Genomic DNA, 72,089 nt, shown 5'->3' with positions numbered 1-72,089 from the left:
ACTTTGATTTTCCCACATCCAATATCAGATAATTTAGCAAGTAGAAAAGCACTTCATTTATTGATGGCTAATTTTAACAGAGAATTTACCCTTAGAGTGAGCTATCCTTATTTTCTGCATAATCAAGTATGTGTCACTTTCACTTGACTATCACAAATTGTTACAGCATCATCAATGAACTTAATCATCCCAAGTACTTAAAATCAGTTAAGTACTACATTTTCATGTCAAGAAATGAAGAAAAATTAAACCTCTAGCTTTTAGTTGTCATCCTCGTACGTTTATACTTTGAGTACCAGTGCATCCCAACAGACAGCAATGATAGATAAAAATTGATTAGACAAAATTTAGAAGACATTGCCTTTTCTAAAGGTAAGCATCCCAAGAAGCAATGTGGCAAATGGTGCTGAAGCCATGAGCCTATTTCCAGTGCCTGTCCAGAGAGATGGAGACAAACACACACACAAACAGACCAAAGAAGAAAAACTGTAGTCACATGCATAGGAGAAAGGAATAGAAGTCAACCTCACTGACTAAAGCTAGAGGCTAGTACAGACTATTTTCACCCACCTTGCCCTATCCCATGAAAGACGAGTAAGGAGAAATGACCAAGGCTCTAGTTATCCTTCAAGATCCATCAAAGCTTAATTCTTCTATGGCTTTTCATATGCCTTTACTGCCTTTAAAGAACCTTCCACTCCCTTTTTGTGTCTTACTATATTCTGCACAAACATCCAGCACAGCACCTACAACAGGATTGGGTCCACCGGTCAACAGGTTTAGCAGTCTCAACCAGGTGGGAAGAGCTACTTGATGGTAGACATCATGTCTTATTAAACTCTGGATAGATGGTAGCACAGTTCCTAACACTGAGGAGGTAACCAATTTATATTACTGGAGGAAGGAAGGAAAAAGGGAGAACTTTCTCTCATTGTAAGATGTGTACTTCCTGTTTATGAGCAGCAACTTTCTCCCAGATAGTAATTCACCTTCATTGGTTTAAACTTTGTGATTCTTTCTGTCCCTCTGGTTTTGAAATCTTATCTCTCAGAGCCTAACCTATGAAAGTGCAAAATGCAATCAGGTTCAGTAAGTAGATGCATTTTAGAAGCAAGGCGAAATGGTTCATTATAGCTTGTTTTATGACTCTGTTTTATGGTTTACAGTGGCAGAAAAGTGAAAGAATGATACAACACATGGTATATAACCATTACCATTGAAGCAATTTAAATTGCTTTCTGTGAGTACACTGTCACTGATCTAATTCTTACTAAATGTTAAGCAGGTTTCTGTGCTAAAAATATATTGAGCTGAAACAGTGGATTAAGAATGATGTTGTTCTAAAATCCCATCTTGTAATTTTCATTTAATGGGTCTAAATTCCTTGAAGTCTCAGACTTTAAAATTGACTTGCAGAGATCTTAAGTTATGGCTCTGAATCCCTTTGGAGGAGGTGCTTATGAATATTAACTGTACTTTAGGATGCACTGTGTTGGTACAAGACTCATTTGAGCACAGAATTAGTGAGAGGTGAATGATGAATAATAGGCTCAGTGTGTGGAGTTTAAATATTCCAAAGAACAGACTCTGTATGATATTGTAAAATGTCTTGTAGCTTCATTTCTGATTTTGAAATGTTACAGTGCTTGCTTATTGTCACAGCATGATCTTCAGCACAGTTGGATAGTGCTTTTTTAAAGTAATGCAAATGCACGAATGTCAGAAATACCTTCAAATATCGGGGACTACATCTTTAAGGAGTGCATTTGGCATTAAGCAGCCTTTTCCAGCTAATGAATTTCTCAAGTTACAAGAATAATGGCCTTTTTAATCTTAGCAAGAGTAATTAAACAGACATTTGTTATTAATGATGTTGTTAATGGCAGAAGATATTGAATTCTCACTTTAGATATTATATTGCTTGAGAGTGATTATTTTGAATATCAGACATATGAGTGTATAGTAGTGTTAACAGTACAATATCTCCTTAAGAACATTGTAAAGTACTATTCTTTAATGTAGAGAAAAATGCCTTAACTTTTATTAAAACCAAGAGAAGTAAACATTTCCAAACTGAGGCCGAACACACTTTCAGGGACAAAGAACATTTGTTTGATTAATTCTACACATCAATTGAAAGGTGTTTTCTTCTATTGAAATATTTATGTATGTTTCAGTCAGGGTCTCCAAAGAAACAGAACTAGGATAACATAGCTATATAACAGGAAATTTATTATGGGAAATGGCTCATGCAATTATGGAGGCTGATAAGTCCTACAATATGCCAGGTGCAAGCTAAAGAATTAGGAAAGCCAGTGTGTAATTCAGTTCAAGCACAAAGGGCCGAGAATAAGGGAAACCACTGGTGTAAGTCCAAGTCAAAGTCCAAAGGCCAGATAACTAGGAGCTCCATTGCCCAAGGGCAGAAGATGGATGTCCTAGTTCAGGAAGAGAAAATGAATTCACTCTTCATCTGCCTTTTTGTTCTATTTGGGGCATTAAAGGATTGGATGATACCTGCCAACATTGGTGAGGCAATCTTCTTTATTCAGTCTACAATTCAAATGCCAGTCTCATCTGGAAACACCCTAACAGGCATACATAGAAATGATGCTTGACTAGCTAGATGGGCATCCCTTAGCCCAGTTGTGTTGACACATAAAAAATTAACCATCACAATGTAGCAGCCCACAGCTTGAGAGAGAACTACTTACTCTATGTCCACTTTAAAATAGAGAAGTAGATGATATTGCCTAGTGTATTTCCCCTTCCTGATAGTTTCCTCAATTCTGTGCAGAAATCTACCCTATCCTCACCTTCAGAAGGTCATCCTAATTACTCAGTTCATTCATTTGTTCAACAAATATTTACTGGGTACCAATTATGACCAGGCACTGTTCTATGTGCTGGGGTTACAGCTGTAAAAACAGAACAGAACAGAATAAAACAAAACAAAAATATCACAAATAAACAAAAGCAAATATGTCAGAAGACAAAAATTCCTATGTGTTATGAATGGAGTTAATGAGTTAGTCAAGACTGAGCCAATCAGACTGCAGCATCCCCAGTGACCCTTATGGTCCAGTACCAATAGTGGCATATTGCCTCAATTACACCGGAGAGGAGAGCTTTTATTTCTGCTCGGAAGAAAGAAATGCTTGCTGTGTCCCCTTCTAAACTCGTGGCCCAGTTGCCACTGGCATCCATTTTGTGGTTCTGAGGGAAACTCAGCTCAAGGTGAATCAAAACCTAAGGACAACTATGGGAGTTTCTACTTCCTTCTCTAAAGAACTTGAGCAGATATAAATTGTTTTGTTAAAATTAAACACTTTTATAACATAAATATATGGCTATGCGCTTTATTATAAGCATATGAGTTAGGGCTTGATCTTAATGGGATTGAGGGCAAATAAAAGATGCTTTGTGAATTTGAAAATCAGAGTAAAAGGCATACTTACAGCAGACATGAGGGAGCTGCAAGGATTAGTTAGCATGTACTGATAGGCATCATGGGATTGGATTTTGAGGATGTTTGATCCAGAGAGCTGGAACATAAGACTGGATAAGCAAGAGCATTTTACTTTTATTTACTTAAGGGCATTTTATCTGAACATGGGATTTAACACCTTGCCAACGATCCCAGAGAAAGGGGAAAACTTATTGTTAGAATGACTCTCGGGGGCAGCAGTCACAAGGCTGGTATCTTCACAAGCTTATGGGAATGATGAGGCTCTGAAGAAATGGAGCTGATGTGTCATTGTTTAAGCATTAAAAGCCAGGGGGTTACTATTATTTTAAGAATTGGCAAAGTCAGAGGAATGGCCAAAAAGGCTGTCCACAGGGCAGTTTGGTGGCTAATAGAACATGGCACTCTTAGGTCAAAAATAGACAGATATTATGTGTGTTACTTAAAATACACAATAAAAAGAAGACAAGGACAGATGAGCAGGTATTTGAGGATGGTTGCCCCCAAAGGAAGTCACATTGTCTTACCCAGTTTCAAGACCTGAGTCAGTTTTTTGACACAGAATCCAATAACTGATGTTATGGCTAGATCCCCCAGAGAATACATGGTATTACAATGTCATGTATTTACTGTATGATTCCTCTGATCTTTCCCCAAATGGATCTATGAATATTGGTGCCCATACACTGGGGAAGGGGGAATGCCAGATATTTTCAGAGCTGATGCACATAGGGTCTAAACTGACATTAATACCTGGAGATCTGAAGCATTATCATGTCCCTGTTAGAGTTGGGGGAGTACATGAGTCAAATAATCAATGGAGTCTTGGGTAAATTCTTAGAGTAGGTTCCCACAAATGCCATTTCCTCAATTCCCAAATATAAAGTTGAAGTACTCAACAGTCGAAATAACCCCAGTTGAATCTTTGGCCTGTGGAGTAAGAGTATTAGAGTAGAGAATGCCAAGTAGAAGCTTTTGGGATTGCCTCCTCTCTCAACCAAGATAGTAAATAAAAAGTAGTATTGACTCTGGGAGGGATAGAAGAGATTAGAATCACCTTCAAGAACCTTAAGGATGCAGGAGTGGTGGTCCCTGTCATTTCTCTATTTGATTAACAAGTCTAATCCCTACAGAAACCAAATAGACCCTTAAGAATGTCTGTAGACTGCTATAAACTCAACCAAGTAATATCCTTGATTGCAGCTGCTGTGTTGGATGAAGTATCTTTGCTAGAATAGATTAATGAATTCTTGGGCATATGGCATGAGGCTTTGAGACAGCAAACTCAGTCTTTTTATTGCAATTAGTAAAAAAGGATCTGAAATAATTTGCATTCACAAGGAAAGAACAATAATATACACTTAATATTTTGCCCTAGGTATATGTTAATGCCTCAACTCTCTCACATGATATAGTCAGAAAATATCTGGACCATCTAGACATCCAATAGAGCATCATATTGATCTATTAAATTGATGATACCATGCTGATAAAAAAGAATGAGCAAGAGGTGGCTAGCATGCTGGAGGTTTTGGTAAGACACATGTGTCCCAGGGTTTGGGAGATAAACCTTTTGAAGATTCAAGGATCTGACATTTTTGTAGTTTTTAGGGGTTCAGTGGTCAAGTGCATGCCAGGTTTTTCATCTAAAATAAAAGACAAATTGCTGCATGTATCTTCTACTAAAAAAGAAGGTATAACATTTGGTAAGCCTCTTTGCATTCTGGAGGTAATATCTTCCATACTTAGACATATTGTTTCAGCGGATATACTAAATGATACAAAATACTTATAGCTTTATGTGGGGCCTGGAACAGGAAAGGGCTATGTGGCAGATTCAGGCACAAGGCAAGCAAATGTTCTCTTGTGGTATACTATCTAGCAGATCCTATGATGCTGAAGGTGTCAGTGGTGGGAAAAGGTACATTGTAAAACTTATCGCAAGCCCATTGGGAGAATCGTCCCAAAGGCTCTAGGGTTCTAGAGAACGAAAGGCTCTATGGTTCTAGAGAAAGGCTATGCCATCTACAGAGGGGTATCATCTGCCTATTGAGAAACAACTCATGATGTTACTAGACCCTTGTAGAGACTCATATGAGTTGGTTTCTATTGGATCTCTCAAGGCATTGAATGGAACCAGCATCAGTTGGTCACAATAAATGATTAATTTGCATTGACCTGGAGCAGACAAGTAAGGATGAGAAAGCTCCATGAGCAAGTAGCTTAGACATCGTTGACTTTTCATGTCAACCACAGGGTTGCACCAACAACCTTCCTCAGCTCACATCTATGGCCATGGGAGCAATGCAGGTGTCCTTCATGACTGCTGAAGAAGCAGAACAAGTCCAAGCCTAATTAACAGATGGGTTGGTTCAGTATGTGGGTCAAACCAAAAATAGATGTGGTTGCTTTATAAGCTACACTCAGACAATGGTGAGAGAAAATCTTTCCAATGTCAGAGTTTCTAGTGGTGCATCTATTTTGTGTGGAAGAAGTAGCTTGAAGTGAGAATATATACAGAGTCATGAGCAATGCAAATAACCTGGCTGGCTTCTCAGGGGCCTGGAAAACTGAAGATAGGAATGTCTGAGGTAGAAGCATGTGGATGAACACATGGGAGTGGGCACAAAGTGTGAAGAGCTTTCTATGGCTTGTGAATACCCACCAGAAAGCATTATTGTAGAAAAATCACGGAACTACAAAGTAGGTAAGAATGACTTGGTTGGTAGACATTAGTCTGCCTTTGTCATAAGCCACCCCAGAAATGGCTTAATGAACACATGACTAGAAAGGACTCAGCAGCAGAGATGTAAGGTTCACATAAGCCCAACAGCATGACTCTCATTTGCCAAGGCTGAGACTCAGCATTGATCAGCTATCATCAATACTGAGTCTCTGAAAGTGTCTCTCTTCTTTGACGAGACCAACCACCCACTGGTAGCAAGTTGACTACATTTGGCCTCACTCTGTCCTAGAAGTCCCAGCTGTTTTTCTCACAGAAATAGATATGTTTTGAACATGAGTTTCTTTCTTATGATATTTAAGATATTCAAACATGAGTTTGTCTTTCTAAATGATACTTAAGACACCATCATCCAGAGACATTCAGAGTGCTTCACCCACAGGCATGGAATCCCATAGTGCATAGAATCCCCCAGCAAAACACACTTCACAGTTAAAGAAGTGTAGGAGCAGGATCATGACCATGGGATCTACTGAGTACACTAAATACCACAACACAGAAAGGCTACCAGATGAATAAAGTGTTAGAATGGCCTGACTAATTCATATGAATGCCCTGGTGAAGGGCAATGCTGTGGAAAGTTATGGCATGTTGCTCCAAGATGTAGTATATTCTGCAAATCAGATACCTCTCTATGGCATTGTGTCTGATGGAGAAATTCATGGGTCCAGGAACCAAGGTTTGGATGCAGAAGTGGTCCCACTTGCAATCATTTCCAGTGATCTGTTGGGGGACTTTGCATTCCCTGTCCTTTCCACTCTGGGCTCTCTAGGGTAGAGATCCTGGTTCCTAAGTATAGCACACTCTCCTTAGTGATACAGCATGGATATAATTGAGATCCAATCTCTGGCTATTGCTTGAGCACTCTGAATGTCCTGTATCCTGGAACCAACAGGTTAGAAGAGTAATTACTATGTTACAGGAGTGATTAACTTGAATAGCAGGAGCAAGCAGGACTGCTGTTATTCAGTGAGGGAGACCAGAATACACTCAGTTAACCTATTTGGACATTTCCTGGCATGTTCCTTTGTGAAATTATGGCTGTGAATGCATAAATGTAGCAACTCCAGTCTGAGAAAAGGGTGGTTATCAGGGCCCAGATCCTTTAAGAATGAAAGTTTTACATCATGCCACCAATTAAGATACCATTCCAGGAGAAGGGATCCATGAGGACAAGGGGAAATTAGAATGGACAGTGAAGGAAGGAGATAGTGAGTACCACTTGTGGCCTAGAGACAACCTCAGGGATGGGAAATACAGTTTTTTTTGGTAACCTCCCTTTTCTAAGTTTCTCTTCAGGAAGCGAGGCCCACTGGAACCCTGGCGTAGCTGTATCTGGACAAATGAAGAAGTGAATCCATGTGACACAGGGTGAACAACAGCAGCCGTGGGTGTATATCACTCCGATTATCCTGCAAAGAAAAGAATTGGCAATCGACTGTTTCATTGTCTGAATTAGAGTTATAGGACCAAAGCTAGCAGGGAAAAACAGGGCGTACGATGTTGACTTTGTCATGTTCCTTTTCGGAACCATGGAAGGCCCTGGATTTTCTCTGTGGCCCCAGAAACAAAAACAAAAACAAAAACAAACCCAGGACACTATGCATCCCAAGAGCTCTGCGTGTGTGGCCTAATTTGTTGAGCAGAGACTTGTGGCTTACACTGTTACAGTTGAAAGATCAGTTCTGGGCATGGAGAAGGTACCAAATCTGTGTATGCCACATTGATAGAACTAAAGTAAAGAGGATGAAGAAGAAATTGCCTAGAAGAGGTAATTACCTTTAACATTTCAATAAATGACTCTGAGCTGTTGTTTAGGCATTCTTGTTACAAATATGAATTAAGTAGTGGAGTGATTTGGCATTCTCAATGAGCAGAGTTCTTTCAAACCAGAGATTCAATGGTAAATTATTTTTCAGTGGAAAGGAAGCACTTTGTTGAGCATGCCTGGGAGCAGTTCCCATAGTGACATGTGATAGAATGTGCTTCCTTTGGCTTTTAAATCTTTATGTCTCTTGGAAAAAAAATATTTGAGCAGAGCTTTAAAAAAAATCCACCAAGCTCTAGAGAATAGAGTTTATAGGCAGCTAAATTATGTGCCTCTTTGAATCCATGGGTTCAAGCTTTTCTGCCTTTGTAGCTTCCAGCTGACACCTTCCAAGGGGCAATGATCTGTACTGCATTTTCTCATCAGGGAACTCAGCCATCTTAATTTTAGGGTCATTTGAATCACATGAGTTAACCTGATTTTTTTTTTTTTTCATTTTCCAAAATATCATAAATAGCGTTTTTTTTTTTTTTTTTTTTTTTCATTTTTTTTAGAAGGGAAAAAAATCTGGCTTCAGTTGCTAATTTCCTCTGTTCTGTCAAGATTAGGCTAGTAGTTCTGAGTAATTCTGGCTCATTTTCTCAAGGGACTAGGCCTGAAATAATCCAGTGTTTATTTTTATACAAATTCTCACAGTACTACAACATTTCAGTGACTTCCTGGGATGTTTCTAGTTTTTCACAGGCCAAGAGGCCATTCTCAGAGGTAGCTCCTTCATGTAAACCTAAAAATGGCACTTTCCCACATTATAGTTTATCAGGAAGTTTAAAGTTCAATAGTCCTCCTCTCTTTTCTTTCTCGTCACAGGGAAAGGAAAAAATAAGGGGCAGTTCCAGCATTTCGGCATGGTCATTCCATTTCAGTACTTTGGAACCTGGGAAAGAGGAGGGAGATTGTAGTATATCTTGGCTTTGAGATGGCTGGACTGGGAAACAGGACTCTCTGTCATTCCCTGTGTCACTCTCTGAGTGACCCTGACCTCTTCCCAGCATTCCTGACCCCACCTCTATGTTGGGGAAAATGATGCTCGTCATGTAACCCTCACAACATTCTCCAAAAGTCATGGGAGATTGCTGAAAAAATAAGAATCCTGTTTGGAAGGCCAGCTTGGCTCTCAACCTGCCTTTCTGGATTTGTCTTCCACTACTCGTTCTCAGGAACCCCTATTTTCAGCTCAGGTGGTTGACTGAGCTGTCTGCTGTGTAACATGCAATTCTCTCCCTCTCCACCTTTCCTCACTGAGCCTGTGAAGCTCAGTTCGAACCCAGTTCCTTAGTTCAGCCTCACTCTTGTCCTTCCTCTGAAAGTATACGGCTCTCTTCATTGGACGTTTCACTTGCATACAATAAATATCTTGTTGCTATATTTGCAGAATGTATTATAACAAAATTTTAATATCCTTTATCTCTTCTAACACAGAATGAGTGCATCGATACATTCAAATATCTGATTGATCAAACAAACAATCTTTGCATCTCCTCAGCGGTTCTAGTTGGGTTTTAATGACATCATGACCCTGCGTGGACATACACACATTGCTGAGGCTGCACACCAAAATGTAATTATGATATATGCATTCAGGCATGCAACGTGGACAGCAAAAAAAAAAAAAAAAAAAAAATCTGTTTGAAATATTTAGCTCGGAGTGTTAAATTGGATCCTAGAAGGCAAAATTACTTAGCTGTGTCAGGTCCAAAGCTATATTTAAGTTTATTGTTTCATAACAAGTCTGGTCTATTTCAGTGTATTGTTCTCTGTACAAGGTCTCCCCGTAACCATGCATTATAATAGACTGTTGCCAGCATTCTTAAAGTTTCAGAGATGGATTCTTGATTACTTGCTTCCTGCCCCAGGGATTCTTGCTGTTAGGGTTGTCATTAAACAAAGCAGCCTCCCTGGCATTGTATTCCGACAAACAATTTACACCTTTGTAAACTGATGAACACAATGAGTTTCTTTTGATAATTGATCCTTGACTTGTATTTTAAAGGACAGCAAAACTTTGGAGAACTTCTGTATTTGTTACAAATACTTTTCCTGGAATTTAAAAAATAATTAAAAACTTCATTAGAAAAATAACGTCATTAGAAAAACAGCATCAACCGGTACAAACTTTTAGTAACAAGACGAATAAGTTCTAGAGATCTAATGTATAGCATGATGACCGGAGTTAATAATAATGTATTGTATACTTGAAATTTGCTAGGAGAGTAGACCTTAAGTGTCCTCACCACATATAACCCCCCCGCCCCCCACACACACAAATGGTAGCTATGAGAGGTGATGGATATGTTAATTTTAGCTTGATTGTGGTAATCACTTCACAATAGGTAAGTGTATCAAAACAACCATATTCTACAGCTTAAATATACACAATTTTTATTTGTCAATTATAACTCAATAAGGTGTGGGGGGAAAACATTACTGTGAAACAAATTAAGACTGAAGACCATTATGTCCATTATTATGTGTATGAATTAATGTATAGACTAGTCAGAGCTAGTAGGCTATGCAGAACAGGTGGTAACCAGCCCAGATCCAGACTTTATCTTCTCAAAGTCATCCCTCTGCCTTCTGCCCAAGGTGAGTGATGGGATCATCGGCTCAGAGGCAATGGCCTGTCTGTACTACCACATGCAGAGCAAATGTTATAATCTGAAGTATTCTTACTGTGCACTATTCTATATGAAGACCAACATAGCCAGCATATGAATCTTGTTGATTACCTGGGTTTAAAGAAAAATGACCTACCTTGACAACTGTTCTTCATTTCCTGTTCCACATCAAGAATCCTGTTAGCTACACAGCCTTTGGCAAGTAAGAGGGAAAGTTTCTCCAAATAAAGTTATTGTAATCAGGGGATAATTTGATGGCCATTCCCCTGTTATTTGGTGTTTAATTACCTGTTGTTAGTTTTTTCTAAGGGCTGAAGAAAAAAATCGTACATATATCAATGTATGTCAGAGTTCCAAATGAAAAGAAAAAGCTGAAAGTAAGAGGGAGGATTAGTGCTAGTTACTGACACACTTAACCCAGGTAGAGAATTTAGGTGACTGCTCATTTTGGTGATCTAGTGAAATCATGCATGTAGTTGTTATTGGTAAAGAATATTGAAGCTATATTGATACAGCACATTTTTTTAAAAAGGAAGGAGATTTTAACAGCTATTGAGAGTTAAGCATTTGGTATCAGCTTTTATATTTCAAAAATTGCTCTTTCTACTCTAAAGGGACTCTAGAATTGGAATTCTATTCCAACAAATACTGGGGGGAAAATGTGACCAAACATAGTTGTCAACAGACTTAAAATGACAAACACTACCACATTTAAAATTTATTTTCAACATTTCGTGAAGTAATAAAAGGAGGAAAAGGGCCGGACGCGGTGGCTCACGCCTGTAATCCCAACACTTTAGGAGGCCGAGGCGGGCGGATCACGAGGTCAGCAGATCCAGACCATCCTGGCTAACATGGTGAAACCCATCTCTTCTAAAAATACAAAAAATTAGCCGGGCATGGTGGTGGCGCCTGTAGTCCCAGCTACTCCGGAGGCCGAGGCAGGAGAATGGCGTGAACCCAGGAGGCGGAGCTTGCAGTGAGCCAAGATCGGGCCACTTCACTCCAGCCTGGGTAACAGAGCAAGGCCCCGGAAAAAAAAAAAGAAAGAAAACAAACAAACAAACAAACAAACAGGAGGAAAGAGTAAATTTTCATTCTGTTCAGTTACATATTTTGTATAATGGCTGGGAAATACAGGATTTTGACATCTTGAACTCTTAAAATTCCCTCAGGAAATGGCTAGAGATGGATTTTGATAGAAACAAATCCCTATTTTAAACACTTTATAACATTTTTAATATTATTCAGGTAGTAGCCCTTTGGGCATTGCTGGAGAAAGCTGATGAAAGAATATATGTTCTTAACTAGTTAATGAAAAATTGAGATAAACAAAAGTTGCTTAAATAGATTTTTCTCCTCATATAATTTGTCTCATTAAAATGCTTTTAATATACTGTATTCTGATTTTCCTTGAAGGAAATATTGTTCTACAAAATTCCAATGAGACATGCTAAAACTAATGACTGTGACAGAAATGTTAATTTCCTATCTAAATAATTAAATTTAAGACTATTGCATTTTATATTTCAAAAAAAGATCATTAGATCCTTTATCTTATGGGAAAACTGAGTCCCACAGAGCATAAAACACTCGTCCAAAGTCACAGAGATAACAATTATGAGGGTTGGGTTGAGCCCAAGTTAACTTATTTCTACTCTAGTACTCTTTCCATTATGCTGAGCCATCACTGATTATTTAAAAATCTGCCTTCTTTCCTTCCATTGCAAGAAGGAAATCTTGTTGAAAGTCTGCATACAGGACATGCACACCAGTAACTTGATAATGTGTTAGATGTCACGTAGGAGTCCAGTAGGCCAAAGTCTAGATTTAGTTTCTGGGCCAATTATGATTTTTATTTAGTAGATTTTCATTCTATGTAGTACAATATTGTGTATGGGCTGAAAAATACATAATTCAAAATTTTTGGTTTTTAAATTTTTTGGTTCTACAGGAATCCGAAAACACGACTGGCTTTACATCAAATTATAAAATAAAGTTTTCTTTTGTACCTCCAATTTTTACACTTAGTGTCTCCTCACACCATCTGCTGCATGTCTTTCATCTGAGATCTACTACCTTATTATTTCCATTTAATTATGTCACTTCAAAACCTGGATAATATCAATCATTTTTAATTTATTGTGAATTTGAATACATTGTGAATGCTATCTTTCCTTTGACTATTTGTATTTTGTCATTTTCATTGTAGAACAAAAGGCCATATCACTATTTAAAAAAGTGAATTCAGGTACAAACTATGGGGGAAAATGTTTTATTTATAGAAAGGAATTTATTCTGTTCCCTAAAAATAATGCAACTTATGTAATTATACTCCTTATTCTCTTTACCTTAAGACTTTTTTTTTTTTTGGTACTTGCTTCCTAGAACAATAACCATTATCTGCCTACGTTGCGTCAGAATTTGTGAAAAGAGTTATTGGCATGATTTTAAAAATGAGATTCAGTTAAATGCATAAACATTTACTAATCTTCTACTTTGCTTGGCACTATGAGGAAGGGGGAATATGGGTAGGATATTGAATTATCCTGAAAAATCTATAATGTCCCACAGTGTGTTCTTGGGTAAAATGTAGCTTCAACACCAAATTTTCTCATTTTCTATCTTCATAGCTCAAAACGTGGCTTCCAAGTTCTTCCCTATCAAATCCAGTCAGTCACTCCAATTGATCCAAGATTGTATTCTATCTGAAACTCACTTGTCATCTCCATTAGATAGTATAGTACAATGGTTCTCAAACTTTTAGGACTCATCACCCTTTGACAGTCTTAAAAATTATTTAGGACCAAAAGACCTTTTTCTTGAGTAATATATACAGATATATAGCATATGAGAAGTTAAAGCTAAGAAAGTTTAAAACTATTAACTCATTTAAAAATAATTTTAAAGTTATTACTATATGTAAATACGAAGTAACATTTTTTGAAATACATGTATATTTTCAAACACACACATTTAATACAAAGAATTGCATTGTCTTACATATTTATAAATATCTTTAATGTATGATTTAATAGAAAAGAGATGGATTCTTATATCTATTTCTGCATTCAGTCTGTGGTTATACATTGTTTTGGTTAAAGAATGTGAAAAAATCTAGTCTCATACACATACATAGTTAGAAAAGGTAAGGATATTTTAATCACATTTTCAGATTATTATTGACATTCTTCTTTGACACTATTCCTAAACTCAACAGGTGGTAATAATTTTTTAAAGGTAGAATCTGAAACCATTCTAAGAACTTCTCATACTCTGTACGTTAAAATCCATTGATCTATCTTATACTTGAAATCTATCTTTTATCCATGCAAGATTTGATAACATTATATATTCAAGATTTGGAAATTATTGGCTTACTAAGATATGCATTTCTACCAAAATTTGGCACATTTCATTATACAATATCAATAAATCACATTTATTAATATCACCAACAATTTATCAAAAAAGTTTTTAAGTATTGGGAAACTGTCACCATGAAAGATTTTCTAAAATTCTAATTTCTGCCTGAAAGTTTAAATTTTGCTTTTGGAAAAGAACAAAAACCAAAAAGACTGCCCAGGTATTTTTCCTGGTGTGACACGGTCATATCTGTCATTTTTCAAGAAAATGTCTTCCAAATAACCAAATCTGGATAATCAGAGTTTGTTATTTCAAGTTAAAATTGTGTTTCATGGAGGAAAGTGGTTAGGTGAGAGGAAATTCAGACAATCAGGTAGTGCTTTCCCTGGAGACAACCAGTGCCCTTCAATATGGAGAAGTGCTTTAAGTGTACTTCCCATTTTTGTCGTGCAGAATATTAAAAACATGCAGACTCAAGGGTGGGAATGTAATGACAAAAGCTTTTTAGTTTATTTGCCTTCCATAGTGAGAGTGTGGCAGTGAAAAATGCAATGACTACTTGTACAGTTTGGTGCCACCAGCTTTGTTCCAAGTTGCCATAAGTTTTAAACACCATTTCTTTTGAACCATAAGTGTAAATATCAATAGAAGGAATACAAAAATCACGTCTTAAAATTATTAGAAAACTAGTTTTGACCTTATGGGTTCCCTGAAATGGTTTTGGTTGTCCAAGGGTTCTGTGTGATACTCTGACAACTGCGACTAAAGTGGATAACTCACTATGCTAAAATACTGTCTAGTCTGATACTCTTAGCTGTTGTGATTATGCAAAAGGTTTGTTTTTCTGGGTTTCAGTTATTTATAAAATGAGAGAAAGTGGAAATCTCTATCTCTTAAACTGTATTCTTTTCTGATTTTCTTTTGTTTGTGTCTGTATATTGCCACTACGTGGCTGGGCAGAGCAATTCTAAATCCTGAAAATGTCAACTTTTCAAGCTGTAATTTGTGTCAAGTCAGGATCTAAGAATGCTATATTTAAATATTTTCTTGCTAGTGTGCCATTTGGTGATAGACATGTGATTCCTTTACAATTTTTCTTTTTAGATAAATCTCAAACCTATTTGGTTTTATTATAATTTTTGTGGGTTTATACTTTTGTATTATTTAATTTTTGTACCAGAATCTCAGGTTTGCTAATGGTAATCATAGCTACCATTTATTGAGCAATGTGCTGGGCACTATGCTAATCTCTTTGTGGTCATTATCTCATTTAACATTCTGAAACAATCAATAAAAATTTCAGTACTACCAAGGTCTCCTGGAAGCTAATGGAAGTGAGTTACCAATAATGGAAAGAAGTATGACTTATTTTTTGAGAATGTAAAACACAAACCCTTTATGTGTACAATTCTAACTTGCAGTAAGTGACATTATGTTGCAAGACTATTTTTAAACTCTGTCTTCTGTGACAAGAATGTTTAGAAATATTTGTGATACCTATGCAAATATACATAACACACACAAACATATGAATGTGCTTCCCTAAGCAAATTACCATCAGGACTTTCCTGGTATGTGAGTAAACATGTAGCTCATAGTTCAGGTGGATAGAACTCAAGATATTGTATATGAAAAGATCATTATGAACAAATTTTGAACTAATTAAGACAACAGAAGTGTGCTTCACATCCAGTGTATGCAGTTGTGTTTACTGTAGGGCATGATCTTTTTCCTAGTCCCGGAGGAAACTGACATCTGTATTTGATTTAATGAACTTCTGTTTGTTAATAACCCATGCAAAGACAATAATGCATCTATGAGCACATCCAGCTTTCAACATTGATTCCCAGAACTCAAAACAAGCACTCTGGGAAAAAAACTTGTAAGTTTTTACATGTTTTGACTGAGTTACTTAAAGCTTATTCCTCTTGGAGTCCACACTTATCTTTAGATTTATAAAAACTATTTTTGTTACATTTTATTATAATTATTTCAAGCAAATATCAGAATCAGCATGATCTTGTACTAAATTATGGTATTCAACGAACTGAGTCCTACTCCCCTGTTTTTTGGCCTGAATTCTGAATAAAGATATAGAAAGAACATTATAACTGCAGTGGTGTGTCTGGGAATCAAATAAGGTGTGATTAGATAAAAATTGATCTCATGCAAATCCCTGCTATTGAATCTTGCCCTTCTATCTATAAGGGATAGCTAATGCACTGTTAAAAAGCTCTTTAGTAGGAACATTTCAAAATGTAGTTTTGTGTCGTTGCTAAACTTTAATAACTAAGGCCTCTTTCCATATTTTTTAAAAGCCTGACAATAATGGCTCAGTAATTACTGAACTAATGTTATCAATTCCAACAGATATCACATTTATTAAACAGAAAATGCTATGTTGCTGTTCATCAGTTAGAAATGTGTGTAATTGAAATATGAAAATGAAGTCTGTTGGAGTATGTGATTCATCATGAATTCTGCAAGCCCTACACTAACTCTCCTTTTCCTAATTAAACTGTCAAATTGAAATCTTATAATTAATGCAACCACATCCCTTACAGTAGGTTTTCCACCCTCATGTGAAGCTCAATTCAGCAGAAACTTTGCAAGAGCCTTCTCTAGGAAGAATGCAATTCTTGGCTCTTCTGAGCTCTTGAGCAGAAATTCTGCCCCCTCTGCAGAATACTGTGTGGCACGAGATTTCTGTTCTCGGTAAGATTAGGAGTGGAGTGGGCTGACATGTTTGTCAGGGGAGCTGGTAATCCCTGTTTTGAGTTTTTCTGGGAGAAGCAATAAAGAGGAAGTAAGGAGTTGGAATAAAGTCTTCTATATTCTTGCCAGCATTGTAGATTTCTACATAATGACTAGGCTTGTCTATTTTGGTGCTAAAATTTGAAGACTGAGGTGTATTCTTTCCTGGCTAAAGCTGTGAGTATATAGATTTTTCACCTCTGTTCTGTACCACTTGATGGCAGAAAGTGATTGACAGGAATTTATTTTATCACTCAGACTATGAACTACATGTGTAATCCACACCCTGGCCAAGTGTACATATTGAATTCTGCTTTGGCAAGGAGGTATCTTTGAGAGAGCTTGTTTCTACATATCTATGTCCAATCACCTGAGTGGTAACAATATTTGATCTCTTGTGTTAACTCTGATCTATTGGTGGTTGCTGCCTGGACTATTATATTAAGGATTGTGAGGCCAGGCATGGTGGCTCACGCCTGTAATCCCAGCACTTTGGGAGGTCAAGGTGGGTGGATCACCTGAGGTCAGGAGTTGGAGATCAGCCTGGCCAACATGGTGGAACTTTGTCTCTACTAAAAATACAAAAATTAGCCAGGCAACGGAGCATATACCTGTAATCCCAACTACCCTGGAGGTTGAGACAGGAGAATCACTTGAACCCAGGAGGCAGAGGTTGCTGTGAGCTGAGATCATGCCACTGTATTCCAGACTGAGTGACAGAGCAAGACTCCATCTCAAAAAAAAAAAGGATTGTGATTTTTGGCTGGTTCAGCACTTGAAATAGTACTGGGATCCAATAGTAATGTCTGATGTGGTGAGACAATGAGTAGTAACAACAAAGTGTCTCTTGCTTCTATCCCTGTGTTTGTCTTTATATATGCCTTTGTCAGATGTATTTTCATCATCTGTGATGTCTTTAGTCTCTTAGGTTTCTAACACATTTTATCTCTGGTCAAACTTGAGCGTCTCCTAAGTCTTACTAAGAAACAAGATGCCAGTTTTCTACTTAGTTTCCAAATTGAATACTTATGTGCTTTGAATCAATTGGACTAGTCTTTCTCTCAATTTCTACAAAAAATATTTTACTAATTGATCTCAACTTCTACATAGATATAGTTCTTCATTCTGTGGTTCAGCTGGATCCACAAACCTAGTTATATTTAAAAAGTCTACTAAATTTGGTCACTGAATATAAACAATTATACTCATTTTTATCTATCCAAATACAGACAGCCAGTATGCCACTTTTTGCTATATCCAAGCCAGCCAGGCAGAGTAGACTGTTTCTGGAGAGACACAAAGCATCCATAGTCCTGATAACAGTTCAATTCAGTGTGTCTCTATATCGATGACTGTGTGGGTCTCTAGAACTCTGCAATATTCTACTCATTGGGACTTCCCCAGTGAAAAGAGGCTTTTCCAATTTATTATATATATTTTGTATACTAGCTGATATGGTTTGGCTCTGTGTCCCCACCCAGATGTTATGTTGAATTGTAATTCCCAATGTTGGGAAGGGATTGATGAAAGGTGATTCGATCATAGGGGTGGATTTTTTTTCTTGCTGTTCTTGTGATAGTGAGTGAGTTCTCATGAGATCTGATAGTTTAAAAGTATGTGACACTTCCCCCTTCACTCTCTGACTCTCCTGCCTTCATGTAAAGATGTGCTTGCTTCCCCTTTGCCTTCGGCCATGATTATAAGTTTCCTGAGGCCCCCCAGCCATGTTTCCTGTACAACCTGCAGAACTATGAGTCAATTAAACCTCTTTTCTTCATAAATTACCCAGTCTCAGGTAGTTCTTTATACTTCTGTAAGAACAGATTAAAACACTAGCACACATTCCTTCTGTAATTTTTTATAATAAATGTAAACATTATGTCATTATGTTTTTAAACATATGTAACCTGCAGGCCAGCTAGGACATCTCTGTTCTTTATGATCTAGAACATCTCTGCTCTTTATGATCCAGAACAGATATTCTGGAACTCCTATTATTGGCATGTGGTGAGAACATGCCACCTCCAAGATTTCTGAGAATTGCTTACTGATAGGCTTACATTTTCATGGCTCTGGCTTTCTTGCATCTTTTGATTTTTCCTCATTTCTTTTTTTAAAAATTCTCTGCCCTGGCTTCAATCCAACCCATGAATGAAACTTCAGATCTTTTTCTTAATTCTCTCTCCCTCTCTCTCTCTGACACACACACACACACACACACACACACACACACACACACACACACACAGTTTTTATGTGTACTGCAGATTTTTTTTTTAAGTTTGAGAAGATGAAGTATTTGCCACGACAGCAGTGCAAGCAATTTAAGATGAAATCAACCATTATGGTTTCCAGGAGTCCTTTGGCCATTTTAGAAGGTTGCTCTGCCCTTCCATTTTTTTTCTCTCCCAAGAGTAAAAATTATATTCTTGGGAGAGGAAGAAAAGATCCACTGAATTATGCTAAGGCTTTGGTTTGGGGTTTCATATTTGTATTTGTTAGCGCACATACATATCTTTGTATAACATAAAGGCCTAGTTTTGTGTGTGTGTGTGTGTGTGTATTTTCTTAAATCATTCCCATGTTGAATAATATTTAGTTTCACTACTAGTAGTAATGCTGTATGCATGTGTTTATTCACCATGAGGTTTTCTTGAGGATAGATTCCTAGAAATCTAGTTAAATATTTGATAGATAACATTATTCCGATGTTTAGAACAGATGTCTCAAATTATAATCTAATAATCCAAGTGTAAAATCTCCATTTCGTCCACATTGTTGACCTCAATATTTTCAAATTAAAACAAATTTTATTAATCTATTTGGGAGAAATGGTATCATGTTATTATTTAATTTTTACTCATTTGATTACTAGTGATGTTTAGCATAATTTTCATTCATGTATTAGCTATTTGAATTGCTTTTTAAATCACATATTCATATTCTTTGCTCATGTTTTCTATAGATTCTTTCTAGTTTGCTTACTGATTTATGAGAGCTATATAAATGTCAGCTGATTTTTCTGCATTAAACATTGCATATATTTTCTCCCAAAATGTCACTTTAAAAAAATTGTTTAATGTGTATTTTGCATCCTAGACATTTTAGATCCTTTAATTTATCATTGAGTTTTTTGGAGATTTTACATATGGCCTTGAAAGACCTTTTTATTCTATTACAAATTAACAAAAAATAATGTGTACTTTCTGCTATTTTATTATAATTATCTAATAGTTTAGTTTTACACATGTGGCCCTTTAATCAGAATCAAATTTACTCTTGTGAATAATGTGAGGTAGAAATATTTTCTTCTTTTTTTTCCCCCAAATGAATGGTCATTTAGCTGAATGCCTCTTATTAGAGAGTCCATTATCTACAGCTGATTTGAAAGCCACTCTTCCCATATACTACATAACCATATACAAAAGGATTAATTTCTGTAGCTTTTAAAAATATTTTGATATTTTGCATGGCTGGTCCCTGTTATTATTCTTCATTTTCAATTAATTTCTGGATGTTTTCCAAGTTACTAATATGCGTTCAGTGATTTCTTCCTGGTACCTTGACTATCTTCCTTTGCCCATTCACTACCACGCAGGGGTTACTTAGGTGCTCACTATGTCTGCAAATACTGAATGTTACATTTCTTTCCAAATTCCATGATGAAATAAAAATAAGAAATTTCCATATTTTAAAACTCATGATAAATCTTTTTACTTCTGAACAAATATTAAATCCCTAAGCATACATTTTCATTAAATTCATTTGAATCAAATAGGAATCTTTTTAGACCATAGGGGGCTTATGTTCCTTTTGTGGAGACACTATGATAGCCTACTTTTTCTTTTAATTTTATTATAATGAAAGTAATGCATGTGATTTTTTAGGAAAACACATAAAAACAAGAATAAAATTAATATATAATCCCACCATGTAGTGATAACAATTATTAACTTTTTGATACATAACTTTTGCTTGTTTTATACATGTTTATATACCTTTTAATGTTATTTTGCAAAAATGAGCCATGAATGTGCATACAGTTTATTTACTGCATTTTGACTTAATATATGGTGCATACTTTTTAATGAAATGAACGATTATTTTTGAAAATCATATTCATGCCTTTATATTGATGTACCATGATTAACTTGGCTGATCCACTATGTTGGGATTTCTAGTTGGTTTTCTTTTATAATATTGTAAACAACACTATAATGAATAAATAACCTTTTAGCTAAACTGGGCACATTTTTTATTATATCCTTTGTCAATTCATTAGAATTGTTAAGGCAAACATTATGTGCATTTAAAGAAATTGTTATATCCTGCCATATTACCCCCAAGAAAGCCCAAGTAGACTGGCACTTATGTGTTTACACAAGAATAACAATGTTGATTGGTCCTATGTATTCATGGAGATAGCCTTCATTTGACTCTAATATAAACTGGGCATCTCAAAGGAAGCACAGCCAGAGGATGCTGCAAACAGTTGGATGCTGTGGTCGTTTCTCCAGTCCACACTCAGGACTTTCTGTGTCCCAGCATGGTAGTGTGTCCGACATTTAAATGGTTTGACTTAAAAATACTTGCTGGTTGGTGGCCAGTATTGGATAATGTTAGATGGGGAGTGATTCTTCAGGGAAAGACTTTGCGGCAGGGGGAAAGGAATGATTATTTTCTCATGGAACCCTGGAAAATGCTAATGTTCTCTTATAAATGAAAATGCTGTGTGGAAAAACTTATATTCTTTTTTTTTTTGGTCTATTACAACTTCCTCTAGGAGAGTGGTTCGGAACATAGCCAATGTCATCTGCGAGGGTGGGTTCGAGGGTTGTCTTTGCCATTTACAGTCTGTATCAACCGGAACAAATGATATTTGCCTTTCTGAGTCTCAGTTTCCTTAACTAGTTGTGAAATGTAAGTGAGGTAGGTAATTCACAACAGCACCTTGGGAAGTGCTTGGCAAATAATAAATATTCAATAACTGTTAATATCATTAGCTAATAATGGAGTAGAAAAAGTGTTTCTCTGATTTCATTAAGTAGCTAGAAGCAATATTTCTTATACTAGTGGTTGGTTTTAAGTTTGACTGGACATTTATCTTTTTCTTCCTCTGAGTACTGCTGAGTAAATTAGGTAAGAAGAGAGGAGGGAGAAGGAGAAATCAGTGATGACAGAATTACGATGCACTTGGTTTCTATTTGGAAACTGCTTATTAGACTCAGCAGCTTATTTGGACAGGTATGTAGAGCATATTAGTTGGATGAAAAGGGCTAGGAAAGAGTAAGGCATGTATTTATACACATTGGTATTAATTTGAGCTATTTTGTATACATATATATCAATATGTGTTAATCTTATATTGCTAAACACATTCCTTAGCCAAATAAAGTTACCTGGGAATCCCTACTCTGTACACCTCTCATTGAAGTTATTGTCCACATTTAAAATAGATCTATTAAACTCCCTCCTGTCAGAATTTTGGCCACATACTTTCCAAATCACTCTTAGTAGCCCATTTTATTGTGACCCAGAGAGTCTTTGGTTCACCCTAATTATCTCCAGTTTGAATTTAAATGTTTCCTTTTCTTTCCTCTTCACGGACAGATAATAGCTTGACATTTTCATGATAAAAACATTTTCATATATGTGAAGGCAATAATTAACTAATCTCACAGGTCTCCATTTGGTAGGCTAAAAAAAAACCTCAATCCCTTTAACCTTTCCTTTCAGTTCAGTTTTGAAAGAATTGGCTTAAAGCACTTTGAGACTTTATGTCTTCCTCATAACTTGAACTTTCACCTCTTGAACTTGACATTTCAGTCAAGAGGGTGAGGTTTCCTTTCTCAAGGCAACAAAATTAGTTAATTATAATAATGTTTAACAATAGTGTAATGATTATAGACATCAACCTAAATTCAAGACTGTCTCTTTAACATCAATAGCTATTCATTCATTAATACATATTTATTATTTACTATGTGCTAGGCTAGGTGCTAGGGAAACAATGTTAACTAAGACATAAATAGTCCCTACCCTCATCAAGTTTACATTCTATTTGGGGGGAAAAGACAAACAGAAACAAGATAAATCATATGATTTCACATAGTGATAAGTAAATGATTTAAATAATAGAGCATGATGATAGAAAGTAGAGGGAGGAAGGTCAGCGGTTATTTTTAAAAGGGTAGTAAGGTCAGAAATGTCATTTTATGGTGAGCAGACTTATGTTAAGGAGCTAGCCATACAGAGATTTGAGGAAGAACATTTTAGGCAGAATAAAGGAGCAGATCATGCTCAGATGTGGAGCATCCTGGTGTGCTGGCTATCGGGACTCAAGAGAAGCGGGGAGGTAGAGAGTAGAGCCAGATCAATTCAGCAAGGTGACTATGGCAGGTCACATAGCACCCGGAAGGCAAAGTTTCTGAGTTTAGATTTTACTTCAACTATAATCAGAAGTCATTGGATGAATATGAGCCGGATAGAATTGTATTGTAATGTCTTACAGAATTCCTGTGGCTTCCCTGGAAATGGACTACTAAAGGAAATAGCAGAAGTAGGGAAACTTGTTGACAACGTAGTTTCTCTCATGCTTCATAAATATCTTTTAAACTCAGTGTGCCTCTTCTTCTCCTCCACTGCCAAACATAACGAACCCAAAAGAGAATATATTTGGAATGCCGTGTCATTGTAGGTAGTGATGAGAAGTGTTATAAAGTGTCTGAATGTAGACCATTCCCATTGGTCAGGTGTTGGAGTCACTACAGGATCCAGGAAAGCTTAGCCTCAGGAATAAGCTTCAAAGTGATCACATAATTCAGTTATTCTGTCTGAGAGATAATTTCATTTATCTTATGCCAGATGAGAGTTGACAGCTGCAATAGATATGGAGATTGAAATAAAATAATTGAAAAATGTAGTCCAACCTCTTGATAAAGCAAGAAGACACATGCAAAATAAATACATGTGCTGATGACATAATTTATAATATTTATCAAAATTTGATTGGTTTGCGTTTGCTACTTTTGTTCTCTGCAATATTAAAATCTAACCCTTAAAAAATTGGATCATTCTTACATAGAGGCAATAAATCTTCAGTCTATACAGAAATCTGGTATTTTACAATCATTTTTATTTTCAGCATTTCAGTTTGAAAAAACAAGCAACAGTTAATATGCTTATCTGTAAGTACAATTATTAGTATTTTAAGAATATTGGGTTCTGCAATTTTCATTGCAAATATGAATGTCCACTGTTGTTAATACATTTAAATGACATTAATTGCCTCAGGGTAGCCTAGAAATCTAACCCCACATGTAATTTTTTCTTCTATAGTAAACACATTCTGAGTTCAACCACTGATTTACAAATGCATTTTTGGATTTCAAGCTATTTGCAAAGGTGGAGACACTGTATTGTGTACACTGCCCTGAGGAACCTTGAAGTGAAAATAAGGAACCAAATGAAGTTGATTAGATGCAGCTAAATAATATACAGTATGTTTCTAGTAAGAAACGGTTAATTTTTCCTTTGCTTTCACTTGAACCTGACTCATCTGCTGCTTAATATTTACTAGGACTTTGAGAGTTTTAAAAACATTTTTTCACCTTTTGAACAAGTTGTCTCTGTGTGAAATTATGACCTAAACTTGAGCCTATGAGCTGTGTTTTGAGATGTAAAAATAATCACAGCTGAACAAAAGTGATTCACCTATCAGTTTTCCAGAGTGAAGGAGATGAAGAGAGCAGGAGAGTGAAAACATATTTTGACCACTGAGAGACAAACTTGTTGGAAGCAACATTTTTCAGTCTCAGGATTGTTTGTGCACCTTTGCTTCTTCACTAAGGCATCTATCTAGTTAGCATATCTCAGAGAACCTGCTCAGCATTTTCCTAGAATGATTTACTTAACTTGTCATCTCTAAGAAAAGAAGCACACATTTTCCTCAGTCTCAGCCATTGGTGGAAGTGATGTCACCATCTTGAGCAATGGAAGCTTACTTTTCCAAAGTAGTGGAATGCCCAGATTCCACAAGGCTTTCACCTCCCTGGACAGAGGAGGATTTTTGCTGACTTAGCCCCACTGTACCTATTGCTACAATTACGGGGGATTAAATGGCAATGTAATCACATAGTAAGTTTACTTGGCTGAGGAGGAAAATGCAACTTATAGAGAACTGTGATTTCCCAATGGGCTAACACAGCAGAGGAAGCATTTGAATGGTGGATGTAGAGATGAGGACTGTTTTATTCCGCAATCCCTCTGATAGTTATAACTCCCCAATAAATAAGAGCATTTTGATTTATTCTCTTCATCACGATGCTGCTACCCATAGGTTATTCTTTCATTTTTCAGTAAGTGGTAATTGACCAACTTCTCTCATTCCTGCAGCGTTACAAAATAAACCTCCCCTTGCAGACTGAACATTGTTTTCTCCTTTTTACAAAGGTCAATATACAGGTATACATTAAATAATTCTTATAAAATAATCCTAGTTACTCCCCAAAGATACCAACTATAGCTATGCTGTATTTGGGGTTATTATTTCAGAAGCCGACTGGGCACACACATTCTTCTCTTACCCCTGTAGAGTGGGTAATGAGAAATGCTTTCAGAGCACAAACCTCCTCAATGCCAATTGTCAATGTCAGAATTGCACACCAAAATATTGAGCAATATGGTATGCCATTAAGTCGATGCTGGATGTCCACCCAACCTGCGCTCTGTCTAAATTGACAATCCCCAATCAAAGATTTGTTAAGAATAATATTTTTGGGGTAGGAGCTTTGTTATTTTTTTATGGTTGTGTTGCTACATTCAGGACCTATGGTGAGGAAGCTCTGGAAAAGCCAGAGATGAGGTTTTATACTGTGATGTCTGGCAATAGTTAACCATGGGCAAATGTTTTTAATCCATAGAGTTTTACAATTCTATTCTATTTTCCTTAGCCTATGAGAAATGCAGATCTTACTTGCTTATTGTTAACTCCATCAGTTCAGATAATCATGATCTGAAATCAATGTTTTTAGCTAAAATAAAAATTTGCTGTTATATAAGGAAGTGTTTCTACGTTAGAAATTATACTAATTTAAAATATGATCTTATAGAAAATTGAAAAATCAGCATGATATGGCAGGATTTTTGAGAGTTATATTTTTTACTCTTAATTGATACATAATAGATACACATATTTTGGGGGTGGAAAGATATATTTTGATGAATCTTGTCCAAATATCTGTTTTATTAGGGGAAACTATTCTAAGGAAAATGGTTGATACTTTCTCTTCAAAAGTTTTTCCATGCTAATAAAAGAACATTTAGTTTCTTTGAAAATCCTTGCTTTTTACACAATTAGCAGTTTCAGAATTAATCTTTGTTTTTCATTTTCTGTAAGTCAAAACACCATACGAGGTGTGTTTTTTCAAGAAAAGAAAATGAAAGGAAGGAAACAAAAAGACAATAATTTCTTCCTTCAGCACATTCTCTTTTTACTTAAACATTTGTGGAAGTGAGAATGTGTCTGTGTTTGGAGCATCAAGCTTCAGTCATGATGGCTTCATGTTGTAAGAACCTGCTCCAAAACCTGCTCTCTGTGTAGCAGCTCAGATGGAAGGACCAAAAGTGTGTAACTGTGCTGGCTCAGCTGCAGGACAACAGCTCTCAGCCACCCCACATGGTGGAAGCCTTCAAACAGTTATAATGCCAACCACAGAGATCACCAGGGTTCCAAAGATCAATTGCTATGATCCCATGCTAGAATTGAAATAATATTTGGATGTGTCACCAAATGTCTTCTCCTTCTATCTCTCTGTCTCCCTGCCTTCTTCCCTCCCTCCCTCCCTCTCTCTCTCTATTACACTGGGGCATAAACATACCCACATACCCCTTTCTTGTGAAGTATCATCCTTTGAAAAGAGAGAATTGAATTGTTCAAGATATATTCCATCATTCTGTAAACAGTTACCCTAACTTATTACAGTAAAAGATACTGAAAACAATTGTAGAAAGGTTTTAAAAATACAACTACCCAGTTCTAAGTATTTGTAAACCTCTGTTTATCCAGAAACATGGAATATATTGACTGGACTGTTGCTGTCTTTTTCCTTCTTTGTCCCATTTAAAAAGTATATTTCATATTTTATTAGAACATTCATTTGAGGATAAGAGTGGAAGGAACAAGTGAAAAAGCTGTATGAGTCATGTATGCTTAATTTTTGGTTGTTTTATAAATGTAAGGTGAAGGGAATTAAAACAAGGTCTAGCATAAATGTTTACAGACAGTAGATTTTATGATTCCACAACTGAGAGTTGACTATACATATTATTGCTTTGAAATAAATTGCAGAAGAATTTTGTCTTTTATATTGAATGTTGATTTTTCTACCCTACCTAGCCATCATGAATGCCATCTTCAAAATTGCCTTGCACAAAATTACTGAATAAGGTCTTTTAGATTCTTAAGATGTTTGGTTGGTCTTTTCTTTACCCAAATCTCCCACGTGCCACACCTCACCTTACCAATTCTGTAACTCGTGGGCCAGGCCTAGCTAAGAGATCAAGACCTCTCTGGCTATTTGCTTATAAAGAAACTTCAATAAGCCAGAGTTCTCTTTCTCTGCCACATAATAGGCAAACTATTTTCCTCTAATAAGCTTCTTAAAAAAGATCCTTTATCTAATAAATTTGACACTCTAATTTAGGGAGTTTCAGGAATAAGGGGCTTGTTGCCCCTTATTATAACATTATAACAGGTCAATGCAGGACATGTTTGGCTAAATTAAGACTGGCTCTTCAAATGTCCTTATGAAGACAGCCTCAAGGTATCCATGTGCTCAGCCTTAACTACTTCCCCATGTGTGCCTAACGGTCCTCAGGAACATAATATGTCCAAAAGAGAACTCTTGATTTCTCACCTTCTACACCTCAACAACTTTCTTTTTTTCCCCCATCTCAGCAGTTGGCACTTTCTCACCCTCTCCACCTTCTTTTCCTTTTTTTCCTCACTCAGCAAATTGCACTTCCGTTCTCCATCTTTGATTCCTTTCTTCAACATTCAAATAAATGTATCAGCAGGTCCTTTTTATTCTGCTTATATATGACCACCTCTCTTCATCTCCATCACCACTACCCCGGTCTAAGCTTCTGCCATCTCTCTTCTGGACCAGAAGAAGCTTCCTAAAAAATATCCCTGGTTTTTTCTTGCAGCTCTCCTACTTAAATTTATTTTAAAGACAAGTCAGATATTTTCTATCCAATTACTTCCCATTACTCCTAAGATAAAATTAAATCCTCCATACTTCCTTTGGTTTCCTGTGTTATCTAGTCCTTTCCTTTCCATAAGCTTATTAAGTTTCAAATATTCAAGATATAAGCAAATAATTCAAAAACTCCAGCAAAGACCAAACAGTATATGTGACTTCAAAGTTCAGTAAACCTGTTCATAAGAACTAATATTCATTGAATTCTGTCTGCATCAAATGTTTAACACCCATTATCTCATTTGAATTTCACAACAATACTGGGAGCTGTTATTATCTCCATTTTGCAGATGAGACCACTGAGGCTCAAGGTTAGGGAATTTACTCAAGTTCTCACTGTTTAAAAGTAGAAGAAACTTGAAAAGATTGAAACTCAGCATTTTTCTAAAAAGTTTGAGCTCTTCATCTGTCTTTTTGATGTCTTTTTCTCCCCCATTATTCTGATCTGAGAAACTTGCTGGTAAAAGGAAGCCTCAACTTGGCTTTTTAAAAGCAGGATTAAAGTGTGCTTAAGTTTGCACTCCAGAGGCAGGGAACAAACTTTAGCAGCATGTCAGAGTACACTCCTACCTCATTCCTGAGCTGTGGTTTGTTCCTTTTTAGAGGCTAGAATTTTGATCAAACTGAATGATAGGAAACACATATATCCTTCAATAATTGGTCAGAATAATAAATGTCCCGAGCCGACATGGGACGCTGTGGAGGAAGCACAATAAATTTCGTGCCGAATCAGCTTAAGAAGGCAAGCTGAGGCCAAAGAATCACAGCTGTCATTTGGCTGTGGGAAAGGGTTCAGAGGTCCCTTCTACTGTTCATTCCCATGAACTTAAGGTTCTCAGAGGGGCACTCCGGGAGGTGACGCTCCATTTTCTGTAGTAATGTGACCCAGAACATGACAGATTGCTAGTAGTTAATCAACAGGTTATGATAAAAGTTCAAACCTGATTTATTTCTTTTGCCCAAGATTGGCTGTATTTTCACAAACATAAAAATACACGCAAGCAGCTGAGCAGATCTCACAGAAGCCAGTCCTATCAAATGGACATTTCCAACTGATATTTTATTCTCTGGAAAATTCATAGACATTGTACAACATAATTAAGTATTTCAGATTTCCAAATAGAAGTGACATCTATCCACACATGTAATTTTTATTTATGTGGTGCAAACTTTATGTTAAGATATTTAAAATTTAGGAGAAACTTTTTTTGTCACAGAAGAGTATGGCTTAATCCAAATATGAAATGTTAGGGATGACATGAGAATGGAACTTTGCCACATGCAAGAATCTTGCATTACTTTAAAGATGTTTTTGAACTATGTGTTCCTGAAATATTTAAATATTTTAGGAATTGTCATGATTGGCAATTTGTAATAAAACTTCTGTGGTGGTATGAAATTTGATGATGAAAGTAATAGAGATGATAATAAACACAAAACACTGACAATAATTGAGTGTTAATGCATGCCAGGCACTGTTCTGTGTGTTTTGTATTTATTAATCTAAAAATCCTCACCACAACCTGATAGCGTAGGAAAGTTTCTTATCTCCATTTCATAGGAGGAGAAATTGAGGCACAGAAAGATGAACAATTTGCTCAAGGTCTAACAACTATTACATTGCAGAGTCAGCATTCAAATCCAATCCACCTTCTTCCTAATCAATACAATATACTTCTAATTTATATGTTTGCATTCATACGTAGTATGCAATTTTTAGGTATAGTATACATTTATGTAATATAATTATAATACTACAGGATACTTCAGAAACAGAAGCCAGCAGCACTCCTATGATTAATTCAGATAGGATCATTAAGAACTGGCACTAAAATGAAGTTTTCAGAAATTAAGACACGAAGTTTGTGGTTTCAAAAGTTACGTGGTGATCACTGTGATACAGGCAATGAGTTTTGTTATTATTCCTTTAAAAGAAGAACTTGTGGGAGGGCACAGTTAATGGAGAAACAAAGTCAGAAATGTTAGTTATGCCACTAGATTCACTGAATAGCTGCTATCTCTTAAGCCAGAGGATACAAGTTGCTAGGAAAAAAAAAGTACACATATTCCCTTTCACATTTTTCTTGCATTTTTGTTGAGTCCTTTAGGTCTTGATAGAGTGTATAAATATATAAATAAATCTCTAATTTACATCCTGTATTGTAACACATTTTGGTGTTTGATTTACCATTTTTATAAAGCCGGTGGATCCAATAGAACCAAGGGCTTGTTGATTGGGAGAGAAACAAACAAGAGAGGTGTCAAGTTCTCCAGGGCAATGGTTGAATTATTTTGACTGTTGCCTTCCTATCAGCATACTTTTTTGTATTATCTCAGAATTGGAGCACCAGGAAAAGGCTGATTTTTTAAAATGCCATTCGAACAAAAGAACACATAACAGCAGAAATTAGAGTGCAGTTTCCAGCAAATAGTTTGAAAATCTTATACACTGTCAAATGAAAACAAACTTCTTGGTCTTTAAATTAGAAAAATCATGAGGATCAGAAACAGCTGTGGCACGTAAGGAAGCAGAAAAACACTCAGCTGTAGTGTGGGGAGTTGATGCTGAACTACAAAAAAATTGTCATTGGATTTTTTTTACATGCTGGCTAATTAATGATAATGAATCTTTTTTTTTTTCTTTGTACATTTTGAACGTATTTAAAGATGAACAGGCAGACTACTTGGTATGTATATCTGTGCTAACCTTGGCATCTGAAATAGTTCCTCTTTTACTCTGGAAAACCCAGGATAGGAGAGACACTCTTCTCTTTAAGCCAGAAACTGAGTTGATTTGTAGGCTGGCTCTTATCATTATAATTTAATTCCTCCATCATATAAAATGTTTCATTATCCGCTATTATCATCAATAATGCTTGCATTAACTATCCGCTTCATGGGACCAAAAAATAAAAGTAAAGAAGCTTCTATACTCCATGACTAGATAATGTTTTTAGAAGTTAAATAAATGTTGACTACATTTGTTCCAGCCACACATGATGAATATGATTTCTCTCCATCTTCTCCAAAGCTAAGAAGCTAGGTTCTGTGTTTTATTTGTATGTTTATTTGTATTTTTATATTTATCTTTCTTGCCAAACAGATCTTAGAACAGCAAATAGTCAATTGGTATTTTGGGAAAGTGTTCATTGAAAGTGTCATGGTGCTGTTTTTGCTGTATTTCTGTACAAACATTGTATGTAAGGATGAGAATATATGTGGCTTTCCAAATTCAAAAGCCACTTATGGGGTTGCGGCTACTGTGGTCAGAGTTTTGGGATCTAGGTGAGTAGATAGACACCTAAAAGTCATTAATTCTGTATTTTTTCTCTGGTGGCAGGGCTGTACACATGTTTATGGTAGGGATGACATGGCTACATTTATTAAGATACAGAAAGCTTTTATTTTCCTGGCCTTCTACAGCAAAACCACAATGATACCTTAGCGGGAGACAGCCCCTGGCCCTCACCTCAGCTGCTCCTGTATTCACCACAGCCTTAGGGACACTCTCGATTCTTTCCGTTCATTAGGAAAAAGGTATAATTGTTCTTGTTTACTTATCTTCTGAAAAACATTAAAGAGTTTTTTTTTTTTTTTTTTTTTTTTAACAAGAAAACCCCAAAAACTAGCCTACAAACCACCTCAAAAACATTATGAAGCCTTTGGTAAAAACAGGTTAAACCAGGACTGTATTTGGTCCTTAGGCTGATACCTCGTCATAGAAAAAGTAACATTTTAGTATTTTGATGTTGGTGTATAATGAAGGGTGAAAGGAGAAAAGGAAAGAGCCACCAAATTTAGGCAAAAGTAACAGAAAAACAGTTCAGACAGTAATTGTCTGGAGGTTCTTTTACCTTTCAACTTTCAGGGACTTTGAAACTTCAAATGAACCAAAAGTAATTTTGTATTCCATTGCCCCTTAGTTTCTAAGGTTGAACGCCTCTAAATCTTAACAAGTCACTGACCACGTTCAACTTTGTCAGCTGGTTTCTAAAATGAACTTATATGTATGTACATAAGTACATATCTATGTATTTTTGCCAGCTCTGCATACATGAAGATAAATCCCTATCAACCTCATAATTGGTGAAGATTATAAAATAGAGAACAGCCAAGATCAATTATTGACAAGTATGGCAAATGAAAAAGAATAACATGCATATGTAGGTTAGAGATAATTTCTATGACATAATTAAAACTAATAAAATAGAATTGGGAAATTAAGGATACTGCCAAGAAAAATAGTGAGAAATGTAGCAGTAGGATAAATGTGATGATAGTAACGGAATTGGGTAATAATTAAGACACACTAATTAGTCCCTGCAAATCAAGAACTCATGATCAATTGGATGCAGACTAGATTATGTTGACCTTTGCTTAGCAAGAGATATTGTTAGCTAATAGTATTTATAAATTTTGTAGGTGAATATCATGCTCGTATTGACTGGAAATAAAGTGTTTCAAGCACACTTATGCATTTAGTAGCATCTTGTGAAATAAAAATCATTTGATGATGTTAATTGTAACATTTGTTTAAAAATAAAATCTACTAAGAAACCTGAGTAGATGTTTGTTAAAATGAGAACTGTGCATTCAGATTTAGATTTTACTGCATCGAGCACTCATTTAGTTTCTAGGGAAAGATTGGCTGTTCATTTAAAAATTACTTTTGATAACTCTATAGAAAAGGCACTTGTTAATAATCTAAATGTTGTGAAGTTTAGATGGAAAGCCATCTGAAAAGTGAGTGTTATCATACATTTAAGATCTTGTACTTATAATGCTATTATAATCTTTTGCAATGCTTAATATTTTATAATTAATTAATTTACTTTTTATTACATTGTAAATTTTTTCCTGAGTTAAAACAATTCATCTTCTTTTTGGAAAAATTGGAAGATAGAAAAGTTAGAGGATAGAAAAGTTTAAAATCACTTTTTATTCCATCACTGTGAAAGTTTTAGTGTTCTTACCCTCTTCTTTGTATACGTGTGTATTTAATTTAGAACAGTATTTAATTAAAACAATCTTAACAATATTGTTTTAAATTAAAAAATGCAGAAGTTTCTTACATTTTCTTGTCTTAATAAATAAAATTTATTAAGGAGAGAAATTAAAGATATAACGGCCTGCATAAATAGACCATCTGTAACTCTTAGGTGGGATTGTAGCACTGTAGCCAAGTCAAGGTGTCTATCCTGAAACTAGTCATCACAAACTTGACCACATAAATAAAGGTCCAATAAGATTGAAGAGTGAGATTATTTTGTGCATCAACTAGTCCTCCAGTTTATTGTTGCAGTTTATTTTTTCACACCTGGACATTGTTAACAGGATATTTCTTCTTCCTTCTTTGTGTGGTATCCTAGCATTTGTATCTTTGACTCTGATCATAGGAGCCTCTTCAGATTATAAGAGTGGGTTGCAGTGGAGCTAAGAAAAAACAAGCATAGAGTTTGATTTTACAAAGCAACAAAAGTCTTGTCAATAGGTGTAGTATGTATGAGCATAGTAATTAATGCTCATGTTTTTGACCCATCACTGTTTTCTACCTGTCTTGTTTTTGGCTTACAGTATTGCCTATAAAAAGGAAGCTTCCGATCATTCTATGAGAGTGTACTTTGTCATAACTAAAGACAAAAATGTGTCCAGTGAGTTTCTGATTACTCTCTGTGTATACAGACATTTAATAAACACATTGTATGTCTATTAAATTATCTATAAACATTTAACAGACATTTCAGAAAGAAAGTCAAGAATATTTCCGTAAAATGTGACAAGACTGGCTATACTGAACTAATAAATAAACCTTGAAATAGAAAGTTAACAAATATGAGGCTTACTACAAGGAAGGTTTGTTTCTCATTCCCACAAAGTCTGAAGCAGTTCAGGTGATACTTTATTCCGACCTGGAACTCAGGGGTGCAGGCTGCTTCTTTCTGTGGCTCTATGATCTTAACTCACGGTCTTCAGGCTTGCCACTAAAGAAGAGAAAAAGGAGGCACACTAGCTTTGATTTTAGCTGTGCATTCATTCTCATCTCTTAGTCCATGTGCCAAACGAGTCACACACCTTTCACCTACCCAAGGGAGACTGGAAAATTTCGTGGGATGTATGAGTTAGGATTCAACCACAGAAGCAGAACCAGCAGGAGATGTGTATATTAAGAGATTTATTACAAGAAATGGGGTTACACAGTTGTGGGAGCTGGATAGGCAAGGCTGAAATCCACAAAGCAGACCACCAGGAAGGGGAGATTACAAGTAGGCTGAAACTCAGGGGTACTTTGGGCATTTGCAACATAGCCTACAGCTACTATCAACAGGACTTTTTTTTTTTTCTTTCTCTCAGGGAAATCTCAGCTTTGTTTTTCATCAGGTCTACCCAAATTAGCCAAGATAATCTTCCTTAGGTAAAGTTAAATGATGATGGACTTTTAATTATATCCACAAACTCTCTTCACAGCAACACCTAGCATAATGTTTGATTGAACGCTAACCCAAGTTCAAAATGACACATCACAAAACCATGATCAGGGAGCATATGAAATAATAAGTCAGTTCTAATAACCCCTGCCAGAATATGAGATGATTATACTAGGTCTCACAAGGTATCATTTATTTACAGCTACAACAACAGGAAAAAAGGCGTGAAAGGACTGATGGGATCAATGGCCCTGTGAGTTTGTGTGCAACAAAGAAGAGAACCATCATTTAATTATATAATATGTGCATTTCATCATCTAGGCTGAATTAATAATTAAAGCTATTTAATCTAGAAAAATTGTATCCAATTTTCAGAAACCTTCCAAGAACCAACAAACACCTCATCATACCAACTTTTCCATGCAGAGTTTGTTTTGCTATTTTGTTAAATTGTGATACTAACTAAATTTCTGTGCATGATCTTGTCTTTTTTTAAATTCTACCTATTTTGCTATGCTATTCATCTCCTCAGCATCTCATGCTTATTGTTAAATTCCTATTAGTCAGTGCAAACTAACCTATTTCTTTTTTCTTACAGCTGTAGAATTCGGATTTTAGTTGAAGTTTAAATTCTACCTCATAATTATCTTTCTTCCTTTTCTTGTACCTCTTGGCATTGCCTTTATATTCTTCTTTTGCTTCTCATTAGCAGCCCACTGAGCTGTATCACTTTCTCACAGCAGCAAAGAGCAAGATAGCTTTAATTTAGTAACTTCTCATTGCTGCCAGCCAGTTGGTCCTCCCCATTGCCCAAGTCACAGCTGACATCACTGTTGTCAGTGTCACCTGGTAAAGGCTGATGGTGTTTCACATACCTCCCTATGCTCTGAAAGTAATATTTGCCAAGAATTGGCCAGATACTAAGGTGGATGGGACCAAGCAAATCTTCCATCTGTTGCCTGTATTTGTTCTCTGTATACTGCCTGCATATTACCTGAGGAAAACACACACACACACACACACACACACACACACACACACACACACTTCCACAGACATTAGTTCTAGTAGGGAAGGAGCCAAAAGCAGGCCCTTTCTGGCCAAGTTCTGCTAAACCTTTCTCTGTTGGAAGTTACTCTTTGCCAATCAGTCAATAAGTCAAAACTAAAAGCTGTAGGAGACAGACTAAGTGATGCAGAATTAATGAACTTCTTTGTGCCAAGGTACAAAAATAATATTTGGGCAGTAAACATTTTAGTTTTAAGGTCAAAGTTATTCCACCTTGGGACTACTATTAGATTAGCAAGTAATTTGTCAGTCACAGACAGCTGTTTTAGGTAGTCCTAAAGTGAAGTGATTATACTCATTAAACCAAAGTATATACTTTTCCTTTATTACCTATTGGGTCAAGATCTTACCTTATTATAACACACCTGAATATAGATTTTCATTGCAGAATATAATTAGTGCATGGTCTATTGAGTAAGCAATATGAATTTTTAAAATTGTCTAAACACCTCTTTACATGCCAACTCTGGTGATAATTACCAAATGTCTATATCTAGAAAAACAGGCAATTCAGAAATATCAATTTGTGCTATTATTTATGATACACATGTGCTAGTTTTCCCTAAATATAGACATTTGGTAATTATCACTGAGGCTATTTGTTATATTTCTGAAGTAGATCCCAATGAAATAGAAATATAATTTATTTGGTAAAAATGTAAATGCTGAAAAATTCTCATTATCTTTCTGCAGAGTACAGTTCTTAGTTTCCTATTCATATTTCATGTAATAATTTTGGATTAGCCATCTGGTTTGTTGAGGGTTGAAAATCTGTTTAACACCAACGCAGAATTTTTGTTAAAAAATAAAACAAGTCATACAGAAATCACAAATGTTTTCAGGTATTTCACAATGCTAATAATGAATAGGTTTTAGGATATGGCATGTAATTTGCACTTTTATCTTTAGCATTTTCTTTTCTTTTCATTTGTATAATTTAGATTCGCCTTCAGCATACTTTTTAAGACTATTTTCCAGGGACGTGTCAGTCTGAATGGTTGATATATAATAAATATTACCAAAAACCTATGTTGGGCCACCCACATTTTTCCAGTACCACTCTTTTCCTTGTCCAAGTGGTTAGCTCAGTGAATTAGATAGAATCCCCTGAGTGGATCAGATCTTCTCAATGACTCCAGCTCTATAGCCCTGAGATTGAATTACTTCCTCTCTGCCCCATATTTGCAAATGGATTTCAATGCTCTGCTACTCACCCTGGATAGAGGTGATTGGATCACACTGGAGACTAGGAAGCAGAGTTTGCATTTATTGTATAGATCCATCACTTCATCTGTGTGAAAGCCGTAAAGTATGTGCTGTATAAAAAGTTGAAGAATAGACACTATCCAACTTCAAGACTTACTACAAAGCTACATTAATCAAAATAGTGTGATATTGGCGAAAGAACAGACAAATAGATTAATGGAACAGAAGAGCCTAGAAATAGGCCACAGAAATATAGTCAACTGATCTTTGACAAAGGAGCAAGGGCAATACAATAGAGAAAAGAGTCTTTCAATAAAGTTCTGGGATAACTGGACATCCACATGCAAAAAAAAAAAAAAAATACATCTAGATATAGCTCTTACACTCTTCTCTAAAATTAACTCAAAATGGATCGCAGACATAAGTGTATAATGCAAAACTATAAAATTCCTAGAAGCTAACGTAGGAGAAAATCTAGATGATCTTGGGTTTGACAATGACTTTTTAGATACAATGCTAAAGGCATGATCCATGAAAGAAACAATTGGTAAGTTGGACTATATTAAAATTAAAGTTTTCTGCTGTGTTAAAGACACTGTCAAGAGAATAAAAAGACAAGCCAAAGACTGGGAGACGATATTTGCGGAAGACATATCTGATAAATAGCTATTATCCAAAATATACAAAGAAAAAAAAATCTCTTAAAACTCAGCAATAAAAGAAAACCAACAATAGACCAAAGGCCTCAACAGATACCTCACTAAAAAAGACATAGAGATGGCAAATAAGCATATAAAAAGATGCTTCACATTATATATGTCATCTGGGAAATGCAAATTAAAATGAGATACCACAACATATCTATCGGAATGGACAAAATCCCATGATCAGAACACTGACAGCATCAAATACTGAGGTGAGGATATGGAATAACAGGAACTCTCATTCATTGCTGGTGGGAACACAAAGCAGTGCAGCCACTTTGGAAGACAGTTTGGCAGCTTTATAAACAACTAAACATATCCTTATCATATGATCCAGCAATTGCACGCCTTGATTTTTACCCAAAGGAGTTAAAAACAGATTTCCACACAAAAGCTTGCACATGGATGTTTATATCAACTTCATTCATAAGTGCCCAAACTTGGAAGCAACCAAGATGTCCTTCAGTAAGTGAATGGGTAAATAGGCTGTGATATATCTAGATAATGGAATATTTTTCAATGCTAAGAAGAAATGCACTGCTAAGTCATGGAAAGACGTGAAAGCAACCTTAATATATATCACTATGTGAAAGAAGCCAATCAGAAAAGGCCACACTGTATGATTCGAACTGTATGAGATTCTAGAAAAGGCAAAACTATGGAAACAGTAAAAAGACCAGCGGTTGCTAAGAGTTAGTGGGGTGAAAGGGATGAGTAGCTAGAGCATGGAGGATTTTTAGGGCAGTGAAAATATTCAATATGATATTGTAATGAGTAGATACATGTAACTACACATTCTTCTAAACCCATAGAACATATAACACCAAGTAAGAACCCTAATACAAACTCTGAACTTTGAGTGATAATGATGTATCTATTGCAACAAATGTACCACTCTTGTGGGTGATGTGAATAATAAGCGAGGCTATACCTGTGTGGGGGTAGGGGAAATATGGGATATCTCTGTACCTCCTCTCCCTGTTGCTATAAATTTAAAACTTCTAAAAAATTATGTCTTAAAAATAGAGTGGGTATGCAGTGTTATTCTTGTATTTGATAAAGCATGTTCTTACCAGCAATTCCTTTTCTACTGATGGAAAGAAACAGGTACCTATGGATGTGAGTGTCTGTGACTCTATCTGAAATCATTGACCCACATACTCTTGTATCTTGCTGAATTATTTTTGTCATCATTCATTGCACCTGACTACAAAATTAGTCTGGATAGAACATCTGGATAAAGCATTCCAGTTATCCAAGTCTGAAGCAGAGTAGATGTGGGTATTCAACTCTAAAGGCCAAACTTTGGCTCATCTGAATATGAGGTTAAAAAAGTTATTTTGGGGGGAAATACCAGGCCCACTCAACACAGATGTAGAATTCTGTGAAGTACTCATTTAAATGCCACCTGTAGGAAATGCATCTTTGAAGGGAAAAACTCAGTGGAATTGAAGAGACTGTGTCTGGGCTCCTGTTTTTGTTGAGACTTGGTCCAAAGCTGAGTAAGATAACCATGAGAAACAGGTCGGCTTTTCATAAGGGTTTGAAACATGCCTGGTTTCCTTTTGATACGGAGAAGAATAGTCAGTTTTGTTCCATGATCTGTCATTTAATCATCTAACCTCTGACAAGGCTGAGGGCAGGGAGGCAGGGAGTTGCTTCTTCACATGCATAAGCATAAGTTTTCTTTCTTCTCTTTTATTTTTGAGATGGACCCACTCTGTGACCCAGGCTGGAGTGCAGTGGTCTGTCTCAGCTCTGCAACTTCCACCTCCCAGGTTCAAGCAATTCTCCTGCCTCAGCCTCCTGAGTAGCTGGGACTAGAGGTGTGTGCCACCATGCTCAACATCTATCTATCTAATCTATCTATCTATCTATCTATCTATCTATCTATCTATCTATCTATCTATCTATCGAGAGATGGGGTTTCACCATTTTGTTCAGGTTGGTCTTGAACTACTGACCTCAAGAGATCTACCTGCCTCAGCCTTTCAAAGTGCTGAGATTACAGGCATGAGCCACCGTGCCAGGCCCCCATACATAAGTTTTCTAAGGGTGTTTTGAGAAAATGTAGGCATAGGTACTTACTCCATTCAAAAAGAGATTCAGAATACAGACTTACATACTTCTCAACCTTTGAATATTTTTTCTCTATTTCCTCCTTAAACTTTTTAATTGAGAGAGGAGTGAAGAATTATCCATATATTACATATAGGACAACTCTTACAGTGTTCTCAGTAATGGGTCATTTTTGTCTTGATGATGTTAATTTGGCTAAGGTGGAAAGTAAAGAAGGTATATAAATGAATCAAAAGGCAAATAAATGGATAGATGTAAAGATTAAGCATTCCTACCCAGAGTTACATACAGGTAGTGAGGTGTTGCAGACAACACTGACTGTTTGATGACAACACTGAGCGATTAGCACTAAATTAGTCTCTTGCTGCAGGTAAAGACACATCGAGACCTCGGGCACGTCAGAAAGCACAGAGTCATTGTAGCAATAAAATATGATGGGACAGTCATGGTCATATCAGAGAGGAATATTCTAATCAAATATATATAGAATGTTCATATTCTACTCCTTTTCACAGGAAAAAATGATTCTTGTCTCCATTGCCTTTATTGGGGATAATTCCTCTCACTGATTGATTAGGAATATGAAGATAAAAGATACAATCCTTCAGATCATATCTGAAGGATATGATCAGAGCTTATAATCTCAGGAAGTGGGTAAATACATTTGACAGTGGATCTGAAATGGTTTCTGCCCTTCATTCTTAACTATTTCTTTCAAGGAATTTGGTGTACTTAATACAAGTTTCTGCATTTTCTTCTGGGAGATGATGATATTCTCTTCCCTAAGTGGTGAAGGAACTACAGTAGAAGGGAATGGAATGGCTGGGTGAAAAGCAGTAGTACCAACACTCTCAGACAGGATAATTGTGGTTTGGAGCAGTGTAATGGAATTTTCATGGGCCCAGTATTTTCTGAATATTAATTTCAAGGCTGAGCTAAAGGGTTAGGGCTTAAATAAAGTGATTCTGTTATTCTGTCATGTGAATGCTTACTTGGTTCTTATCAGTGTTCTACCTTCTTTTTTGCTATTCTTAAAATAGTGCAGTGTTTGCACACAGTATAGACTGTACGTACTGGTTTATATTGATGGAAATGGCAGCTAAGGGTATTACTGGTTCAGAAAGTTTGAACCAGTCTATTGTTAAGTCTAAGGTGCTTAATTTTCTGTAACTTCTCCATTTGGACTCTGTTTCATTTTTCTTGTCTGTAATGTCTACATTGGATTGTTTCTCCAGAGGCAGGAGTATCGAGATTGAGACCCTAAGCAATGTAGACTTCCCTGTAATTTCTTTCAGGTTAAGTACAAGCAGTCAGCTGTCCAAAGTCTAATAGGGAAACATCCTTAGAAGCATGCCAAAATATATTTTTAAAACTTATTCTATTTATAATCTCTAATCCTTCGTCTCAAGGCTGTTAGACACTGCCCTTTTATTTGAAAGCTGTTCTTTTGAGTACTGATTTTAGAACCAAAGTCTCAAAGCTTCATAGAAGGCATTCTTTTTCCTAGCTGTAAGCTTTAGAGTTAGTTTTAATAGTACGTCAATTGTAAAGCTGCACTAGCTATTGCAGGCTATGGCTAATTCAAAACTAAATCAGATTGGAAATACCATTTGGTGTGATTATATCATTAAACCACAATTGTCTACCTTCATGCACTCTTGGGCTTAGTATTGATGTTGACAATAATACAAATCATAATATCTTTTTCACAAGAAATGCAAAGCTCTTTAAAATGGTCTCATTATAGCATCCCTGTGAAGCAACTCAGAAAATACCTTTATCTGTGTTTCCCCAGTTGGAGACACTGATTATCACTGAATCAAAACATGAAGCAAGTTTCCAGAAGTTAGAGTTTTAGCTCCAGAATGAGTGTTCACTTCACTTAAAGCAACTAAAGTGAAACCAGATAAAAACACAATTTTATAATCTTATTATTCTAATATTATGACTATTTTTATGTTACTGATAGGTTCCTTTTCTAAAAAGAAATACTATCTATTTGAGTGTTAAAACTAAAACTTAAATGGTATTCTTGAAGCAATAGCAAAGCCTAACTTAACCTTGAATAGTACTGATGCAATGTTTTAATCAGATATAAATGTTCTTTAACTTTTTCCTACTTGTCTCTGCTTTAGAGATACAGTTCTACCTCCTTGTGACTGAAATGGTCAATTCTTAGAGCTGCTCAGGCCAAGTTAAATACGTGATAAAGAACACTCTAAGGAGAGAAGTGGCCATATTCAGACCAAATTATCAGAATGCATTTTATCCTCCATTGCATCTTTAAATTGAGTGCCATTAATACCTAGATTAGTAACCTCAAGAAGTGGGCTGCACTAAATGGGAATTCTGCTCCCAAGGTACTTCATGATTATGTTGTGAGATATTTGCAGAGAGGTTTATTTTGGGCTGGGTGAAATTAGCATCTTTGTTTACAAGAATACCATCTCACTGATCAAGTTAAAGTACATGCCTAATAACCAGCATTTCTTAGACTTTTATGTTGCCCTTAATTAGACTCTTCAAAGTTAATTAGGGGAACAAATGGTACTTTTTGTTCTTTAAAGTCCCCTTTAACAGCTTTCTCACACATAAAATGTTCCCCCATTTATAGGTAGTTTGGCTTCTGCTTTAAACCTACTGGTTAACTGCTCATTGGTTAACTCCTCCTTCATTCACAGAGTGAAAACCACACTATTTTTGGGGTGCCTCTGATCCCCCTCTTTTCTTTCTTCCAATTTTCAACCATTAATATGGTTCATTTTTAGGTACAAAATTATTCATTAATTTTTGTTGTTGTTGTTCTTGTTTGGGAACAGCATTTTGCTCAAGGCTTAGAAACTGGCAAAACTCAATTTGTGAAACACTAGCACATGCAGGGAGACTAGGAAAGATTTTGCCTTAGAAATTGCACAGAAAAACTGAGTTTCCACACCCCTGCTCCTGGACTTGGGGTGGGGGTGGTGGTGGCGGTGGTGGTGTGGGATGTAACACTGTTTTCATTTGAATTAAAATAAAAATGATTGGCCTCATTTTGATACCTATTCTACTTTTGAATATTTTTCTTTATTTTTGTTCAAAAAAGGGCTTATTGCATACAGGAAGCTGGCTCTCAAAGTAATAAGCTAATCCGTGGATGTGAGATTTTTCAGCCATGCTGTCTGTCTGCTTTGTGCCACTAATGGTAATATAAGACTATTAGAAGTGAACCGAGTAAATGAGAAATAGTCTTTGCATTAGAGCAGGAGTCTGTCACTCTTCTGGCAACCCTGCCGAGAGCTACACATCAAAGCCACCACACTGTGCTAATAGTGTCACTTATCCCACAGCCTTTACACTGTCCCATATGCAGTTACTATGCAGGGGGTGTGCACATGAGGGTGAGAGGGGAGTTGACAACGTGCTAGAAGAAACCGTAGGAGATAAACTGAATGTGATTTATCACCTCTAATCCTTGCAATGGAAAACATTTAGGAAGAGCAAATAATTGAGGTCTTTCAGAAATATGCTTTTATTGGAAAAAAAAATCCTTGAACTAATTGGAAACCTAAAAATGAAAGATTAAAATATTTTTTTAAAAAGTCATGAGAAAATCTTTAATGTATTTAAATGATTGGAAGACAGAAATTATGCTTTAAAGCAATCTCCTTAAAACTACTTAGTTTTGATTATATGCCTGAAAGAATGCTTTAAAAAAAACCCCTTTCATTATTGTTTTCGTATATGGCAATCACAATCACAGATATCTACATAACTCAAGTTGCTGAAACAAAAATATTTCCATTAAACTGGAAGCAATCAGTGATGATATATCTATATTCTACTTATTACCATCTTCCTTACTGGGCTAATACTATTTTTGCTGTATTTGATTTTTTTAGTCATTGTTGTTTGTATATTTAGTAATCACTGACTGGCACCAGATTGACAGGTTGGAAGGGTGAGAACCATGCAGATAGCGTAGAGAAGTCAGGTATAGCTCTTCCAGCCACAGAAGGCAAAGTGGACCTCTTGTGCCCTTAGCTCTGCAAAAGCGGCTGATACCTGCTCCAGAATCTCTCTACAAGGTCTTGGCTAAATACAATGGCCTTATTTCTAGGTCATTCAATTCCATTGTTTTCCTAGGAATTGAGCTGGCTACAAATGCTTCTGGAGTCTTTAAAACTGTCCAAGGTGTCTGGGAAAAATGCGAAGGAGAAATTCAAATGGCTGAGTTGAAGCATACCATTATGTTTCAAACATGCGGAGAGTTAGTGTAAAAGATTTTTCAATAATATTTCTGTGACCCAGGAGAATAAAAAATAAGTATTTCAGAAAAGAAAATCACCAATGAATAGAAAAAGATGATTGCAAAGAAATGGACAAACCGCTTTCATTCCTTCAAATTACCCCAACACCTCTTTAGCAGAGTTTTGGGAATAATACCAGTTTTCCTCTCGTTTGGAGGTCAAATCTGACAATTGCAACTCATTGGAATGGAATTTTTAAGCAACAAAGGAAGAAATCATAGCAGGGGTGTCCTAAAGTTTCCACATTTTAAATCTGGGGGAGTTTTTGAGTCCATGTTTTGTTTCCTGTTTAATCTTATAATGTTAACATGTAGAATGATTCTATTTGCAGACTATGAAGTACATTTGCAGACTATGAAGTACATTTGCAGACTATGAAGTACATTTGCAGACTATGAAGTACATTTGCAGACTATGAAGTACATTTGCAGACTATGAAGTACATCTATGTACTTCACAAAGATGCATCAAGTGAAGATCTCTTAACAAAGACAAGGAAAGAGAAGTTTTAAACAGCAGAAAAAGGAAAAATTTAAAAACTTTTGGGGACTTTCAGTCTACACAGGGAAACCTGTGGTCTGACACTGTGCTTCCATATGGGAAAATGTACAAATGAAGTGAATTTTGTCAACTACAGAAAACCTGTTCCTCTCGTCATAGTCTCATCTCAGTTAACAGCATCATAGCCTACCAGAGCTTGAACCATCATCATACCTTCCTTTGTCCTAACCTTCTCTTCCTTACCCAGTCTACATCCAAGTCCTACTGATTCCTTCTCTTAAGTATCTCTTAATTTTACGTCTCAGTCCTCACTGCCACTGCTTTGTTTTTGGGGTAACTGTACATTTGAAACCTTATTCTTCTTCATGCTCCTCATCCAGTCTCGTAAGTTATAGAACATGCATGTGTCTGCTCTTAGTGCTTGATGGCAGAGGGCTTCTGCTTCATGATTTTTTTCTGGGAGCAACTACCTATTTGTTAGTCTCCTCAGTGCTAGTTCATACTGTCAGCTGTCCTCTCTGAAATTACAAGGCTGGTGCTAGAGTGTACCGTGATACTATTGCATCATCTCTAATGGCTTCTGGGAGAGCAACATTCATCATGATCAGTGCTTCCCCAATCTTTTCCTCTACAAACCTTGCCACCTTCATCTCTTCTCATCTCCCACATGCCCCCTACGCTTCAGTGACGAGGAGCTTCTCACTATTCTCTGAATATGCCACTCTTTCAAACTCTGTTTTCCCAGATGCTGTTACTTTTCCTGGAGTGCCCTTCCCTCCTTTCTCTGCACAGTAAACTCCCACTTATGCTGTAAGACCCAGCTCAAATGCCATCTTTTCTCTGAAAACTCTCCCACTCCTGTGAAGAAAAGCTATACTCTCCTATTCAGAGATCCACTGGCCTTTTGTGGACACCCGTATTTGATAGCTGTAGTTAGTGCCATCCCCAGACCCGGCTGGGAAGGGCCTTGATTGAAAGGTCTCTGGCCCTTCTCTAGCTGGAGAGAGGATCTTGGGGTCCAAGGGGTGTGCTACCCAAAGTCCTAGCCTCTCTTTTTTTAAATCATGCTCTGAATACCTGGGATTATAAAACTCTCTCCCCAAACAGTAACAGTCCCCTTGGAGATACTGCCTGGAATCCTTTTCCTGGGTCTTTGCTTCTGAGAGTTGTCCATGTATTTGGTGCAAGCACCACTAGGTCTGAAGGATGAAGGGAATGTGTATTGTGGATGGAGATTAAACTTGTTGCCTAGGGTGTCCTCACGCATGTGTCCAAGGGCTTTCATGGTAAAAGGCAGAAGTGGGGATGGAGTAGTGAAAGAATTAAGGAGCACTACAGGCCTGGGCCTGGAGGGCAGTTTCTTTGATGATATTGTTTTCCAACCTTGATCACTAAAGAATCTAGGAATTCTAAACTTGAACCTGGTAGGTCATATTGTTAAGAAGGTATATTTGTCAAGGCAGCAAAATAAAACATATTTTACTCAACTGTTTGTTAGCTTAATTCATAACTTTTAAATATTTAGGCATCTGGTATGTGGGCCTTTATTCATATTCATTCTCAGGTCTAGCATATATTAGGAATGGGCCTGCTTGTAGCATAATTATTTCTTCACATCCTTATCTCTCTCACTGGCCTGAGAATTCTGGGAGGGCTGGGACAGCTTTTTTGTCTTTCTTAATCTTTTTATCCAATAGTTAACCATGTTGCTTGGCAAAGACTAATCTTTTAAAATATATTTGTTGACACAAAGAATTATATTCATAATATTTAGTTTACAAAAGCAAGAATGTGTATGACACACTTCAAAGAACAATGTCGAGACTGGTTAAAGGGAAAAAACTCTGTGATAACTTCATACGATGATGAGGAGTTCAGCTGTTCCGTATACACTATCTTACTTAATCCTCAGAACAACACACTGAAGAATGTACTATTACCCCTATTTTATGGATAAGAGAATAAAAATTCAGTAAATTTCAATAACTTGCACAAGTCCACAAAATATGTAATTACCAGAGCCAAAATTTGAACCCAGGTGTAAAGCCTATGCTCTTTTGATCAGAGTTGCAGCAAAAAAGATTATTAGCATGAATTTGCCTTGGAAATTGTCACCCATCAAGACTTGAGACTTTGGTGCCATTGAGACAAATATTGAGCCCACATTGATGCAATATTATTCTTTCAGAAAACAATAATTTGCATGTGTTCTATATACAGAACACCAGGTAAGGCACTATGAAGAACTATAAAAGAAATATATATACATACATACATAGATGTACACTTATGCATATATATATGTGTGTGTGTGTGTCCATTTCTCAATTGTTTGACTATTAATTGGAACCTTTAACTAAGAGTTCTATTTTTATAAGAAAAAGGAAGATAATGATAAAACCAAATTGTAACCACGTAGTTTTTAGAGCATATTCTGGTATTGAAAATCAGTCAACTCAACTTCTTATCCCTACTACACATATATAGTTTCACTACTGAATGAGAATAATTTCATATGCTCTATGATAATGTTGGGTACCATGATATTCTTAATCATCAAAATCTGAATCATGTTGACTAAAACTTATAGGGGTAGGAAAATATATTCATAAATGTATTTGAGGAAAAGTGTTATAAGAAAATGAAGTTTTATTTTTCCTTCAATCTTACCCTAATTGGGGTCTTTATTTCTTTTCTAGCTTTGAAATGTCTAAAAGTAAACCATTTCTCTCAAATCTATTGACAAAATTTCTTAAAAGTCATTATTACAATTCTCATTGCACAGAGCCGCACACACATCATGAGATGATGGTATAAGAATATATTTTTCAATAGCTTTGATCCCTATGTGTGGCTACTGACATTTATAATAATTTACTATTAATATATCTTTTCTCAAAAATGTATTTTGCAATTTTATACTTCTAAGACTGATTATTCATATATGCACCTATAACTTGGGGAATGACAGGAGCAAATTTTCAGTGTTCACAGCACATCTTCTCCTTGGGCAGAATAGTAAGCTATTTATATCTTGGGATATCCAATATCACAATTAGATTCACTCACTCTTTGAACTTCTCTCCTTGTTTACCCTCACCATTTCAACTCCTGCACCCCACACTGAATGTTATCTGAAATTCCACTTCTGGAATGTAATTTATCTAGCTTGGGTCCTATTAAAATGGAAATATAACCAAGAGTGAAAAGAATGAGTGAATAAGAAAATGAATGAAAAGATAAAATTGCTATTGAGTGAGATTTTTTTCCTGACAATTTTCCTTGATGGTGAGGACAAAGGCCTAAGGTCCAATATGATCGAAGAGATTAAGAGGGAGAAAATTCTAGGAAACATGGATCCACAGAAAGAGTAGTTTAAGAATTATTTAAGAAACACCTGGCCAATTATTCACTTTTTCAAAAACCTTGACTTGAATGACCATTTCTATTTCATCTGTGGTTATAGATTGAACATTACTTCTGGCAAACACAAGCCATTTATTATAGGAGGAAATAGTGGTCTCTGGACAAAGAAACTTTCAAGTGTCAACCCCTTAGTTTAGGATACTTACCCTGCTCTGCTAAACCAAGTATCTCCATGTCTAATTGTTATCCTTCATTCACTGGAGAATACAAAGTCCTTTGATGTTGATTGGGTCCAGGAGAAAAAATGTTGAAAGAAAAAAAGACAAAATTGAGAAGCCCTTGTAGCACCACCTTCTTGAATTTTCTTCTCAATTTCCTCTTGCTCCTTTTTCCCCATGTTTATTTTATTTTATTTTATTTTTTTATTTTACTTTAACTTCTGGGATACATGTTCATGTTTCTTTTAATATGGGTTTTTAAGGGAGTTTTTCTCTCTCTCAAGGAATACAAATAAAAATACACAGTGTTTGGTCCTAAATTCATTTAATAGATAAATTTTCTCATTCAATGGCTCATTGAACAATGTGACAATGAATATGTTGTAGCTCAGGCCACTATGACAAAATGTTATCGACAGAGTGGCTTAAACAACAGACATTTATTTCTCATAGTTCTGGAGGCTGGAAAGTCCAAGATGGAGGTGTTGGCAGATTTGATTCTGAGTGAGGGCTCTCTTTTTGCTTGCATACAGATGCCTTCTCATTGTATCCTCACATGGCGAAAAGAGAAATCTCTGATGTCTCTTCCATTTCTTATAAGGGCATTAATACTATCATGGGGGTCCATGCTCATGACCTCATCTAAACCTAATTACCTTCAAAAAGGTCCGTTTCCTAATACTGCTTTTGCTATTATTAATAGGACTTCTTTCTCAAGTGTTGAACCACATAGACTTCTGCTTTTCTAGTTCTACTCCCATAATTCATTGGGTACTGTGCTACAGATACTGTTTTTAGTTCACCTTCCAAGCTCTCTTTATTTCTTGTTTGTAAAATCTCTCCCCATTTTTCTCTTACTTTCCTACTTACTCTTACATTAAATCTGTTTTCTGTAAGGAACAATTATCAGTCTTAACCAGCATTCTGTTTAATACAGTGTCACGAAGGAAAAATCAATTACTGATATAGATTTATTATCTAAGAATCTATTTTCAATCTTTTTTGAATCCTGTTAAAGTTCAATGACAGCATTTTAAAACTTAACTAGGTCTTAAAAATCATCAATCAATTAAATGTATGCTCATCATACAGATGACACTAAGATCCGGAGAAGTGAAATAACTTTCCAGTGGTCATATACCAGAACTAGAACACAGTTCTCCACAGCAGTATTCTTTGTCTAGTCATTATTGCAGTGTTTTATTTCTCCAAATTTTTTTTTCTCCTTCCAAATTTGGCTGTTACTTCCATTGGGAAGCATTGAATTAAGTCTGAGGTTTAGGCACAATTCTGCCTGGGTAGATCAGGTTGGACTACACTAGTGATGAAAATTAGCACATGTGTGTGTGTTGGGCTTAAAACAAGTGAAGACTAATGGAAATCATCCAGTACACCTAAAAGCAATTTAACATTCCCTTCTCTTTGCTTTGGTTTGAAAGTAATCTATATATGTGGGGAGTTCTGAGTGAATCTAAAAAAGGCAGGTGCTTACATTCTCTGAAGCTACAATTAAAAACAATCTTGTTTCTCATGGGCTTGGGGTATAAGATACACATACCATACACACATTTCTATTTGGGTATAAAAATTGTAAGTGTGTGTGTGTCTGCGTGTGTGTGTATTTAAGGTGTTATGGACTATGTTTGAATCAACTTGACTCAAACCATATGGGATTTAGTAGAAATTAAAGGTGGAAGAGATATGTAGCTCATGCAAATTCACTTAAAAATTAAATTTGGATGGGTCAATTATCTAAATAAGAATCAACTACATTGTTTAGGTGTACATTTCAGTCCCATCTCCCTCTTACCCTGAAACCAAAATTAGAACCTCGTTTTTGAATTAAGACTCTGAAAAGATTAGCGTTTTGTAATGATTGGGGTAGAAACTTTGAAGCAGAGATCTAAAAGGCATGTGTTTCAGAATTAAATGCTCAGGAAATTTCCATATAGTAATTATTCAGAACCTGATAGATTTGGTGGCTATTGCAGAATGCTCAAGCATACAGATAACTCTCTAACGGTAAGAGATGAATATAAAAGATATTCAATTTTTAAATATTTTTCTCGCATTTATCTTCGAGCTCATTCTCTCCCATCTCCCTCTTGCTCACTGCACTCCAGATAAATTGACCTTTTTACTGCAGCATGTGCTGTTCCCTTGCCTGGAATGCTATTCCTCCAGAAGGTCACGTGGCTTATAGTCTCACATTAAGCACCTGCTCAGGAAGCACACACTCAGAAAAGCTTTTGTTGACCATAGTCTCAAAAGTAGCATCCCAGCACTCTTAATTCCTTCTCCCTGCCTTATGTATTTTCATAGTATTTATCACTAACAATTTTTAATGTTTGTTTGGTCATTTGTTTTGTCTGTTGTTCCAGTAGACCGTAAGTTTCATGAGAATGGGGACTTTGTTTTGTTCCCTTCTTATCCCTGGGACCCAGAAAAGTGGCTGTTCTAAGAGCTAAAAAAGAAAACTCATTTTTAAATACAGGAATTATTTCCTGAGTGAATATTATCCATTTCCCCTTCATAGGGCACCTGCCACATGTGGGGGACACGTGCCTCTAAAGGAGTCCTGGTTAGAAGCTGCAATATCTTTCTTTTTCTAAAACTTCTTTTTCTTTCAAAGAAGTTGAATCTAAAGAATTTTGTAACTTTGGATTCAGTTTTTTACTATCAAATTAAAGCTAAAAATGCTGCCAGGAAGGAGGGAAAGCCAGATTGGAGGGGGAGGAGGCGAGAGGTAGAAGAAGGGGAAGCAGAGAGTTGGGGGAGGAGATGGCTGAAAGATCCAGGAAACCTGAGGAGAGGCAACAAAAACCAATTAAAGTTAATGAACTACAGCTAAGCTTTTTATTTTAGTTTTTCCCCCCTCACAGTATACCAGCCTTAACTTGGAATTATTTTTCTTGGAGAGACACTTTCAAAAAAGTAGACTATTTCCTCCCTACCCCCATGCTCAGAAAAATAATATAACACTTTAATCAACAAAAGCATGAGGGTATGTTTTGTGCAGCTATCTAGTGGATTTGTCACTTGGCCTTCAGCCTTGGTTCTACCACCTACTAAATTTTGGCAAAATCCCAGAATGTCACAAATCCTGTTCTCCTCTATCTTCACATAAGCTGAAAGTCGGCCCTACTGAGTAGTTATCTGGAGGCAGGAGGCGGAGGTCCAATTGTAGTATCTAATATTAGAAATAGAGACGCCTCCAATGGTTTTTGGCAGACTGAGCCTACAAAGAGTGGCTCTGGCTCTCCTACTCAAACGTCTTAAATAGTTTATATATCTGTTTGATTAATTTGGCTGGAAACATGATTGCAGTTAATGTATTAGGTATAAAAGTTTAGAGGAAGATTCTTATGTCAATGATACCCATTTTCTAGAATAACTTATTCTATCAAGCCAGCTATATTTAAATGATGAATCCTACTGATAATAAAAACCTACCTTATATTTATTATTTTTTATTATCCACAGAACCCCCCTCCCAAATTTGAATATGAATGAAATGTACTTCACTAACATTTTCTATTCATTCAACATTTTGGCAAAGTATCACATTCAAATTTATGATTCCATTCTATAATGCAAAAGTGGTATACACTCATCTAAATTATTTCAAGATATTCTAAAATCTGAGCTTTTGACACTCAGGTTTCCCACTTGAAATATAGTTTCAAATGCTCTGCTTTCGAATAATCTCTTCCTCAACCTTTTGCCTTCACCTCAGGCTTGAAATCATAGAATTTTTGCTATGTTATTTCTCAGCTTCCCATTTAATTCCATTCATTTCTTTTTTGACTTTTAAATGATATACAATAGTTGTCTTTTCTCAAAGAGTTTAACAATTATGAAGGTAATAGTGGCCTTAACTAAATTTTTGGTTGAATGCTGGCTTCTCTTTCTATCTACCCAATCTCTTCTCTATGTTTGACAGATGCATCAGAATCTCAGGGTGCTCACTATTGCTTAAGGAAGCACATCCTTTGTTGGGAAAATCTAATGCTTAGAAAGTTGGTGAAAAACACATATACCGTAACTTCTACTCATCCATCTTGGCTCACTTGGTGATTCATTAATTCATTCATTTATACATGCACTCAATAATAATCTGTTAAAATTCTACCACATATAGAGGCTATCACAGCTCAAGGCCCTAGAGCGTCACAAAATTAGACTATTCTGGTACACACTGCCTCCTTTTCTGAGTGAGAAAGAGAAGAAAAAACTACATTTGTAAATATAAATATTCCCACTTCTACTTATCCTGACACAATATAATTTTAAATTCCATTCTGTTTCTGGTCACTCTCCTCCAGAAAAGCCTTTGTATGTCAATGTCCCACTTAAAATGTACATCCAAATATGAGTGGGCTTTTTTTCACATTTAAAGAAGAGTAAAACTGTTACCTCCCACATTTGAACACATGCTTTCTCTTAATATAAAAAATATAAAAGTGGGCTTTTTTCTTTCATGTATTTTAGTGTTGGTCATCACTTACTTTTTATATGATCTGAAAACTTTCGATTTTGAAATCAAAATAAAGTACAATTAGGTCAGAAATTCTCCATGCTGCTTTTGTATAGTGTGTGTGTGTGTGTGTGTGTGTATGTGCATTGTGTGTATATGTTTATGTGTGTGTAAGAGAAAGAGAGATTAATGCAACTCTCAATTTTGTTTTTAAGATTTTTCCATATTATAGTTCATCTTGTCAAATGATCATTCTTCCTATCTATATAGAGTGTGCTTATAACTCATGTAAATAAGATGAGCATTCCACTTACTAACAGTAAAAAATATAAACAGATAATTTACAAAATAGTGAAAGTAACGTCCAATACATATATACAGATTTAGTCCTCAATTACAATAAAAATGTAAAGTGAAAGCTTAATAAAATATAATTTTTTACTCACCAAATTGCCAAAGGTTGATTACTTTGTTTTCAAATGTTGATTCAATACTCATGGTAAGGAAGCTAAATGTATTTATTTATTACTTGTTTAGGTATAAGTATAGTCATTACAATCTTTTCAGAAGCCATTGGAAAATGTAGAGGAAGAGGTGATCATTAATAACATTCCTTGGGTCATATTCTAAGAATATAAATGAGAAATAGAATTAATAATTTATGCAAAAAACAGTTTAGTACTATTTATGACAATGAAATTTCAAAGTAGTTTGACATCCAACAACAAGAAAATGGATAAATGAGTCATACATACCACCAATGAAACATTGCAGTTATTTACTGCCATTTAAAAATATTTAATACCATGAAAGACCCTTTCATTATAATCTTAAGAGAAGACAATAAAATATTGAATTATATTTAAACTGTAACTTTCATGAATTCAAGGGTATTTGCCTGTTTTATTTACAGCTGACTGTCCCCTGTACCTAGAATATTGCCAGGCTCTAGCAGGCATGCCGTGCATATATGCATAAGAAGTAATGGATGGATATGCAGAATGTTTTCACTTAAAAATACACACAGACACACACACACACACACACACACACACACAACATAAGAAGAAATATCATGAAAATATCAGCAAAGTCCATCTCAGTGTTGGCCATTATAACAGATTTTACTTTTTATATCTTCAGCAATTTCCAATTTTTTTATATTTTATAACTGGAGAAAATTTACTGAACCAATAGCCTCGTTCACTTCAACGAATAATTCTGACTTGTGGACATATTTTTTTATTTTTGTGCTTCTGTAGTTAAATTCTGAAGGCATCCCTGATAAATTTGGCATATTTGCCTTTCAATTGTATACTTTCTGAGTAGGATAGAATCCTTTACAGTACTAGATCTTTCCCTACAGTTTGAACAAGCTTTAGAACAATGATTTTAAACCTACCTTCTGCCAACTGTGTTAGAATGTGGGAATCAGCCCATACCCTTCTACCTTGTTCATGATGATTTGTAAAATGTTGTTAATAGCTTTTTGATAGCAAAATACATGTGTATAGATTTCATCCTGACTTGTATGTCTAGTTAGGAAGCTTCTCAGAAAAAAAAATAATAAGAAGGTTAGTTTGGCTTAGTTTGATCTTCGTGATCCTTGCAGCAATTGTGTCTCTCTCTTTTAATTTTTATGTGCCAAATATTTGAAGATTGTAACCAGTTTCAGAATTTTGTTTGTATGATGTCAAACAACTTTCTCTTCTTTCCACTATCTACATTTTTGAAGACGAATAAAACATCTGCTTGTCTCCTGAGTAGCACCTAGGTACCTCTCCTTGATGCTGTAGTCTAAGAGAATTCACCAAGGATCCACTTACTTTCACATTTGCATTGTTCAGTAAATTGCTTTTCACAGATAACCTTAGAGACGCCTTTCAGTTTGCCTGGATGTTGTTCACTAGGTTTAAATGCTTAAATACATTTTAAATGGTAAAATGTTTTCTTACTATGCTTTTGCATTTTTAATTTTCTAATTCAATGCTTATTTTGCATTTACCTGTAGGAGGTCATTCTAAGGATTATGGAGATAAACCATGGAAAGGGGTAAGACTCCTTTGTTCTTACCTTCCTACGAAAACTGATAATAACACCATTACCTCTTGAGATTATTCTTTAACCCCTCTGCAGCTGAATTTTCTGTGCCATCTTTTACATTTCCACCATATTGGAGGGATATGTTTTCTCTTAACTTTCTATTTTGAAACAATTTCAGAATGACAGAAATGTTGACAAAAAATAGCACAAGTAATTAAACTTCATCTAGACTCCCTAAATGGTAATCCCATCCCATCCCCTTTTGTTAAACTGTTCAAGAGTAAGTATTGCCTCTTTACATCTAAATGTTTCTGTGTGTATTTCCTAAAAAATTAAGAATGTTCTTTTATACAGCCAGAGTATAATTACACAAATCAGGAAATTGGCTTTTATACAAAACTATACTCTGTTATAATTTGTGTGTGTGTGTGTGTGTGTATATATATATATAGTAAATAGTAGTACAAAAAACTTACTCAAGTATTGCCAGTTATTCTAATAATGCTTTTTAAAGAAAAATATATATTTGTTCTGGTCCAGGATCACATGTTGTATTTAGTTGTCATATATTTTGAGTCTTTTTTATTCTGAAATAATTCTTCAGTATTTCTTTCTTTTTCATGACCTTGACATGTTTGAAGAATAGAGACCAGTTATTTTGTAACATGTCCCTCAGTCTTTTTCTTTGTCTGGTATTACTTCATGATTAGATTCAGATTGTGCATTTTTAGCAGGAATACCATGAAGTGATGTGTCATTCTCAGGAGGCTCTTGATGTCCATTTGTCCCGTTAATGGTGAATTAACTTTGATCATTTGGTTAAGGTGGTATCTGCCAGTTTTCTCCCATAGTTACTAGTTCCCCTCCATAATTAATAAGTATCTTGTGGGGAGATACTTTGAGACTTCGTAAATATCTTTTTTCATCAAATATTCACCCTCTTGTTTTAGTATAATTGATCATTTGTGCTTGAGTTAAACATTACAATAATTATTTCCACGTGGTGAATTTCTACTTTCAAATTTTTTTTACATTCATTAGTTGGCATTTTTTTCTATAGAGGTGAGCTTTTCAATTCCTCTTTTAAACTATTTATTTACTTCTTTATATTAGAATGGCCTTGTGGATTCTTATATTCATTTAATAAAATTAAATGATTACTATTGTATTATTATTTATCACACACAATGCACAATTTGTCCCAGATTTGGCCAATGAGAGCTCCATTCAAAATTATTTTTTGTGTATCTTAACATGTCCTCATTTTGTGGGGGAAGGGGATGAAGGAAGTGATTTCTTTCTTTCCGGACTTAAAGATGTTCCAAGAGCATCTTGTATTTTCCCAGACCCAACCTTGGCATAAGCCAATATTCTAAGAAGTCCTGTTTTCTTCTAGTATAAAATAATGTTTAGAAACCAACGTAAGAATGGTAGGTGTGGTTATTGTTACTGAAGTATCATTGTTTCCAGGCTGTTTCAGACACATACACACACCTGTATACACACACACACACACACACACACACACACACACACACACTGCTGTATCTATTTCATTAACTATCTACTTATCTGTCCATCCTTCCATGAGTTCTTATGGATACCTTCAGTCAGAGTTCCTTCTGGTCGTCCTTCTTTCCATAATTGTAATTCTCTTCTCTGACAGTGACAAATATGCCTGGCTCTCTCTATTTTGATATGTCAGAGACGGCCTGCTTTTCTACTTAGAAACCCTTGACAAAGGTTTGAAGTTACAAATTAAATTACTGAGGATAGGGTAAGACAAAGAGGTAGCAATATATTGGAGACAATTATGGAGAACACTGAGTTTCCTGCACATTTTCCCATCTACTTTCAATCTATTGCCCTTTACCTTCTTTTACCACTGGGAGTTTTAAGCTTCTACATTGTTGGATTATTTTAAAGATTATCTTCAGACAGTGGTCTTCCTTTTTCCACTGAGAGTCTCTGTCTATTGAATAGCTAGTGTGAGTCTTTGACTGTATTCTGTATGTGGTAAGGTCAGTAGCCATGCACCAAGGGTGGGCCAGTGGGAGCAGTCCAGCCCAGTCACAGGTTATCCAGGGATCTACGTCTGTAAGGAATTTAAAAACAATAATAAAACCAAATAAAATCACTCTGATTCATGTTATAACCATGCTTCAGCAATATTCAACCTTGAGAAAATACTCTTTCCTGATAGGGTAGAATTCTTCTATTTTGTCCCACTGGTACACCCTTTGAGGTCAGTCAAAATAATCTCATGGACACTACATGAAAATACAGCTAGACTGTGCCATTGTCACTATGTTCTATGTGTTTTCAAAATAAAGTTTTATATTTACTTAAACTTCCTAATGGAGAATTATTTTATAGTTATCATCTCTTGTTGTCAGGTTTAAGGCGCTGAGTAAATTGCTACAATTATTGTCCAAATGTGAATGATGAACACACCTTTTAAAAGAAAAAGACGTTCTCATTATGCATTTGGATGTACATCCTTGAACCCTGGTTGGAGAAGAGATGATTTAAGGAACACATGTTTAATGTCTAAAAGTAGTTTGTTCAATTGTGAATGATCACTTCAAAAGAGTTTCTTTATAACTGGTAAAGTATTTGTTTTTAAGCTTACCATCAAAATGAGGGATAATATACAAAAAAAAAAAAAAAAAAAATTCTCATGGGCTTTTCTAATTCTCAAGGATCCAGTCTCAGATACTAATTTGAGAAATCCTGGGCCAGATTTTTTAATTGTCCTCCTGTGTCATTCAAAGAAACATCTCACATATGTTTTTTTTCCCGAAATGCTATTGCATCTGAGAACATCTGCAACAGTCTGAAAAAAACACATTTTAAAAAAACATTTTGCTTTAATCTTTCTATAGATATCAGATATTCTCACGGATTCTGAGATGTGTGATATATTAGCTTTACTGAAGAAACACTGTTCATCCCTATGTCTTGAGTAGTGTCCATGTGAATTGAAAATGTATCAACTTTGTGAATATCCTTAAATTCTTCTTTCAAAATTGTGAAGACGATCTAGAATGAGATTGGGTCATGATAGAAACCATTTTATAGATCAAGTGACTGTGATCACTAAAATTTTGGAAGAGATATACTTAAGTAATGTAAGAAGCAGGTCCAAGTTGTGTGTTCCCTAACACTTTAGAAAAAGACTCTGTGAACAATATCTAGAATTGTCTAACAGGTAGGAGATAAAAAATTCCAGATAGAAGAGTAATTTCTTCCTATACTGTCAATTGGAGAAGTAATATTTAAAATTAATTGACTGAATTACTACAAATTTAAGTTTTTCTTTATGCTTTTATGAAAATAGAATTGGTTGAGACCATGTGGGGCCCTTAACTGCTTTTTGCGTGGGAGGAAAAATGAATGATTGTTCTATTTATTGGTAGAAACTTATTAACTCTGAAATTTCTAGTTTTAGCATTTATGTAATTTGATTTTGACCTATCACTGTTTAGAGATGGAGCTTAAACTGAATATCTGTTTAAAATGGAGGTATGCAATCTGAATTCCTTGTAAGTTTTTTAGCACATTTAAATTATACTTAATTTAAAATGTTTAAAGAATTTACAACATTGTTTGGATGCCAATGGGTGTCCTTCAACAAATTCACATTAAAACAAAACTGCATTTTATTAAAAATATGAAGCACTTTGGAACCTCTACTAATTCTGATCAACTGTTCCTTAATTTAGTCACAGCATAGCTGTTTTACTGCTTGAAGATCAGATTCCAATCTAATTCCCTCATCAACTAGCTTTGTGAGGTTAAGAATTTATTTAATCTCTCTCAAACTCAACTTAATCTTGTAAGATAAAAATACTAGTTCCTCCTTAGTCCGTCTGACAGTATTATGGAAAGATCAAATGAGACTAATGCGTTGGAAAGTGTTTTGTAATTTACATAACACTATATAAATTTAAGTATTATTTTAATTTTTGATCTACAAATTATTTTAGGAACCTATCTGTATTTGAATTAAGTATATCCTAAAAATGATTACTTCAAACAATGTTTCTTAGCGTTGAATGTGCATAAACCCACCTGGAGGTCTTGTTAAAATGGAGTGGTGGGTCTATTCTAATCTGGGATGGGGGCCTGAGAATTTGTCTTCCCAACAGGTTTCCAGGAGATGCTGCAATTGCTGGTCCAGGAAACGTGCTTTAAGAACTGCTGACCTAGAATGTGGGGGTGCATTTTCTCATAAGTAACAAATACCTAGCAAACAATACCACTGAAAATATTGAAAATAAACTACATTTACCTCATTAAGTTCTTTCATTATGCTTCTCTCAAGCTTTATCTCCATTTCCAGTAAAATAATAGCCTAATTGAATCAGACTAAAAGTATTAATATTTTATGTTAATCTTCAGCATATTTTTGTGCTATAGTTTCCTAGCTCTGATCATGAGATCATTTTCATTTGAGCAGAGTCCATGACTGAGACTATTTTTCCCAGTAGTTACTGCCATCTGAACATGGTGAGTCTGTAGATAGTAGTTTAATTCCTCTGTGTCTTTTTTTAATCAAAAAGGAAAATTATAAACACCCAGACTTTTTCAAAAATTCAAATATTCTCCAAAAGAGGTGATTTAAACCAGGAGAAAGGACAATGGCAGACCTCTGTTACTTAGTTTCCCACCCATGTACAAGGAGCACACATGTTGTGAATTAAGTTATTTTCAGAATATTTCACTTTTTCACACTTCAGGAGGCCATATATATTTTAATAAATCTCTAGACAAACTATGGTAAATCTCTCTGAAAATAAACTTACCACAGTAGTAGAAATTATAAATAAAAAAGTTTTTGATGACAAAAGAAAATGATGTATAACTGAGGCTACACCAGGTGGAATAGGAACACCTAGAAGGGATCTATTTAGACTGTGTTAGATTCATTGACCTTAAAATTAAATTAAATCTGTGTATTTTTCATAAAATGACCCTGCATGTACTGAGAACAAAATAACTTGGATAGTAACTCTTGTTTAAGTTTTCTATTTAAAAATCAGATTCTAAGATCAAGGCTTTAGGGAAGTTGGCTGAATTAGATGATTTCTTTTTTCCTTTTTATATGTATTGTTTTACCAGGGACAGATTCTTTCTTAAATTAGACTAGTTCTTTTCATACAGTGTCTTCAGGAAGTAGAGTTGGACCAAATGGTAAGAAATACCATCCAGAGAGTTTATACATGTTGAAATGCATGGCTAAAAGAAAAATATATTTTGGCTATTTTTATGATTCTGTAGCAAAACACACCTTCCGGTTCTCTACCCTTAGCATGAATCATCAAAGGGAGCTGAAACAAGTAATGGTCTAAAATTTTATAAATATTCACAGTGTTATGTGATTGACTCTTAAAGAAGGTTATGGCAAGGTTGTCTGGCTCTTCTAGAGCACATGGACACTCCACAGACGTTATGTAAAACATCTGGAACATAAAAAGCACATTTTAAAAACAAAGATTGAATGAATTTTAAGTGAATCTGATTTCATTTCAGGAATTATATTTTCTAGATAAGATGCCTAGGTTATTGTAATTTGGCCAATACAGAAACCCAGCTTTATTTTTAAGAAATCTCAGGCTGCAAAGATTCATCTACTAATTCATCTTTGGTAAGTTGTTTTTGAGAATTCTGGTAATTCATCTTTGGTAAGTCATTTGTGAAATTATATCAATGAAGTATTATAACTATCCTACTTTAATCTAGATGTGAAGTCACCATACAAACAAAACATTATGATTTTAATTGCAAGATAATAAAATAAAATTTATCCTTCAAATAAGATCCAGCACACACACACAATGTATGACATAGATACTTCGTTATTATAGATTGAAACCAGTAGCATCCCTAGATTTCTCCTACTGATAAAACTACCCCTGATTCCAGGGGCCTCAACTTATGAAAGTCTGCAGTTGAGTGCCAAGAAATATGTTGAAACCCAGGAGAATAAGCCATACTTAGAATGCCAAACAGAATTACACAAAAGGTACAAACCAAAGAGTCCCTGCAGAGTTACAGAGGAGGAGAATCTGGCCTGTGGCTCAGGTTAGGAAGCAAAAAAATGAAACAGAAAAACAAATATCATCTGCTGTGTGATAATGAATAAAGAAGTTAGGTAATGGCAGCAGAAAACTGTCTTTATTATTTTAACGTAGACATTGGTTCCAAGATGTCCAATCTGGTATGAAATATTTTTCAAAATCAGGTATTTATTTGGTAGGACTTGTGACTCCATGTTAACTTATGGCAGAATCTACAAGACATCATCAGTCTTTCCTGGTGATTCTTGTTTGAATGGAAAATTCTGATGCCAAATTGAGTTTATGTTCTATCATTTAATTTCTTCATATGGTTTTTGTAGAACATTTCTAGTATCTCAATGCATTAACCTGGTGCTTAAATATCATTTTTCCCCAACAAAGAGATGGCTGCTTTCTATATGTGTGATTAGATATTATATCTTGTATCATTTGAAATCTCACAGTTTGAGCATATGTCTGCTATTCCTCTTCTTGGAGTCTCTTTCTTTTCCAAGTAATTTCTTTTTTAGTTTGGATTACATGTACTATTGCCTGGTTGACAAACCAAATGACTCAGAAAGACATCTTTCTTGATTACTACATAACGATGGATCAAGATAAATGATTCACACATTTGTGTTCTGCAATTGATGATAAATGTCAAAGACATGTTTTTTTGCTTGCCTCTCTCTGCAATAATAATGATGGCCATCAACTTTTTCAGAATTAACTTTCAAGGCAATATCTTTGGGGAATCACAGTTACCATTTATTGAAGGACTATTCACTAAGGCATAACCATATTGGTTTAGGGCCTTAAGTTCAATAACTTGATTGGTAAAATTTTGGTTTAACTTCTTCATGGTTATATACATTTATAATTTAGTAGATGCTTGGGAAAAAATAAAGAAAATTCAAAAATCAGTATTTAATGACCCCCCACTGTCAGTAGTCTCAAATTTTGCCACTTGGACCATTAATATTCTAAACATCTATTCCATCAAATGTAAATGGACTTCATTATGTCTATTCTGAACTGACTCTGTAATTTCCATTTCTGTCTATTTTTCTGTGTGTACTAAATTGGGTTGATATATGCACCTCTGTTCTCACTCGCATTTAAATTAAATTCCCTCATTGCAAAATTTAAAATTAGGCCTGTCCTGTTTTTGATTTTAAATGTCAGGTTCTTGGGAAGACACTAGCCTAATGGGCCTGTTGATAATCACTCAATCAATCAATACAAGTTTCCCTTTGTTTTATTGTGTCAGTTTAATACAGACGATTAGACTTCTCTCCTTCTTTGAAGTTCCTTAGCCCTTCCAGGGTGTTCAGTATTGATCTGTGCTTTGTTCACCTTCTTCTCGTGACATTTGAGAGGGACCAGAAAGTCACAATTAGATTGTAATCCCTCAACTGTGGTAAGAATGGATTAGGTGTTAGTCAATTACTGCTCTTCTAACATTGATTCTCAGAGGGTGGGGCTCATCTTCTGAGGTTTTCTCAGATACTGCCAATCATTGTCAGGAGCTTTTAAATAGAAACACTTTTCAACACTTCAGAAGCTCCTGAAAAAGACTTGTACATTTTTCTTTTGTTGTCTCTTTAGCTTTCTCACTGCTAATGACTACTGCCAAGATGTATAAATGGAATGGTTCAGCTAAGAAAGGAATCTTTCGGAGGTTTGAAAAGTCTCCTGCTCTACTACAATTTTTCTCTCATTTTGTGATTGGGTTGGGACAGGAAGTACAAGATAGGGAAACAGAGGATTTCTTTACGCTAATATATTTGAACCACCAGTGAGCAGTTGATTCCTTAGGACACGTTTCCTGCCTGTCTTATTGCTTGAGATCCAAAAACTTAAACTCTTTGGGAAAGAAGATTTACACCTGCTGAGACTGAATATGGATGTCCAGAGTTCTTGAGAACAGATCATATCTGACTTCCATACTTTATGGAAATAAAAAGCAAAGTGACATTTATATTTTTCAATTTGCAAAGAACTAAGGTTATCATATTAATAATCATGAAGGGCAGAATAATAAATTAGTACCAGTTTGGAGGGACTTTTCTGGTTGAGTGTTGAAAACCCCATGTCCCGGAAACTCCCTCAGTCTAGGGCAAACCAGAACAGTTGGTCACCCAAGAAAGGGATCTGAGAATGCTGGAGCCACTTTCCATTTTCTTTATTTCATTTGGGTTCTCTTGAATTAAATGTTCAGATATGTGCATTCAGCATCTTATTATTGTATGTTTATAAGTACCAAGTACCTATAACTATTTCATATTTCCCTTTTATTAAATTGATTTTTATAAGGATGTGGTAGATGTATTACAGGAGAGGAGAAGAGGTATTGAATACTTAAAACTGTGGACTCCAACAACCACTTTCATGGAGAAAATGAAGCAGTTCACGTTTATAGGAGATTTTTGGAATGTAGGTCAAGGCGTGTTTAAACAAAGAGTCACTGATATTTCTACATTCATGTTTAGACATATATTTATTTTCTTAAAATTAATGTTCTATAATCTGACCTGATATTGCACAAAGGGAGGTGTGAATTTGTCTTGAGAAATCCATCTAGTGAAGGATCTACCTTGAGAGTTATTTTATATCTCTAGCAACACAGATGATATGTAACTATGTTTACAAAAGTTGACGTGTATGCAGAAACCAAGATGGGAATTTGAGTCTCTCTGAAATTTTCTTAGATCAATTTAATAAAATATTCATGAAGATGTATTTTCTTGGAGCTCCTGATTGGGCTGGACTGAGTTGATGCAGTGTGCTGTTATAATGGCAGAGGAACTGAGGAATCAATAGTGGGGAAGTATGGGAGCGCTGATATTCAGGGTCCAAATAGCCAGAGCTCAGAAGCAGAACTTGCTTAAGATTGTGTCTTATGTGATTCTGTCAGCATAAGAATAGTAAGGGTGGTTGGCTTTCAAATTCACAGTGTTCCTAAAAGAAGGAGAAGTTTCAAATACCTATGGTAGAAGTCTAGAAGAGAAAAATGGAGACAGTTGGAAGCAAAAAGATCCTTTAGTAAAGTAATCCGTCTCCGTTAAGGAAGGTTTCGCTTTCACAGTTTCAGTACCCGTAGTCAACCGTGGTCAGCTGTGGTCTGAAAATAGATGAGTACACTAAGATATTTTGAGAGAAAGACCACATTCACAAAACTTTCATTACAGTATACAGTTAAAATTGTTCTATTTATTATTATTCTTTATTGTTAATCTTTTACTGTGCATAATTTATAAGTTAAACTTTATCATAGGTATGTATATAGGGGAAAAATCATTATATATAGGGTTTGGTACTACGCGCAGCTTTGGACATCCACTGGGAAGACTTGGAACATATCCCCCATAGATAAGAGGGGATCACTATACAGGACACAATAGACTGGCTGTGCTATTTCCATATAGCAATCTATTTCCTCTATACAATTTTTATTTTACATTAGCATGTCCCATCAAATAACTTATACATTAGTAGTTCTAAAGAAATTCAAAGGTATAACAACAACCACAATGAAATATTAACTAGTGCCATAAGAAAAAGTTAAAAATTGACTAGTGCTGTAAAAGAGGCTCTGATTCCAGTTGGCAGGATCAGGAAAGTTTTTGCTAAAGATATAATCAATGAGATGGATCTTGAAGAGAGAGTGACTATCAGTAAGAAGATGGGAAGAATAATTTGGCCAAAGAGAATAGCATTAGTAAACACACTGATTTGGAAGAGCACAAGGAATGATGAGCAATCTGTTCTCAAAAGTAGGATAAAAGTAGGAGAGAAAAGAGATATGAAATTAAAAATGCAGGATGGGCTTGTAATGAGAACGAGTTTAAGTGACAGAGGGTTTGGTAATGCAGGCAATGGGAGAAAACAGATAGATTTCATGTAAGAAAATGGCACTAATAGCATCTTGATTAAAAAACAAAATCTGGGAGAGTTGTGAAGAATGCATTTAGTAAGGAAGACTGTATGCAGACACAGAAGTTCAGAAGCTCTTAGAAGGGTCTAAACAACTAGTGATGAAGCACTGACTGAGAATTCAGGCAATAGGAATGGAGAAAAATAATTAGATCAGAGTCACTGATGGGCTAAACTCTACTGCATTTTGTACCTTATGACTGGTAGGATGTAGGGAAGAGTTGTAGAATGGTTCTAAGTTTTGCAGATTGGATGAATGGGAGAAGGATGACTGGTTCACATGAGTAGAAATATGAGGAGAAAGAATAAATTTTTAGAGGGAGATGGAATTGAACATGTTGAATTTGAAAGGACAGTGGAATAGCTGGAAGTAGCTATCCTGAAATCTGCTGGGGAGTTGGCTGTGCAATTTTTTTGTGAACGCAGACCAATTCAGAAAAACAATAATATATTTTTATGGGGGATTATATATGAATACACACACAAATCTATGTAAGTCTATATTAATATATAAAAATATAGTTGCAATTAAACTGTACTTAAGCATTCTTTTGCTATTTCCCTACTATTGCTGGATAATTTTTAAATTATTATTTAGAGATACAGTCTTTCTCTGTTGCCCTGACTGGAGTGCAGTGGTGCCATCATGGCTCACTGCAGCCCCAAACTCCTGGGCATAAGGGATGCTCCCACCTTAGCCTCCCAATTAGCTGGAACTACAGAGAGACACCACCATGCTCTGCTGGTTTTTAAACTTTATTTATTTATTTATTTATTTATTTATTTATTTATTTATTTATCTATTTATCTATTTAAGAGATGAAGTCTGACTATGTGGCCTAGGCTGGTCTCAAACTCCTGGCCTCAAGTGATCCTTCTGCCTCAGCCTCCCAAAGTGCTGGAATAAACTGTGTGAGCCAATATTTCCAGTCTACTGGAGGATTTTCGTTTTTGACTACTTTTTAAAATTACGTAACTAGACTATTTTCTGGGTTACAAAAACAGGTAGCATAGGGACAGATGATTTGGAAAATTTTGAAATATAAATTTAATTTGGCATAGAAATTTACTCTCAATTTAAGACTCAAAATATCAGCTCTCTTAGAAGAGACCAATCAGCTAATTAAACTATAGGATAAGTGGTACCCTTAGGGCTGCTGGCTGGGGAGATGAAGCTCTTCCTTTGCTGCAGAAAATATGACAGCATGGTCAGACACGGGAGATGCTTGTGGTCTGAAAACACTATAAATAACTGAATGATCTTTACAGCTGCTAATGAATATATTATCAAGAGGCCACATTTTTCTATATCCCTTTTCTAAGAGGAGAACAAGTGTGGTGGTCTGTCAAAATCTTTATTACAGGGCCATTGTTTTTCAAGTCTTTGCAACATACATGCTAATGATTTCTATATGAAACTTAAATTCATCCTTACCAGTAGACAGCTCTGTTTGTAGTTAATCCCTATAGCAGTGGCATATTTCCTGTCTCCATCAGTGGTTGTGATGACTTAGAACTCTTGGTTAGAGAACTGTATCAGAAAGAATAGACTAGTCCACACTGCAGTGGCTTAAAACAGCAAAGCCTGGTTAAGGGCAGCAGGGATTTTTCTCTAAGCAGTGACTCCGAGATCATGATTCACTCTATCTTTTTTTGTCTCCACCATCTCACACATAGGTTCCAAGGGGGTCATGAAAGAGAAAAAGAGAATTTTAGAAGAATCACTGTACTCTAAACTGCCTCGACCTGGAAGTTATTCATGTCATTTCTTCTTATAGCTGTTAGAGGCCAGGACTCATCATGTAGTTCTAACCTAACTGTAAAGAAGGTTGGGAAATGTAGAAGATCATGTAGATATTTGACAATTAAATGTTTCCACCATAGTCCAACCTTCCAGTCACAAAATATTCTCTTGTTCCCTTATCCTACTCAGAGAACAAACTTAATCCCTCCAAAGAGAGATAGTCTAAAATTTATTCAGTCCCTGAGTCCAACTTAAAGTCCAGGAACTCTGGACTCAGGAGAGCCTCTGAATTAGGTCCAACTATGTCTTCATTTTTTCCAGCATCCTATGAACTTGAAAGACAAATCGTATCTGCCCTCCACCCTAAACACAACAATGGGATACTCTAATTAGGAAAAGGAAAGAATTGGAAATAGTCCATAGTCCTTGGTTCATAGTACATCTGAAATCCCATTGCATAGATAAGATGAAGGCCCCCTATCTTGAGGGAGTAAGAGGGTGGGCAGGGAATGGGTGGGAATTTCCTTAATTAGGTAATGATTCTGCTCTTTTTCTCTGTGCATTGTTCTCAGTAGTTCCATGCGAAGTGAATGTCTAGGAATGTGCCCTTTTTAACTATAGCACCTTTTTTTTCAGCTCACTTCCTGCTCTTAAAAGGATAGGGGCCAAAGAGTTGTTTTAAGTCTTGAGCAGACGATGATTTTTCAAGCAGTCATGTGGTTTCTTTGGCAATGCATTTGACATACAAACTTAATAAGTTTCAAATCTATATGCTTCCAGTAAGTTTCATATTCCAGAAGCCCACCCCAGATTCCTTTTTAGACATTGTCCTTTAATTTGCTAAATGTCTTGGCTCTTAATACCTTCTCTCTCAATTTTATGGTGGCTATCTTAAGGCTATTAGGCTTGAATTAAGAGATCATATCCTTAATTTGATCTTTGCAATGAATCACTTTATTAATTCAGAATGTTTGCCATATCATAAATTAAAGAATTGATGTGTGTCTTAATACAGATTTTGGAAGAGACAATGAGGCTAGTGACAGAAAAGTTGAAATCATCTGCACCCCTAGTTCTCAATGCCCTGCAAAGGAGATTTTCAATGTCTGGATACAATTTTTATTTTCAAAAATGGTGTGGAGAGGGGCATGGGTGGTGCTAGTGCTACTGTCATTTAGTGGACGAAGGCCAGAGATATTGATAAACATTCTACAATGCACAGGGCAGCCCCGCACAGCAAAGAATCATCTGGCCGTTCCAGATGACAGACACAGATTTCTTCAAGAGCCACTTAAGCTCTAATATGCCAGCGTTTTCCAACAATATTAAGAAAGGTTGACAGTGCTTTTCACTTTTTTCAGATTTCATTGTGATACCCACGATTGAGATGCTTGGAGATAAAACCATTATCCAGTAATAGTTCATCATCTTAAAAAAATCCTACTGTACTTATTTTATACCAGAGGTACAAGGAGGAGCTGGTACCATTCCTTCTGAAACTATTCCAATCAATAGAAAAAGAGGAAATCCTCCCTAACTCATTTTATGAGGCCAACATCATCCTGATACCAAAGCTGGGCAAAGACACAACAAAAAAAGAGAATTTTAGACCAATATCTCTGATGAACATTGATCCAAAAATCCTCAATAAAATAGTGGCAAACCGAATCCAGCAGCACATCAAAAAGCTTATCCACCATGATCAAGTGGGCTTAATCCCTGGGATGCAGGGCTGGTTCAATATATGCAAATCAATAAAAGTAATCTAGCATATAAACAGAACCAATGACAAAAACGACATTATTATCTCAATAGATGCAGAAAAGGCCTTTGATAAAATTCAACAGCCCTTCATGCTAAAAACTCCCAATAAATTCGGTATTGATGGAAAGTATCTCAAAATAATAAGAGCTATTTATGACAAACCCACAGCCAATATCATACTGAATGGGCAAAAACTGGAAGCCTTCCCTTTGAAAACTGGCACAAGACAGGGATGCCCTCTCTCACCACTCCTATTCAACATAGTGTTGGAAGTTCTGGCCAGGGAAATCAGGCAAGAGAAAGAAATAAAGTGTGTTCAATTCGGAAAAGAAGAAGTCAAATTGTCCCTGTTTGCAGATGACATGATTGTATATTTAGAAAACCTCATCGTTTCAGCCCAAAATCTCCTTAAGCTGATAAGCAGCTTCAGCAAAGTCTCAGGATGCAAAATCAATGTGCAAAAATCACAAGCATTCTTATACACCAGTAACAGACAAACAGAGAGCCAAATCATGAATGAACTCCCATTCACAATTACTACAAAGAGAATAAAATACCTAGGAATCCAACTTATAAGGGATGTGAAGGACCTCTTCAAGGAGAACTACACACCACTGCTCAATGAAATAAAAGAGGAAACAAACAAATGGAAGAACATTCCATGCTAATGGATAGGAATAATCAATATCGTGAAAATGGCCATACTACCCAAGGTAATTTATAGATTCAATGCCATCCCCAGTAAGCTACCAATGACTTTCTTCACAGAATTGCAAAAAAACTGCTTTAAAGTTCATATGGAACCAAAAAAGAGTCCGCATTGCCAAGACAATCCTAAGCCAAAAGAACAAAGCTGGAGGCATCACACTACCTGACTTCAAACACTACTACAAGGCTACAGTAACCAAAACAGCATGGTACTGGTATCAAAACAGAGATATAGACCAATGGATCAGAGCAGAGCCCTCAGGAATAATACCTCACATCTACACCATCTGATCTTTGACAAACCTGACAAAAACAAGAAATGGGGAAAGGATTCCCTATTTAATAAATGATGCTGGGAAAACTGGCTACCCATAAGTAGAAAGCTGAAACTGGATCCCTTCCTTACATCTTATACAAAAATTAATTCAAGATGGATTAAAGACTTAAATGTTAGACTTAAAGCCATAAAAACCCTAGAAGAACACATAAGCAATACCATTCAGGACATAGGCATAGGCAAGGACTTCATATCTGAAACACCAAAAGCAATGGCAACAAAAGCCAAAATTGACAAATGGGACCTAATTAAACTAAAGAGCTTCTGCACAGCAAAGGAAACTACCATCAGAGTGAACAGGCAACCTACAGAAAGGGAGAAAATTTTTGCAATCTACCCATCTGACAAAGGACTAATATCCAGAACCTACAAATAACTCAAACAAATTACAAGAAAAAAACAAACAACTCCATCCAAAAGTGGGCAAAGGATATGAACAGACATTTCTCAAAAGAAGACATTTATGCAGCCAACAGACACACGAAAAAATGCTCATCATCACTTGCCATCAGAGAAATGCAAATCAAAACTACAATGAGATACCATCTCACGCCAGTTAGAATGGCAATCATTAAAAAGTCAGGAAATAACAGGTGCTGGAGAGGATGTGGAGAAATAGGAACACTTTTACACTGTTGGTGGGACTGTAAACTAGTTCAACCATTATGGAAAACAGTGTGGCGATTCCTCAAGGATCTAGAACTAGAAATACCATTTGACCTAGCCATCCCATTACTGGGGATATATCCAAAGGATTATAAGTCATGCTACTATAAAAACACATGCACACGTATGTTTACTGCGGCACTACTCACAATAGCAAAGACTTGGAATCAACCCAAATGTCCCTCAATGACAGACTGGATTAAGAAAATGTGGCACATATACACCATGGAATACTATGCAGCCATGAAAAGGATGAGTTTGTGTCCTTTGTAGGGACATGGATGCAGCTGGAAACCATCATTCTCAGCAAACTATCGCAAGAACAGAAAACCAAACACTGCATGTTCTCACTCATAGGTGGGGACTGAACAATGAGATCACTTGGACACAGGAAGGGGAACATCACATACCAGGCCCTATTGTGGAGTGTGGGGAGAGGGGAGGGATAGTATTAGGAGATATACCTAACGTAAATGACGAGTTAATGGGTGCAGCACACCAACATTGCACAGGTATACATATGTAACAAACCTGCATGTTATGCACATGTATCCTAGAACATGAAGTATAATTTTAAAAAATCCTACTGTACTTATTTTATATATTTTGATATGGATATGTGATATGCACCCTTAATACAATTCTAGTCTGTAACAGCTACCTAACAATATTTCAGAATGGGCTTTTTGTAGTATTCCATGACATTAAAGAGTGGCCCCTTTAGTATGTTAATGAAAGATTGTCCTTTAGAATGAATAAGGTGTCTAAGAATTTGGGTAAATATCATCTTTCTTGAAGATGAAAAAATTAATGGCAAAATATTAGAGATATAATTGATCAAATGCAACACTGATTGTAGTCAAGAGTAAGTAATGCAAAAATCTGTAGTTCTCATGAAAAACCAATATTAAAATTTTGTTCCCGGAAAGTTAGTAACATTTTGACATTTTTTCTCTATTCTTTAAATGGTTCAGAGAAACTATTCATTAGCATTTTCGTTAAGAAAAACTAATATTGTTGTGGAGGATTAACCTCACTTTGGAGTGTGCAGCTCCCTGAAAAAGACCATTAAAAGACTATAAAATTAATTGTTTTCTACTAATAAATTATTGTTTGGAATTACTTAGTTTCATCTACCAGAAAAAAAAAAATGCTTTTTGAGTTAGAGGTTTTATATTATCTCAGTCTTCTCATCCATTATCAATACTTACTCCATTTTTGTTATTATGTCTGTTTCCTTCTCGTTCTCATCTTTGCTCAAAAGAGAAAGAATGATTGAACAAAATACCTTTTGAGTAATCTCTCTGCTCCTCAAAGCACATACCTTCGTAATTATCTCAAATTTGCATATTTATTGTTAAATAAATATAAGAGGAATTTATTGCGGTACGCTACATTCCTTGCACTCTCTGTGTCTTGTTTCCATCTTGCCTGTTTTGATCATTTTAGATTAGAGGCACATAAATTATCATTAATTTTAAGTGATATATTAGATTCATTTTTGTAGAGAAATAAAGCAGTCAAAAAACAGAGAAATTGTCCAACTTCTTATAAATAAGAATGTCACAAATAAAATGCCAGTTTGTTCACCTTGTCCTTTGCCCTAACATTAAAGCATTCTATTCGATGCCTTTTTTTGTAATTATGAGTAATACCCCAAATATTTTACAGCAGAGAGATGAGTCACAAAGCAGAAGAACTATAAATACTTTTGTTCTTGAGAAACAATGAAGCTGTATATTCTTTCACATTCACCCACCACATATGTGTTTTATTTAAGGTTAAGCTTTTTTAAAAACAACTTTCTCCTGCTTTAAGAGTTCCAGTCTCCAGTACAAGTTATGTTTTCTAGTAAACCGTTTCATTTTAGTTGATGCTTCATAAATGTATCTAAATCTAGCTCATCAGGCACTGCTAACTACACCTAATCATACACACAGGTCTGAATTACTCCACTCCTATTTAAAGAAAAAGAACAAAAGTAAGAATGGCAGATGTGTTCATAATTAATATCCTACTGGGTTAATCAGTAGATCCTCAGGAATGCTATGAGGGTTTTGATGTATTCAGAAAATCACTGCCTTTATCTCTACACCTCTTTAAAGACAAACATACAACGATTAGTTTTTAGAAGATGTGATCCCTGCAAATAAGGTAGTAAATAATATTGTCACAGACTTGCCTCTTTGAATAAACTAATTCCACACTTGATTTTATATGTTTAAGTGAGGAATTTATGTTTCATATTAAAGCCAGTGATGTGCAAGGACTGCTCTTTACTAACGTTACACTCAAAATTTCTTGTAGACATTTCAAGCAATTTGAAGTATAGTTCTTCTAGAAGTAACTAAATATAAACAAGATGGGCACTTTTTTTAAGGAGATTGATATTTCAGAATTGTTGATCACTCCTATACTTGTGAATGAGAGAGTATAAGAGACATGGTAATTCACTGAAGGAGA

The 72,089-nt window shown here is 35.7% G+C and overlaps 1 long non-coding RNA gene across 1 annotated transcript; it reads right to left on the bottom strand.

Moving 5' to 3' along the window:
* Positions 1-31,615: 31,615 nt before the first annotated feature.
* LOC123573998 (uncharacterized) lies at positions 31,616-52,992 on the bottom strand. Its single transcript, XR_006698782.3, has 4 exons — positions 52,813-52,992; positions 47,878-47,945; positions 33,877-34,014; positions 31,616-33,466 (listed from the first exon to the last, which is right to left on the bottom strand). It is a non-coding gene; the product is annotated as an uncharacterized lncRNA (long non-coding RNA).
* Positions 52,993-72,089: the final 19,097 nt, after the last annotated feature.

The sequence above is a fragment of the Macaca fascicularis genome, chromosome 6 (assembly GCF_037993035.2).
Source record: "Macaca fascicularis isolate 582-1 chromosome 6, T2T-MFA8v1.1".
Taxonomy (NCBI): domain Eukaryota; kingdom Metazoa; phylum Chordata; class Mammalia; order Primates; family Cercopithecidae; genus Macaca; species Macaca fascicularis.
Note: the sequence above shows the minus strand (reverse complement) of the source record. Positions and strands in the feature narration are given on the sequence as shown.